The sequence below is a fragment of the Neomonachus schauinslandi genome, chromosome 15 (assembly GCF_002201575.2).
Source record: "Neomonachus schauinslandi chromosome 15, ASM220157v2, whole genome shotgun sequence".
NCBI lineage: Eukaryota > Metazoa > Chordata > Mammalia > Carnivora > Phocidae > Neomonachus > Neomonachus schauinslandi.
Window position 1 is genome coordinate 30,175,702 of NC_058417.1, and position 72,089 is coordinate 30,247,790.

At 43.6% G+C, this 72,089-nt stretch overlaps 1 protein-coding gene across 2 annotated transcripts; it reads left to right on the forward strand.

The window, feature by feature from the left end:
• Positions 1–11,958: 11,958 nt before the first annotated feature.
• On the forward strand, positions 11,959–39,998 carry MMD (monocyte to macrophage differentiation associated). 2 transcript variants are annotated; one of them, XM_021703978.1, is made up of 7 exons: positions 11,959–12,222; positions 20,136–20,217; positions 23,598–23,758; positions 27,573–27,647; positions 29,419–29,520; positions 31,601–31,670; positions 38,099–39,998. In XM_021703978.1, the coding sequence occupies exons 1-7, from the start codon at positions 12,197–12,199 to the stop codon at positions 38,297–38,299; spliced, it is 717 nt and encodes a 238-aa protein (XP_021559653.1). In that variant the 5' UTR covers positions 11,959–12,196; the 3' UTR covers positions 38,300–39,998. The 2 variants fall into 2 exon arrangements, with proteins under 2 accessions (XP_021559653.1, XP_044777349.1); XM_044921414.1 differs by lacking the exon at positions 11,959–12,222 and adding an exon at positions 12,879–12,935.
• Positions 39,999–72,089: the final 32,091 nt, after the last annotated feature.

The window sequence follows — 72,089 nt, forward strand, 5'->3', positions numbered from 1 at the left end:
ACCTCATTTCCTGTCAGCTGTAAAATTCCCAGGAGCTTGGCAATATTGTGTTTCCTGCCTTAGGATTTCACAAACCCAACTGCTTATGTTAAATTGACCTTTGCGTGAGCTCAGTCAAGTGGGGCCTCTGTGCAATGAACAGAACCCCGTGCACTTGTTCAAAGTCTGTGTCACCCTATTGAATGTTCAGCCTGTGGACTCAGAGGTCACATTCATGGCATGGCCCCCACCTAGCTCAGCTGCAACTCTGCAGACCCTCTTGCTCAGGGAAGAATTCCTTGCTCAGAGTCAGATTTGGTCAGTAAAATACAGGACACCCAGTTAAACTTGAATCTCAGTTAACAACGAATAATTTTTTAGCTCTGCCACCTCGATAAGGGTGTGACCTTGAACTGCTCCTTGATGTGTTTAAATCTCAACAGCTTCCTTTATTAAAAAAAAATGGGTGTGGGGGAAGGGGCTGCCAATAACAAAACATTTGTTCTGCCTCCTACTTCCAGCCAAGAGTGTGGCTGTGGTTTACCCAAGATAGAGTAGGTGAAAAGGCTGTGCAAACAGGGAGCATATTTTTTTTAAAGCCTGGCGTTCCTTAGGGCTTGTGTGTAAACCCCGGCTTTTATCAGTGGTGCTGCATCAGGCAGTAAAGAGAAAGGTACCTTTATCACCATGGCGTTTCTCTCACTCGTGTCTCTGTTTACAAAGTCACAGGTATTGCCAGAAAAATACATTCTTTTTTTTTTCCTCGCTGTTAAAAAACAAAATTCAACTGAGTAAATTTGAAGATCAAATTGGCTTTATTATTCACGAATCGGCCAGCGTCCCATCTAGCAAATAGAAAGGAGCTCCACCAAGCTGGAGAAAAGGAAAGGCTTTTAAATGTGGAAAGGGGCAGGCGCCTGGGTGGCTCAGTTGGTTAAGCGACTGCCTTCGGCTCAGGTCATGATCCTGGAGTCCCGGAATCGAGTCCCGCATCGGGCTCCCTGCTCGGCAGGGGGTCTGCTTCTCCCTCTGCCCTCTTCCCTCTCATGCTCTCTGTCTCTCATTCTCTCTCTCTCAAATAAATAAATAAAATCTTTAAAAAAAAAATGTGGAAAGGGGCCCCCAAAAGGCAATTATCAGCAAAGGATGAATTGTTTCAGGCACGGTGGCTTTCCTAAGGGGGGAATGGAAAGGGTCTATCAGCTGGTTATCTCAGTCCTGCTGACCAGGTAACTCCACGTTGACTGGTTAAAGGTTACATTCCTGGAGGGTTCAAACTGCAATTAGGTTAGGTATTAAGTCTTGTTTTGCTGCAGTGGGGTTTAGCATAAATGACTCCATTTTGGGTCGGCTGCCTCCTTTTTAACATCACTAATGAGTCAGCTCTGGAAGCACCAGTCTCTTTACCAGTAAGAGATCTATTTTTCCGTGGCTCTGTTTACTCATCTGCAGAGACGCTCTCCTGGGCCGACCCTCCACAGTCTCGGCTCTGCGTCTTTCCATGTTTCTCTGCTTTGCCAAACCTTATCTTCTCTGCCAGCTTGGGCCTAGATGGCTCCCTACCCAACCCCTCAACAAGGATTGTGATTCCTGTTCAGGGGATGCTTAACTATTTGTTTGGGGAGAAACCTGCATAGCAATAAAGAGATGGGCCAGATGAATGTTAGCTTGAGAGTCTGGGCAACTGTGAGACTCCCTGAGAGAGTTAAGTTTACCAGACACAGAGGGGTTTTAAATATAGTTTACTTTTTTTTTTTTTTTTGGTGGATTTGTTTGTAAATGAACCATGTCTCCCTCATAAATATTACTTTGTGGGGTTTTCCCAACTTCAGAAAGGCTTAGTGTCTCATCAAAACCACAAAACTCACTAAGCCATGGTCTTCCTATCTTGCAATTCATGGAAACAGGACCAACATTTCCTACAAAGAAATTATGAGATAGTTGATGCTTTTGTTTTATGAAGTTATGGGGAGTGGGAAGGACCCTGGGGGGGCGGAATCCTGAGATAGGGTTGCCAGATAAAATACAGAATGCTGAGCTGAATTTGAATTTCAGATAAATAATGAATAAACAACCAATATCGCATGGGACAGACTCATACTACAAAATTAGTTGTTGTTAACTGATATCCAAATTTAACTGAACACCTTGTATTCTTATCTCCTAGATCTGACAACCCTACCCAGTTCTGGCTCTTAAAACGGGTAATATTTAAATTCTCTGGTCCTCAGAATCCTCTGTAAAATGAGAAGGCTGAACAAGACGAACTCTGCCACTCAATAATTATGTGATCCTATGACTCAAATACTAATGAACAACCAAATGTGATCCTGGGTGAATTATTTCATCTCTAGGAGGGTCCATTTCCTCATCTTCAAAATGAGGATGATAAAGCCCATGTTAGAGAGACACATGCAACGGGCTCCTGCCTGTGTCAAGGACAGACAAAGCCCAACATTAGCTGAAGTGGTGAAAACAGATTTTATGCAGTAACTAATGACTAATTGATGACAGTAGGGGAAAGAGCTGAGTTCCTTTCGGATTTGCAGAGGTGGCTGGGCATTTAAAGGCAGAATGTGGGGGCGGGGGGTGAGGGTCGAGGAGCCATGAAGGCTCCAGTGGAGTCGGGAAAGTGAAAAATTACCAAGGGTTGCTTAGTGTAAATGCGATTAAGCCAGCTGTGTCTGCAAGCTGGCAATTACTGGAGCAAGGATTCCATCCTCCCACAGAGACTGGGAGACAGAGGCCTTATCCTTCCTGATGATTACATTTCAAAGAAATGGCTTTCAGGTCTGGGAGAAAGACTCTCCTGAGTGTAGGAGATACCTATACATCTCAAAGGGACAGAGGACGGATTTACAATTGTAAATTTTTTTTAAGTAAATGCTCTAAGAAAGAGAGGTCAGGGGCCTGTTGTCAGGTGCCCGCTAGAACAAACAGCCAATTATTTTGACAGCCCTGAATTTTTCCAGATAGGAACTCAAAGGGGGACTGGGTAGTCCCAGGGATAAGGCCTTTTAGGCTGCTAGGAGCCTTTAGAGGGTTGGTCAATCCTCTTAGTGCAGAGGTTTGAGATGACGTCTGTAGGCAGGCAAAGTTCTCTGCAATTCTCACCTTCTAAAGCACCTGGCGTAGGAACGTGTGCTTAACAAATAATCATTCATTTACTTATTCAAAATACCATAAGATCATTCGTAATCAAAATGTAGCCAACCAGAATTTCTTTTTTTACAATTTACAAAGTTTTAGTGTAGAAAAAGGAATAGGAAACTTGCTTAAAGTCTAAGGCAATTGTTGGCAGACAGTAGACATGCTGCAGTTTATTTTTAAAATTTTTTAAAGATTTTATTTATTTATTTGAGAGAGAGAGAGCACAAGCGGGGGGGAGGGGTAGAGGGAGAAGCAGGCTCCCTGCAGAGCAGAGAGCTCGACATGGGGCTCAATCCCAGGGCCCCAGGATCATGACCTGAGCCAAAGGCAGATGCTTAACTGACTGAGCCACCCAGGTGCCCCTTTGCTGTACTTTAAAATGAATTTTACTTTTTCATGTCTCTTAAGACTTGTCACTAGTATCTTTTGTTGACATGGAGTCGGCGATCTACAAGCACAAAATACACAGATTTAAATTATTCTAGAGCTTAACTTGTACTGTATGTTAGCTCTCAGCTTGCCCCCCTTCGTTTAGTCCCAAACTAAAATTTCTCAGCTTCTGAATAGGTCAGGGTACTATACTGATTTAATTATATCTATAGTGCAGTAGATCTCAGCTGGGTCTGGGGAAGAGTATATGTCCTATTTTTGTTTCTCTTTTGCTCATTAGATTTCTATTTTTAAATGGTACTGAATTGTGAGTTTAATGTAATGTTCACAGAAGCAGTCATGGATGAAATTGTATTCCTCTCTGAGTTTTCAGAGTTCCTCTTTCTACAAAGAACCCTTCCGTCCTTCTTAGATGTGTTCCTTTCTCTCCACCCCCGTTGGCATGGCCTCAGTTCTGTCCTTCAATACTTCCTGCTGCATTATTCTAATCCTGTTTTAACTGGTCACTTTACTTCCAGCTTTACTCAGTGTCGGCTAGGATAACTTATATATGACAGAAGTGCAAAATTAGAGTATAAATGAGATGGAAATTCATCCCTCTTGCACTTAAAATTCTGCCTGGCATGGCAGCTCTGGACCAACGCCATCGAGGCCCAGGCTCCTAGCTTACTGCTCTGCTATGCCACATAGTCCAAATGCCTCTTTCGTGTCCACACTTCAGCCTGTTGGAGACTGGGAAATTGGTAAGGGGATGGCACAGTGTACCTTTAAATGAGTAACCCAGAAATTGTACTTTCAGCTCACATCCCATTGCCTGGAACTTAGTCATATGACCCACACTTTGCTATGAGGCAAGCTAGAAAATGCAGTCTTTACTCTGGGCAGCCATGTGCCCAGCTTATAAATTGGGGTTTCCATGAGTACAGATAAAGAGGAGGATAATCAGACTGTAGCAGCTAGACTTGTGGTGAGCGCAGCATACGGTATAGAGAAGCTGAATCCCTATGTTGTACACCTGAAACTAATGCAACATTGTGTCAACTCTATTGCAATAAAAAAATTTCTAAAATAAATAACAAAATCTTAAAAAGAAAGAGAGAGGGGGGCGCCTGGGTGGCTCAGCCGTTAAGCGTCTGCCTTCAGCTCAGGTCCTGATCCCAGAGTCCTGGGATCGAGCCCCGCATCGGGCTCCCTGCTCGGCGGGAAGCCTGCTTCTCCCTCTCCCGCTCCCCCTGCTTGTGTTCCCTCTCTCGCTGTCTCTATCTTTAATAAATACATAAATAAATAAATAAAAGCAATGTATACATACAATGGGATATTCTTCAGCCTCAAAAAAAAGGGGGGGGGGGCACCTGGGTGGCTCAGTCGGTAAGCGTCTGCCTTCGGCTCGGGTCATGATCCCACGGTCCTGGGATCGAGTCCCGTATCGGGCTCCCTGCTCGGCGGGAAGCCTGCTTCTCCCTCTCCCACTCCCCCTGCTTGTGTTCCCTCTCTCGCTGTGTCTCTCTCTGTCACATAAATCAATAAAATCTTTTAAAAAAGAGAGAGGGGCGCCTGGGTGGCTCAGTCGCTTAAGCAACTGCCTTCGGCTCTGGTCATGATCCCAGGGTTCTGGGATCGAGCCCCGCATCAGGCTCCTGGCTCCGCGGGAAGCCTGCTTCTCACTCTCCCACTCCCCTGCTTGTGTTCCCTCTCTCTCTGTCAAATAAATAAATAAAATCTTTAAAAATAAGATAAAAATAAAATAAATAAATAAATAGGGTGCCTGGGTGGCTCAGTTGGTTGAGCGACTGCCTTCGGCTCAGGTCATGATCCCGGAGTCCCTGGATCGAGTCCCGCATCGGGCTCCCTGCTCGGCAGGGAGTCTGCTTCTCCCTCTGACCCTCCCCCCTCTCATGTGCTCTCTCTCTCATTCTCTCTCTCTCAAATAAATAAATAAAAAATCTTAAAAAAAAAAAAAAAAATAAATAAATAAATAAATAAATAAATAAATAGAGAGAAAGAAAGAGAGAGAGAGGAGAAGACTATCTAGTGACACTGTCCAATATGGTAGCCACTAGCCATATGTGGGGCTACTTAAATTTAAATAAATGACCATGAAATGAGAGTAAAAATGCAGTTCCTCAGATGCCCTGGCTACATTTCAAGTGCTCAACAGCCTAAGTGGCTAGCTGTTATGGTATTGGGTAGCGCAGACATAGAACACTTTTATGGTCATTGCAAATTCTCCTGGATAGAACAGATATAGACAACCATCATTCTCATCCATACCCCTCCAAACAAATTTTACCATGAGATCTTCCTAAATATAACACTCATCACCTCATTTGTTTAAAGTTTTTCAGTGGGTCTCTACTGCTTACAGTATAAACCCCAAATCTCCTTGGCTTAGCCTAACAGCACTTTATTTAATCCGAACACTTCTTACCCCTCAACCTCTGTCTATACTTCCCCACAAATGCCTTCCACTTGTATCATGTGGAATTATAAGTCTTCCAACATGGAATGCTTTTGCATTTGCTGTGCTCTCTCTCCTTTGAATATCAACATCTTCACTGCTTAGCTTACTTACTCTCTCTCATCTAATCACTGGGTACTAAGTCCTAGCGTCATCTCTTCTTAAACCGCCCCCCCCCACGCACCCAGCTTCAATATCATTAGAGATTTTTATTATGTGTCCCTAAGGAATCATAAACAATATTCCATCATAGCACTTAACACAGTGAATAGTGATTTAAGATCAATTATTTTTCTTTCCCACTACCTAGAGGTTCTTTGAGGCTAGGGCATATCATACAATTTTGTAACTGGCACCTCATTAGACTTTCAATAAGTGTGTGATAAATAAACATATTAACTTACTCATTATTTTCAAGTCCTTCCCTTTCCGTATCTTTTTTTTTTTTTTTTTTTTCTTTCCGTATCTTTTAAAGAAGGTAGATCTCGGGGCGCCTGGGTGGCTCAGTTGGTTAAGCGACTGCCTTCGGCTCAGGTCATGATCCTGGAGTCCCGGGATCGAGTCCCGCATCGGGCTCCCTGCTCAGCAGGGAGTCTGCTTCTCCCTCTGACCCTCCTCCCTCTCATGCTCTCTGTATCTCATTCTCTCTGTCTCAAATAAATAAATAAAATCTTTAAAAAAAAAAAAAAAGAAGGTAGATCTCCATGAAGACCCTTCGTTTTGCTTCTGTGGAGTGACTGTTGGGGTTGCTAATGACAGAAGCCAAAAAAGAAAGACCTAATTTCTTTGCATGAGAAAATGTACAGACGGACCTTCTGGGGGTGGAGGTTTTTCCCCACTGGTGTGGACAAAAATATGTGGATGGGAAAATGGGGATGTTTGGGAGAAAAAGAAATGGCAGCTCCCATAGGATGTAGGGCATTGGAGAAACAGATGTTTAAGAGTGATACTCAATGGGGGGGCACCTGGGTGGCTCAGTCATGATCCCAGGTTCCTGGGTTCGAGCCCTGAGTCAGGTTCCCTGCTCAGTGGGGATCCTGCTTCTCCCTCTCCTCCTGTCCCCCCAGCTTGTGCTCTTTCTCTCACTCTCTCTATCTCAAGTAAATAAATAAAATCTTAAAAAGAGTGATACACAATGTAATTCCCTTTTCTGGATTCACAAAAACTTTAGTAACAGTCTGTGCTTTTAGAGAATCATTCAAGTTTGTGTTCCTTCCAAGTAGAAGAAATTTATACAGCAGGTGCAAGGGCTTGTCCAAGGAGGCCCAGTTGCTCTTAGTTGACAAATAAATTAATGACACTAGGTCTGGACACAATCCAATAGCAGGTGAAGTTTCAGAGCATCATCTTTCAGTGTGTGCAAGTTTAGAAATGTTCACGGGTATTCACACCAGCATACTCTGCTTTTCTTTCTTTTCTTTTTTTTTTTTAAAGATTTTATTTATTTATTTGACAGAGAAAGACACAGCGAGAGAGGGAACACAAGCAGGGGGAGTGGGAGAGGGAGAAGCAGGCTTCCAGCTGAGCAGGGAGCCCGATGCGGGGCTCAATCCCAGGACCCTGAGATTATGACCTGGGCCGAAGGCAGACGCTTAACGACTGAGCCACCCAGGCGCCCCTCTGCTTTTCTTTCTTGAAGAGAAGTCATGATTCTTCATCAGCACTTTCTATCTGTCATGAACAAATAGCTCGAGCGAAAAGGAACGCTCATGGGGTCAGAAAAACTGGGCTCAAATCGTGACTTTTTCACTTACACTTACAAAATTAAGTAACTCACAGAGCCTCTCTAAGCTTTTGCTGCTTTATAAAATAGATATGACATTATCTCCCTCATAGGATGGTCTTAAGGGTAAAATGAGCCGGTACCTGTAATAGTTCTAGGACCACATTAGGCACTCAGAAAGTTGAATCTGTGTAACCATTGTACACCCTCCTTCCATGTGATCCAGTCTCTGAAAGATATCACTTTCAAATAAATACAACCGAGCAGCTGAGAATAATTTTTTTTTTTAAAGATTTTATTTATTTGACAGAGAGAGACACAGCAAGAGAGGGAACACAAGCAGGGGGAGTGGGAGAGGGAGAAGCAGGCTCCCCGCAGAGCAGGGAGCCCGATGTGGGACTCGATCCCAGGACCCTGGGATCATGACCTGAGCCGAAGGCAGTCGCTCAACCGACTGAGCCACCCAGGCACCCGAGAATAATTTTTAAAAAAGGGAGGGAGATCCTAAACTTCAATATCATTAAACTTGTTGGAAAATGTTAGAGTAACCAACTCATACTTTTAGCAAAACTTTTCACAATCCCTTTCCTGTTCTTCTCATATTCCACAATTCTCTGAACCCTCTCACTTAGCTAAACCCCTCCCCACCTCACAAAATACCTTTACCAATATTCTGCCGATGAGGGAATATTTTTCCCTCACTCAGCTTCATCATGTAAATCAATATAGCTTGTCTTCCTAAATCCTTTCTTTCTCCTGGATCTCTCTTTCTTCCTTTGTTTTCTTCAATTGTTTTCATCATGGAAGTCCAGGAGCTGGGCATAAAAGGGACAGGTATTCCTCAAAGGTCAGGTGTCTTTTGTCCATTTGGGCTGCTACCAAATATCATAGACTGGGTGGCTTATACACAATAGAAAACTTTTTTTGCCTCTAGGTCTGGAGGCTGGAAGTCCAAGATCAGAACTGCCAATATGTTTGGGTTCTGATGGGAGCTCTCTTCCAGTTGTAGACTGCCGAGTTCTCCCTGTGTCCTCACATGGTGGATGGGCCAGGGAACTTCCTCAGGCCTCTTTTTTAAGAGACCATTAATCTCATTCATGAGGGTGTTGGTTAACCTAATCACCTCCCAGAGGCCCCATCTCCTAATACCATCACCTGGAGCATTAGGATTTCAAAAGATCAATCTGGGGGCCGGGAGGGGTCCACAAATATTCAGACTATGGCATCAGGGAATGTGGACAAAAGACTAAGTAGGAAAAGACAGCATTCCTCTCTTTGGAAAAGGCTAGGAGCATTGACATTTTAGTAATTGCTTTACTTTGTCATATTGGTAAAGAGACAGATTGGAAGCCATCACAAAATAAGATTTGAAATCAGAAGTTCAGCAACCCTCCTGAGCATCTGCTGAAATCACCGTCTTGAGCAGTTGCTACTTTCTGGTTGGGCAACAGCAGCCAGAGGACTGGGTTCCAGGTGCTTCCTAGTATGGTCAGCATCCTGTCCAGAAACTTGGTGCCCCTCAGCAAGCAGAGCAGGTGTTCTCCCAAGAGATTCCTCTGTAGCTGGCGCCCGGTCCATCACAAATTATTTCTTCTAGGCACAGGCCGTGCCCATGCAAATGTGGACCCACCATTTTGCAGAACTATGTCTTTGAGCTCAACAATTCTCTAATGCAGTAATTCTGCTAATGCAGAAAAACTTCCCATTTTCTTCCCCTCTCATAACACTAATCTCTAAGTTGAATCCAGTACCTCTTTTACAAACATATTTGGGATTTGTCCTCAGAACCAGATCCAAATGGACACCTTACTTTAAAAAAAATGTGGCAGGTGTTTACATAATTAATTCAAAGCTGTTTCTTGTGATTTATTTTTCTAAAGATTTTATTTATTTATTTATTAGAGAGAGCAGGAGAACACAGAGGGAAAGTGAGAGGGAGAAGCAGACTCCCTGCTGAGCGGTATACGTTAACCGACTAAGCCACCCAGGCGCCCCGTTTTGTATTTTATTTTTATCTTCTGAGGATTGCTTTTACTTTTGGGGACGAGTTTTACCAACAATGAGGCTGATTTAAATTTGTGATCATATTGTTTAAATAAGCCACTTTCAGTTAATATTCCTGCATTTCTGTGGAAGAGACACTGTAGGTCAAGGATTTTATTCTATCGATTTAATCTGATTTTTATCTCACTCATTTTTTTCTCTTGGGTAAATACCATTCACATTGGTCTTTCTAAATCCAGGTGTCCTCCCACAAATTTTCCCCATACTAACCACTTCACATCTTTCAAGCCATTTTCCCCTTATAAAAGGCTGTGCCAAGTCATGCCCATCATCTCTTTCAAAATCCATCTCCAGACTTCCTTCTCTTCTGCACCATTTTCCCTAATTAGCCCCACCACATTCTGAGAGCCTCTTTTCTTTGTATATTCCTAAGTCATTGATAGAAGGTGACCTAGCATCCATTGATTCGTTGTTTTTTTAAACCTTCTTATATTATTTCATATTATTATTTTTAATCTATTTTTATTAGTTATTTGCTTTGTAACCTTTCCCACTGTCACCTGTTTATTTGCCCAGGAGCCAGACAGAACAGATTAGTAAACTTTCAATCCATGCCCATATTTCTCACTTGGTGTAGAAAAAAAGTTTTTGTTTTTGTTTTAAAGAGACTTACTACTTAAAAATCCTAGGGAGAGGGTACCAGTCGGTTAAACGCCTGCTTTTGGCTCAGGTCATGATCCCAGGGTGCTGTGATCCAGCCCTACATCGGGCTCAGCGGGTAGTCGGCTTCTCCTTCTGCCCCTCTGCTCCCCACCCCCCACCTCGCGTGCGCGCGCGCATGCAAAAATAAATAAATAAAATATTTTAAAATCCTAGGGAGAGGCAGTGTGTTGTACCAAAATGATTGGAAGCTTTAATGTTAGACAAAGCTGAGTACAAGTCCTAGATTTGCCTTTGGCAAGTTTTTAAACTTCTCAGCTTCCTTATCTGTGAAATGAGTAAAATAATGCCTGTCTCCTGGAGTTCCTGGGGAAATTAATGAAATAACCATGGAAAGCACCTCCCAGTTGGCAGATGTTCAAGGAAAAGGAATTAGAATTCTGGTTTAAAGAATTTCCAGCTTTTCAATGCTCCACTGCATGCAGAGTGAACACTCCTAACAAGCCGGCCTAATAGCCCCTTGAGAGTCACCAGTTTGGGATGGGGGAGGATGGGTGTGGACAGTCTACCTGGAGGGGAGCATACCTAAATTCCAGGAGTGATAAGGGAAAGGATCAAGAAGCCACCCATCATTCACTTTTCTTTGAACGTCTCTTCCAGCAAGCCCTCAGGGTTTAAGTTTAGGAACAGGACCCAATTACCGATTCACCGCTACTGTTAGGTTTATTTGGAAGCTGCCTAGATTAAAAAAAAAAAGGGGGGGGGGTTGCCTGGGTGGCTCAGTCGTTAAGCGTCTGCCTTCAGCTCAGGTCATGATCCCAGGACCCTGGGATCCAGCCCCGCATTGGGCTCCCTGCTCGGCGGGAAGCCTGCTCCTCCCTCTCCCACTCCCCCTGCTTGTGTTCCCTCTCTCTCTGTGTCTGTCAAATAAACAAAACCTTAAAAAAAAAAAAGAATTGGAGGGTACAGCAATAAACAGATCCCTGTGGAGGATACCCCCATTTGTAGTTCTCATTGAATCTCAGAGTTTCTTAGTGATACCAACCTTCTCATGTGGCAGACAAGGAAAGGTTTTTAAAACTGCCCTGGGAGCCTCGCACAATAGCCTAGGCGGAGCTGGCCCTCAAAATGGTGAAGGAATAAATGAACGGAGCTATGAAGAAATGAATGGTGAAGAATGAAGGAATGCCACACAGCCAGGACTAGAACGCAGACAGTTCTTCACAATTGTTCTTAAGATTCTTGGCCTATCTCCTCCTTTGCAATTTCTCTTCCTCTGGCTTCTGCCTCTTCAGTTTCCACCGTCCAACTCCACCCCTTCTAGGAGTGCTCCGCCCTCCCAGCTCTCCTCCTCTCTCATAGCCCCGCCCCATCCAACACGAGGCTCCGCCCCCTCTCCCGGGTTCTGCGGCATGAATGGCAGCGTTGCCGCCGCGCCGCTCGGGGTGCTGATTGGCCGCCCATCTCGTGACGCGCTGGCGGCCGTGGGCGCACGCAGGCGGGCGGAGCTGGGGGGGGTGGAGCCGGGCCCCGGGGCGGGGCGCCGGCGACCGTGGGCGGAGGAGCCGGGAGGCGGGAGGCGGGAGGAGCCGGGAGGCGGGAGGCGGGAGGCGCCGGGGCCGTTTAAGCGGCCTCCCTCCCGCCCCCAGCCGCCCGGTCTGGCCCCCGCCCTGTCCCGACCCCCGGCCTGGCCCACTCAACCTTGCCCCGCCGAGCGGTCCGCCGGGTACGCGGGCGGCCTCCGGAGCAGCCCAAGCCGATGAGGGCCGCGCGCCCTGCGGCCGGCGCTGACGAGACGGAGCTCCCGGCCCTCGAGGAGGAGCGGAGGATCAATGCGGTTCAAGAATCGATTCCAGCGGTGAGAGAGGGATGGCGCCCCTGCCCCACCGCCCGTGCCGGCAGCGGGTCCCAGATCCCGCCGTCCGGCGTGTGTCCCGGCTCCTCACCTGGTTCCATCCCCCCCGCGGATCCCGCGTCTTGGCCCGGGACCGGCTCCCGGGGGATTCCCCGCCCTGCGGTCCCTGGGCGATGCCCCTCCTCCGAGGACCGGGATCTCGTGCGTGACCCCGCTTCCCAGACCCCGAACCCCGAGCCTGCCCTGCTTCCAGGGGATCCCATTGCTCACCCGACTTCATCCTACCGACCCCCATCCCAGCAGGGCTCTGAGGCCAGGAACCCCAGCCCCAGACGCCGACCCCGGTTACTCCAACCCTGGCTTTGGCCTCCACCCGTTATCCCCAGCTTGGAGGGCTCCCGGGGCGCGCGGAACAGGGGCCGAGCAGCTTCTGCGCCCTGCAGCGAGATTTGTCGTAAAAGGGGGTGCTGGGCGTTTTAGTGCTTTGTGTGTGATCGGCCCTAGCAACAGGGAAACTGAGGCATGCTCCGCTGGTTTAGACTTGCCTGGCCAGGTCCGGGCCTTGCCAGTTCTCTAAGCTTGCTGGTTTAGCGTCCAAGGGCGGTGCTGTGTTGGGCACTGCGAAGGGACAAGTTAGCATTCGGGTGGTGAGAGCTGCTGTTGAGGCGCCTGTGTTAGGAAATGAGGAGGAGGAACCGAGGAGGTGCGACCGGAAGGTTGGCCGGCAGCTCATTCACGGGAGAGGGGTGGGAACGCCAGCCTAGGGAGGCACGGTGGCCTTAATCCCCTCTCGGGTCTCTGACATTTAGCAATGGATGGAGGCTGGCCCATGGTTCTGAGAGGAAGCTCTGGGTTCCCCCCCCCCCATTCTTCTTCGTTTAAGTGGGTGAAAGTTCATCTCCCCTGTTTAACTCTCCATCCTTTGTCTGAATCTGTCAGCCGTGGCCCCATTCCCAGACCTTCACTAGCAGGCAAGCTTGGTGTGCAGTGATGGGGAATTTGAAAGAAGAAAAGGAATAAATGAATATCTTCCAAAGAGGTTATTGTTGAGTTTTTAAACATTGCCTTTTATTTCAGAATTTCAAACTGCACTTTTTTTTCCCTTTCCAACCCCCTAAGCCTTACGATGCCCGCTCCCCCATTATGCTTCTCTCATTCCTCCCCCAGTCCCAAAAGGTAAAGGAGCCAAAAATGCATAGGAAGAGTTGGGGTGGGCCATACCATTTAGAAGGGTGATGAGTTTGAAGACTTGGATTAACTTATGACTATTGCTTATCACTCAGGGTGTTGAATGCCTGGCACTATTCTCTTGGTGGGAACATCATATCAGTGCTTCTGAAGGCAAAAAGGAACCATGATGTCTGGCTTTAGAACATGAAGTCAGGAATGAAGGTTGGAGGGGCTTTAAGGGAGAAAGTAACATACATTCAAGTATGACTGGTAAAGCCCTGTGCATGTGGTTTGTTTGATTTGGTTTTACTTCTTTGAACATCTGTGCGCTTCCTGTTTTCAGAGAACAGTGGCAATATTCTGTGAAATTACCCTTCCTTATTTGATTGAATTTGTATTTCTTTCCTATCCTTTGAATTCTCCTCTAGAAAGAAAAAAAAAAAAAGCTTTTTTTTTTTTTTGTACAAACATTAAAACAATGTTAAGAGAAATGGAGAAAAGAAGAAACCCTTCATTTCAGATCCTACCATCTCAGCTGACTGAACTACTTTTGCTGGATGCTAATCTACCCAGTCCTTATTATCAGTGTAGTAATGTGATTTTGTGTTCTACTTCATTCATTTAAAGGTGAAAAATAGAGGCATTTCTTTTGGTGTGGCACAGACTTTGTAATTTTCTCAGTGACTACACAGTATCAATGGATATTTAACATTTATTTTCTTGATGGCATCTCCACCTACCCCTGATTTTCTTTGAAGATTGAATGATCACATAATTTCTTGTTTCTCTATTACATACAGAATTGGAAAGCTACTTCTCAGGGTAAATTTGAACTTGGACATAAAGCCTGCAAATACAAATTAACTTAACAAAAAAAGTCCTTTTTGTGTATTGTACAACATAAAATGTTGGGAGTACTATTAATCGTCTCTTCAAGGCGTGTTCCTTATTTATCTTTTGAGCATTCAGAAAAGTTATAGGTAGGTAAATTACAGAGAAACCGGAGGGAGGGACATACTCTCTTTGAATGCATGTGCTACTTCTCCTGATAGATTTATCAAGACCCCCTTGAAGAGCATTTGATTGCAATAAAAACATTTCATTAGGCCATAGTTTGTGGCTATGTCTAAATTACAAGAAATGAACACCTTGCTGGTTTGTTCATAATGGAAGTGTGGTCATTGAGGCTTTGGATAAACTTCCAGAGTTCTGCCATTTCTGCAAAGGAAGGCTGTCCTAAGTGGAGGGCTCTATGCATACATGGCTTCTCAAAAAGTTTAGGATGTGAAAAATGCCCCTGGGACACAGAGCATATTTTCTCTTGCTTTATCTTTTCCACATCTGAGTCTCCCCCCACCCCCTCCTCTCCCAGAGTCATTTTCTCCTTATCACAGCATCCCTGACTGATCAGAATAATTGCTAACATTTATTGAGTGCTTATTTGTGCCAGGCAGTGGCTGGGTATTTGTGTATTACTCATCTCATTCTTAGCTCTAACCCTGGAAGACAAATTTTTATACCCGTTTAATAAACGAGCAAATACGGTTAGAGAATAAAAGGGAACGTGCCACAGTCACATGGCTAGGAAAGGGTAGACCCGTTTCAATTCAATTTCAAGTTCCTCGACACGGATGGAACTGGAGGGTGTTATGCTGAGCGAAATAAGTCAATCAGAGAAAGACATGTATCATATGCCCTTACTGATATGAGGAATTCTTAATCTCAGGAAAAACAGAGTTGCTGGAGTGTGGGGTGGGTGGGATGGGATGGCTGGGTGATAGACATTGGGGAGGGTATGTGCTATGGTGGGCGCTGTGAATTGTGCAAGACTGTTGAATCACAGATCTGTACCTCTGAAACAAATAATGCAATATATGTTAAGAAAAAAAAAAAGAAGATAGAAGGAGGGGAAGTATGAAGGGGGGCAAATCGGAGGGGGAGACAAACCATGAGAGACGATGGACTCTGAAAAACAAACTGAGGGTTCTAGAGGGGAGGGGGGTGGGAGGATGGGTTAGCCTGGTGGTGGGTATTGAGGAGGGCACATTCTGCATGGAGCACTCGGTGTTATGCACAAACAATGAATCATGGATCACTACATCAAAAACTAATGATGTAACGTATGGTGATTAACATAACAATAAAAAATTTAAAAAAATTTCCTATTCCTCTCCACCACCCACGCTGCCAGTTCACCTTTGTCTATCTCCCTGCTTACACAATATCATGTGTACAGCACTGAGGCCGGGGACCCACAGAGCTTCTACTGTATGGTGTCGGTGCATTCTCATTTCTCCAGCCTTGACACCGAAAATCCAAGGAAAAGGATGCTCCTTGCTTCAGCTCCAGCCCTCTGACCACTGGTTAGCTTCACAATGATTATGTGATAAAGCACCTTATTCACAAGCGTTAGGAAGTCTTCCAGGACTGCCTGTTGCCTTTTTTTTAAAACATGTTCTTAGAGCATTGAATTACAGGCATAGGGTAGTCTTATATATATGCCTTCCCCCTTATTTGATAATGAAGTTAAATGCCGTCCACCAGTATCACCAGCTCTGGTAATGGACACTTTTCCTGAACACTATGCTCACTCATAAATTGGCTAATAATAAGGTGCTGTGTATAGGGGTTGGCTTATGTTCCTCCATCAAGTGCTGTTGAAAAAGCCCTTGGGAGGTGCCTGGGTGGCTCAGGCATTAAGTGTCTGCCTTCAGCTCAGGTCATGATCCTAGGGTCCTGGGATCGAGCCCCGCATCGGGCTCCCTGCTTAGCGGGAAGCCTGCTTCTCCCTCTCCCAATCCCCCTGCTTATGTTCCTTCTCTCGCTGTCTCTCTCTGTCAAATAAATAAAAATCTTTTTTTAAAAAAAGAAAGAGCCCTTGGAATAACCATGGTCTTAGCCTTTAAGAATTTTCTTTCATGAGACTCAAGGTTCTTTTGGCCCTAAGATTGCCTATTTCTCTTTGTTACATACAGAACCTGTTGGATCCCGAGGGGAACTAATTGACAACCAGATATCTCTCGGTTAAGGTAAAATAGTTAAGCAACAGGCAGAATTTCTATCTTTCTATTCATTCATTCATTCATTCATTCATTCAACACTTATTAAGTTCCAGCAATAAGCTGGGTATTGTGCTTTGGATTGGAAATGAGATGGTGGACAAGAAGGCCTTTGCGGAATTCACATTACAGTAGGGAAAGATGAAATAAAAAAATACACATGTTGAAAAAACCCAGTTTTTACTAATTCTGATAAGGGCTCTGGTAGGATGGGGAGGGCTGAAATGATATTTTAGGTAGGATAGTCAGGAAAACCTCTGAGGAGGTGATATTTGAGCTGAGCTTGACAGGTGAGGAGAGTTGAGCCTCTGGAGAAGAATATTCTAGGCAGAAGTAAACAGCAAACACAAATGCCCGGAGCCAGATGAGACCTTGGTGGTTTGAGGAGCAGAAAGGAGGTGTTGTAGCTGGAGGGTGGAGAGTGAGAGGAAGGTGGCTCCCTGAGGCTGCAGAAGTGGTGGGGCCCAGCTTGTGGGCTACTTCGGGAAGCCAAAGGCAGGTTTTAAGCCAGAGTTGGGGTGTGTGCTGTGATCTGGTTTTCATAGACTATTGTGGCTGCTGAATGAAGAAAAGAGTCTATATGGGGACAATCAGGGAGACCGACTGAGATTTGTATTTGTAGAGACTAGAGATGTCAATGTCTTGATGTGTAAGGTAGGGTCTGTGGAACTCTAGAGAACTAGGCTGATCTGGAATATATTTGGAAGTAGTATTGACAACATTTGTATTTAGAGAATGGGGAAGACATAGGAATCAAGGCAACTTCTGGGATTTGACCTTGGGCCTCAGAGATATGCTGGTGGGTCATAGATTTACTTTCAGAAGGCACAGTGCTTTGGGCTATCTGTTCTTTCTCTCCAGCGTTTTGAAATTTTGTCATGGGGGGTTGGGGTTTAAGAATGCTGGGTAAGAGGGAAGCAAGAGAGAGTGTTGAAAGAGAAAGCGAGGAAATGAGTGAACAAACCTGACTAAATAATAGTTTTATTAGGGGTGCCTGGTGGCTCAGTCGGTTAAGCATTAGAGTCTTGATTTTGGCTCAGGTCATGAGATTGAGCCAGCTTCTGGCTCAGCGATGTGCATGGAGCCTGCTTAAGATTCTCTCTCCCTCTGCCCTTTCCCCATCAAAAAAATTAAATGATAGCTTTATTAAAGTGTGTTTCCCATATCCAGGACTAAATTACCTTCCCTCAAACCCTGAGAAACCTGATGGATACTCTCTTCTAGCATTGGATTACCATTAGGGTTACTCCTTAGGTGGAGGCGGCTTCCATAAATGAGTGCCGTTTTCTGTAACACTTGAGAACCTTTCTCATTCTTTTTGGGAGAAGAGAATAGAATAGGTTCATCGTGTGGAAGTAAATTTGCATTTTACTTCTGCTTTTCCATTTAGGTTTTAGGAATGATTTCTTCAGGAGGCTATGTTGGAGGCTTGATTGCATTGTAAATTTCTCAACAGAACACGTTGTGCAGTGGTTTTCACTGAGCCCCAGACTGTGATGGGCTCCTCTGAGTCTTGCTCTTCCCTTGCCTTATTGTGCAAATCTGGCTCAGGCCGTAAGAGACTACCTTAAGTCACGTAGGTGGGATATTTTTCTCTACAACTTAAGAATTTATTTTTACTCTCAGTGATTCCAGGTGGGCAGGGACGAAGCTGTCACAAACATGGCCACCCAGCTTCTTTGCTTTTAGGAGAAAATGTGAAAGTCTATCTCTGTTGCTGTGTAATGGCTTGACTATTTTTAGATTGGGCTGCCAGAGATATAAATTGCTATTTTAGTCTTCAGCCTGGTGGTGGGTAGACAAACCCTACTTACTGCACCCTAAACAGAACACTCTCAATTTAATCTACCCTCTACCATCTTGGAGCCTTCCTCTTTACCCTTTAAAATTCCTGATAGGGTATGCTACTTATAAGTCTGTTGTTATGTCTGGGAGTGATGAGGTAGATCCTTGAATGCTTGGGATGCTTTTAAAGCATTCTTCTCAAGAGTGCAATTATTTTCCTTTTTACTAATAAGAGCTATGTAGCAACACTCTTGTCCCTAATTTCCCTTAGGAAATTAGTAAAGTTACTTAAAGGATTAGCAGGGGAGAAAAGATTTATTTTATCTATGTGCGAGAATAGCTTGGATAAATTCTGAAGCTGTTAACTGTACGTTTCTCTTAAACAGTTTTCAAACCATCTGGCAAATTCCACTCAATAATATACATTCTGCACACTAGTTAGATAACTAACCCATTGATGGTCCAAGTGAAATATCATCACTGTCCCAGATTCATTCCCCATTGGATTTTCCACCTAAACTCTGTGTATTGGGTTGACAGGAACTGCCATTTTCTCTTTATTTATTTGCTCTAAGGATAACAGACCCTTTTAATTCAGGGAGAAAATGCTAGTCTTTTGTTCCTAAGCTGGGCATTGTTTAGGATGGCTTGACCATATGCTTCAGACCTGTCTCTGCCATTTGGTTCAGCCTGGTACCATTTTTCATCATGGTAGTTAATAAGGTGTGACTGGTCAGAACTCGTTAATGGCAGATGACAAAATCTCCCCCTTTCCCCCCATCTTAAAGTAGCTCAAGCAAAAGGATAATTTATAGCGCAAAGCCTGCTGACGTCTTGCACAGGAATGCAGCGGGGCCTCGGAGACCTGAGTGCTGTGGGGGCCCTTTTACCTGTTTCTCTGCATCTGCTTCTTTTGGGCAGCTGCTTTTTTATCTTCCTGGATTTACATCTCCCCTTTTCCAGAGAACAGACTAAACCAGCATCCCTCATGAAACATGGCATGGGTGTGGGTTGGGTTTTGGAGGATCCTCACCTCCCTACCGAAGTGGAAGAATGCTGTTCATATCTTCAGGTCCCATGGTATTCATGGTTTTCACTGTATTGCTATTTCCACAAAGTTGGCCCAAAGGGAAGTATGGAATATGGGTATGTGTCTATATGTATAACCGATTTTGATATTTAGATACATACACACATTTGTATGTATGTATGAATTTTATAGCCAGGGTACCAGGTACTATATATTTGGGTTTGAAAGCAAACTGTTTTAACTCAGGAAGAATCCAGGTAAAAACATACCTCTAGTTTAGGTGGCCTAGAGGCAACCAGGTATCATTTATTTAAGCTGTCTGGTGCTGGAACAGGTAATGCAATATAGGGAAACTAGTTGGACGGGCCTGCTAATTGTGGAATGTAGGGTGTAAAGATCTCCATGTATAAAGCTTTATAAATTTTGAGAGAGAAAATTGAAACCTTGCATTGTATCTCTGGCAGTTACTGGCATTTGTAAAGTTTAGAAAGATTCCCTTGCCTTTTTTCCCTGAGATTTAAGATTTGGTTGTGCCTTTTTTTATTCATATGTATTTTTTTTTTTTTTAGCATGGGGGAGTATGAGTTGAAGGGGGTGGATATGATTGATTTCTGTTTGATTTTGGTTGGTAGAGGTTTCTCTTTTGAATAAACTGAAAGAATACTTAATCCTATAAACTAGGGCATTTGCTTTTGGATCATGGCTTTTGGCTCAGTTTACACCTGTTCAGTGGCTTTGGTCTTGTTTCCGTAACTAGGTATTTCCAGCAGCTGCCTCTTCCATTAGAATAGACTAAACAATATTGGCAGCCTTCCCCATTGTTCTTTACATGCTTTGAGCTTGTCTCACGTGATGTCTTTTTGTTTGTCCAGGTTCATGAACCACCGGGCCCCAGCCAATGGCCGCTACAAACCAACCTGTTACGAACATGCTGCTAACTGTTACACACATGCAGTGAGTACGAATTTTCTGCCCTTTGTGTCCTTCCCAGAGGGCTCTGCTGGGAGGAGGGGCTATTATCTCTAGTACCCTCGGTCCAGTTAGTTGGATATACCTAGCTCTGTGACCTCACCCACCAGGGCATCAGTGTTGGGTCATGATACCAGAAGCTGTGTGAGCACATCAAACCCTTTGAGTGCTCGGCCAGCTCTGTCCATCCTAAACTGACTTTCTCTGACAAGATCTTCTGTAGAAGAATAATAATTAAGTACCCTAGTTATAGGAAAACCAAAAAGACAACTATTTATGAGGACTGTCACCTCTGCGATGAAGTGAATCACCTTTTCAAGACAGTCAGCTGTGTTCACGTGGCAAGGAGAGTCCACGGTGTTATTGAAAAAGGTGTTTTTTCTTACCAACTGATCCCTTGAAAAAGGTAGCCACCCCGTCCCCACCTCCACAGCATCCACTGCTTTTCAGAGCAGATGTTATTCCACATTGTTGAAGAAAACTGATTTGATCCCTAAATTCTTAGTGAACTTTTTTCTTCCTTATAAAAGCAAAATATGCTCATTATAAGAAATTTAGAAAATACTGAAGAATATATAAGAAAAACAAAACTACCCAGAAATAAATTAACGCTTTGGTGCATTTCTTCTATTTGCGTGCTGTGTTCATGAATATGTATTTTCATAGTTTTCCTATTAAGGTCGTATTATTGACATTTTCTTGTGTCATTATGAATGTCCCTTTATCTCTGGTTTCATTATTCCCTTTGAAAGTTGCATTTAGTGAGACTTCGGAGGGAAAGGAGGTAGCTGCTACATAGCTGAAGATAAGAAAAAGAGAAGGAGGCCAACTTAATCCTTTCATGAAGAGTGTTTAGCACAGGCTAATGTAATTATTTTAGACAGTACAAAACAGTGTTAGTACATATGTCATTATAATAAAATTTGTTTGAATTCTAGTTGTGCCTTTTCATGTCTTTAATCCTCTTCCCCAAAGAATAGTTACAGTGTTTTCTATAAAGAAACAATGATGCCAAATAAACCCAAATAAACTGGTTTCTAGTAGAATCCTTTATAATCTAATAGAACAATGCCATTTGGTCAGTCCTTAGCATAAATCAAACTTTATGAAGCATCTCTTTTATGTATTGTAATGGTGGACTTCAGATAACACTTATTAATACTGAAATATCATCCTAATTTATCACTGGATGTCCTTTTGTCTTGGGTGCTAAAAAGACTTTTATTTAAATAATTCATATGCTGGAATCTTGCTAAAGGGAAAAATTAGTACCTGACGTGCCTGCCCTGGATTACATAAAAGAGCTTCAGTAATGAAATTTGGAGTAACCTCTCTAGTGGACAGTCTCCCTGGACCCATGGCTTAGATTCTGGGGACAGGAAGGATTTAGTGGAATTCTTTAGACTTGAGCTGACCCCTGTCTTTGCCTTAGTGACACACTTATGTGGCGTGAGCTTTGACCAGAGGGTCAAAATGTTTAGAGTACCAACTTGGACTAAAGAATGCATGGCCTAATTTGATTGTCTTCGATACCTATCAGAATTTCCTTCTTTTATTCTTGAGCAAATATTTGATGAATTTAACAGCTAAAAGTAAAATTATTTCCAAAGATAATTGTCCAGGCCCATAAGAAAAAGTTTTGTGTTTGTATGTGTATATTTAAGTCTAGGGCAGGATTAGGATATAAGGAATATAAAAGTTTGAATAATTATTTGGCTTCTTCCTTCACTCATTGCTCCAATATACATCCATTATTTTTTCTATTTACCAACTACAAAACACTCATGAAAGTTACAGGTCCAGTGCCATGATAGTTTCCGTGCCACTGACCAATGAAAGTAATCAATGAAGTGTTCATTACTTAGCTTATATTGAGCACTTAAATATAATAGTTTGGCTATTGAGATGCACAGCTCACCTTTAGGAATATTATTTGCTGGAGATGGACTTGCATGATCCCTTAATCTCTTTTGGGTATGTCATAAGTTAAGGAATACTTGTAAAAAACAAAGTTAAGGGAGAAACTGACGAAACCTCTGTGTTAATTTTTTAGAACAGAAAATGTCATCTTACTAAACTGTATCCCTGATTTTTGACTTTCAGAGAGCAGTAAAGTTTCTAAAACAGACAAAACAAAACAAAAACACTTCAAAGCATCATCATCATTTCATTAAAGAGAGGATACTTTAACATGAGAAAGTAGAAAGGACATAATCTCAAAATAATTAAGTTCTGTCTTACGAAAAACTTATTTTATTGTCATTAATTTTCTCATATCGTCTGGGCCAATGAAGACTTCAGCATTTGAAAATTCAATGCTGATCTTATCTAGAGATATTATATTTTATTGCAAGAGGGCAAAAGTAGGTATCGGGGAAAAAAGATAAGATTGCTGAAGTTTGCATTCTTTACCAGGTGTGCTTATTCTAATATCTAATAAAGTACTTTATTTTTCCTGAGGATGTTTATTATTATAAAATGTTTACTACTCTTCAATTTTACTGTGAACCAAAAACTTCTCTGAAAAGGTGACGTCCTCAAAAAAAAGTTTAGTAGTGGTACTCATACGACGGACATTGAAATTTGTGTCCATGTCGAGTATAAACTATGGTACAGAAGGCAAAATTCTCTGTAAGATTATGGTCTCTTAAAATTACTTGAGTAGGTGAGAATGGATTACCCTTGCTTACTTGAAAGGTGCTATTAAAAATAAATAATCCAAAAATGCTTTCACTTGGCACTAGCTCCCAAATTGGTGGAATGTACGGATCCATGCTAACAATCGGAACATGGCTTGTACAGTTGATTTTTGCATATGTGGTGTATATTTTAAGTACCCACTTTAAATCACATTAGAGAAGAGGATGAAATACATTCTTATGTAATGAAATTAGGATAAAAGACATCCGCTTTGTCACAGTTGCGTCGTGTTGCATCCATTACCACTTACTCGGGTACCCAGGGGTGGGCGTGGGTCCTGGGCCCTGAACGGCACTCGCTGTGACCCGTGCTGTCCCCGACCGCTGCATCCACTAGAGGCAAATGTTTAAAATGATCTTTCTAAAACTGTCCTTGGGAAACCTGTGTATTTTGTTTTTTTTTAAAGATTTTATTTATTTATTTGAGACAGAGAGAATGAGAGACAGAGAGCATGAGAGGGAGGAGGGTCAGAGGGAGAAGCAGACTCCCTGCCGAGCAGGGAGCCCGATGCAGGACTCGATCCCGGGACTCCAGGATCATGACCTGAGCCGAAGGCAGTCGCTTAACCAACTGAGCCACCCAGGCGCCCGAAACCTGTGTATTTTGAACAGAGGTCTCAGTTTCGCCAAACCCAGGGTATTTACTGTTCTTTGCCTTTCCCTCAGTTCCTCATCGTTCCGGCCATTGTGGGCAGTGCCCTCCTGCATCGGCTATCGGACGACTGCTGGGAGAAGATCACCGCGTGGATTTACGGGATGGGCCTCTGCGCCCTCTTCATCGTTTCCACAGTATTTCACATTGTGTCGTGGAAGAAGAGCCACTTAAGGTACTGTGGATGGCACGCTAATTCACCAGATCAGAGTAGCAGACTCAGGGTAGCCTCCCCTACTGGCATGTTTCAGTCAGGTTGAAGCTACAGAGTAGATAGACATTTTCTTGCCTCATAGACTATAATGCTATGCCATTATTCAGGAAATTTCCAATGGATTGGACAGACTTAGAGGACCCCCGTATGTATCTAAGAAAGCAGGCCTTTCTCAGAAGCCACCAACAAAACCACACTGCTTCCCCATGACTTATACATCATAAAATCCCGAGACCTGTCCTTTAATGTTATCAAGCGTAGCACATGTAAGAGCGTGGCGGCTGTGGGGAAGGGACAGAGTACGCTGAACTTGGAGGCAGCCCGGCCCTGCCACTCAACATTATGTAAGTCACCTGACCCCATGGAGCCTCAGTTTCTTCATCACTAAAACGGGAATAATAATGCCTGACTCCCAGGGTACTGTGATAGGTGGATGAGATAATGCCTGCCAAAATGATTTGAAAATTATAAATGACCAGGACTTTGTCATGTAAGCAGGTTTGCTACAGTTTGGGTTTACTGTTTTGCAAAGTTCAGCTTTCAGAATTAGGTCCTGTGTATCTATTCAAACAGAATTCACATATTAGCTGTCAGGTACTTTCCAACCCAAAGCAGGCCCACTAGCCTCCCAATAAGGACATAAAAGCATTCCTCCTTTGAGTGAAAGATTAATTTGGGGGCATACAAAGGGGAGAAGCACACCATTTAGTTGCTTATGGAATACATTCTGTACAACCCAAAAGCACAAAATTTCTTTTCGTAAAAGGAGGATTCAGAGCAGACTTAGAGTGTTTTAAAATAATAGAATATAGCTTTTGATTTTACAGAATGCCCAAAAAAATCTCAAACAATTCAAACAATCTAATATTAAAAAGACGTGTTATTTAAGAACAGGGTTTGGGATTCATGAGATGATTACTGGTCTCCTTATAAGTAGAATCATAGTTTCAGAGCAGGAAGGATCCTTAGGGGACATCTAATTCAAACCCCTTGATTTTCACCTGGGGAAACTGAAGCTCAGATCAGTGAGACTAGCAGAGTCTGATCATTCTAAGACCTCTGACTCCCAGTCCTAGGGGTTTTTCATCCACACCCTTCTCAATACTGCTTATAGTTCCCAGCCTGCTACCTGTGTCTAGAAGGTGACCGTTCCTTGGGCCTAAAATAAAACCACAGCATTGGATCATGAGGGCTTGCTGGGGCATATTCACAAGAGAGCCTCAAAAGTACCTGTCTCCCCAGCACACACTGTCACAGAGACCAGAGGCCAGAGTACTTCATTATCTTCCTGGCACAATCCAACGCTTGTGGTTGCCTCGGCTGACTTGGCTTTGATGTCTAGATTTCTGAATCAATAAAGAGTTGTAGATGAGTCCTTCGGAATTCAGGGCCTCCCTCCCAGGGGCTGAAGAAGGTGTAATAGAAACCAGGCTCTCTTGAACTTTGAAATAGCACTGCTAGAATCAAGCCATATGTGGATTTTTGCTCTGGATTAATTTTTTTTTAATATATATATATATATATTTTTAAGATTTTATTTATTTATCAGAGAGAGAGAGAGACAGGCAGGCAGAGGGAGAAGCAGGCTCCTTGCTGAGAAAGGAGCCCGATGTGGGACTCGATCCCAGGACCCTGGATCATGACCTGAGCCAAAGGCAGACCCTTAACCGACTGAGCCATCCAGGTGTCCCTGGATTAATTTTTTTTTAATATCCAAATATAGCCTTATTTAGAAGCAAGGAAATGAGCATTTATTGAGTGCCTACTGTGTGCTAGATGCTGTGCTAATGAACACATGCTCTATGTGATCTCATTGAATGCTCACACATACTGTATGATAGTAATGTTGTCATTTCTATTTCCCCTGTGAGGAAAGTGAGGGTCAGAGAAGCTGGGGTGGATCTTGAATAAAATTATAGGTCTGACTTTACCTGCTGTAACAAGTGCATAGCAGTCTAGAAAGCTGAATTAGAAAGGCTCCAGACCTGGCTAGGAATTACAATCACCCAAAGAGTTAAAAAAAAAAAATAAAAGATTCTCCTCTTCCCTCCACCCTGTACCCCATGTTATAGCCATTTTAAAAATTACAATCTTCTGAACTAGAGTTTATGGCTATATTTTATAAGCTTCCCAGGTGATTGTGATATGCAGTCAAGTTTGAGAAGCATTAATCTAGTGTTTGTTTTATTTTATTTTTTTTTAAAGATTTTATTTATTTGAGAGAGAGAGAATGAGAGACAGCACGAGAGGGAAGGGGATCAGAAGGAGAAGCAGACCCCCCGCTGAGCAGGGAGCCCGATGTGGGACTAGATCCCGGTACTCCAGGATCATGACCTGAGCTGAAGGCAGTCGCTTAACCAACTGAGCCACCCAGGCGCCCTGTTTGCTTTTTTAGACCTGTGACCTAAATTATTTTCACGTCACTAACATATAACTAACAATAACTGTCACGAAAACATCCTTAGCTTGCTTTGGTTGACACTGTGTATGTGTTGAGGCAAAATCTTAACACTAGCCCTAAACCAAACCGCAGCTATCACCCTTGAATGCTGAAAATGGATTCAAGACCTTGCAATGCATTCATACTTTTAAATCACCTCAGTAAAGGGCAGATTCTGTCTAATCTGTTGGGTGACTAGACCTCAATGAGCCAGATCTTTGTACACCCCCTGAATTTTCAGTTTTGGAAGGAGGAACTCACTTAGAAATCCAGGTGGCTACCTGCTTGCAGCATATGCGTTTTTTTGTTTTTTGGGTTTTTTTTTTTTTTTTTTTGGTTTTGGTTATTGCTATTCCTAAATTAGTTTCTGAATTTCCTTTATTATAACTTATTGTATATACTAAGATATTTGAAGTGAGAGCTTCTCTGAAGACATTCTAGAAAGATGAAGAACTACTGCCTGCCCTGCATAGTGATAGGGGTTGAGGGGTGGTCTGCCCTCAAGGAATTTCATTTTTCTATTACATAGGATCTAAAAGAAATGGAAAACATCAGCCAGACAGATTTTGTTTCACCACAGATTTTGTTTATTTTAACCAAAATAAATTCAGAGCTCCTGATTACTGTGGGGTTCTGCCCCTGTATCTCATACATGGTGACTATCGTATGTGCAAGCTTAAAAATAATGTAAAGCTTTTACATGTGGCTTTGTATTATTAAAAATAGCTGTGTAAAGATTAATGGATAAAGAAGATGTGGTTCGTATATACAATGGACTATTACTCAGCCATCAGAAAAGATGAATACCTACCATTTACATTGACATGGATGGAACTGGAGGGGATTATGCTAAGTGAAATAAGTCAAGCAGAGAAAGACACATCATATGGTTTCACTCTAATGTGGAACATAAAGAATAGCATGGAGGACCACAGGGGAAGGGAGGGAAAACTGAACGGGAAGAAATCAGAGAGGGAGACAAACCATGAGACACTCTGGACTCCAGGAAACGAACTGAGGGTTATAGAAGGAAGAGGGGTGGGGAGAAGGTAGCCGGGTGATGGGTATTAAGGGGGGGCATGTGATGTGATGAGCACTGGGTGTTATATGCAACTAATGAGTCATTGAACATTATATAAAAAATTAATGATGTACTATATGTTGGCTAATTGAATTTAAATAAAAAAAAATAGCTGTGTGACTTTGAAAGCCAAGTTATAACTTCCAAAGAAACTAGAACAGGAATGGAAATTACAACATGGTGGAGTGATAACCCATGCTGCCAGTCTGAAACTTTTCTAAAGACTTTGCCTAACATGTTTTTCCCCCCACTAGGACAGTGGAGCATTGTTTTCACATGTGTGATAGAATGGTTATTTATTTCTTCATTGCTGCTTCTTATGCTCCATGGTAAGATACTGCCTTTCTATTTTTGAAGGTAGTGTGTTTTGGGATAGAATTTCTGTCCTCCTTCCTTCCCTTCCTCCTTTCCCTGCCCCATGTGTATACCCCACCCCTCTCCCTCCAACACATGCATACATGTTTGTTTGTTTTTCTACTTGGGCCAGATTGCAGATTTTAAGGGAAGAATGTCACTGCTGTTCAGAATATATACCTGGCATTGGATTGTTCAAGAGGAAGTGCCAGGAACTTGTGTGTAGGTAGCACTCTCATTTTGAAATATGTCACCTTTGCCTTCCATGTTCTTTCTATATACTGCGGCTGTTCAGAATACTTGGACATCTGATCATTTAAGTGGAAATGCTGTAAATATGTGTGAGGAAAACAGGCTCACTTTGGAAATTTATCCCATTTGTCTACAATTCACTCCACAGCACAGTAGCTGCTATATATGGAGTGCACTTCTCATTTCTTTAGCCGTACAAGTAAGAGAACTAGTTAGCTACTTAAAACACCTAGTATTCTGGCTCAGTGGGTGGAGCGGGGGGGTCGTGATCTCGACCGGGGGGGGGGGGGGCGTGGAGGAGGGGGTCGTGAATTTGAGCCCCATGTTGGGTGTAGAGATTACTTAAAAAAAAAAAAAATGAAATACTAAAAAAAATAAAATACCTAGTATTCTATTCAATTTTTGCTCTTTCTGCCCTTTGGGTATAGGTCAGATAGAATCTTTTGTTGCCTGGAAACCTATGATTAAAGGAACATTAGATTCCCTCTATCAAGACATGGTCCAGTTTTAAACACTCAGAAATTCATTTTGTGAATTTCAACTGCAGTAGTCACTAGAAACAGCAGGCCTCTACTTTCTAACTTATGCAGCATCAGTCATTAAAAAGAAACCTAATTATCTGTTGGAGTAAAAAAGTGTCTTCTCTCCCTAATACTTGTCACTAAATTATAGCTCTGCATCATATTGGAGCAGGAACACTTAACAGACTTTTGGGAAGTATTCCCTGACTTAAAATAAGGAAATAAAATTTTTAAAAGCTGAGGGATCAAATATTACAGTAAGCAACCCGTTCACATGTTGTTTTCAATAGGTAGGTGGTGCCTTTTCTGTTTGGAAATAATTTTGTAGTCATAGCCAATCAGAATAACATTTGGGTTTTTTTTATCATAGCTATTAATATGAAATAAGTACAAATGAATTTGCAGCATCTTAAAATTCAAGCTTTACAAGAGCCCACAGTTAAATTCTGACAAAATGTCTTTCATAACATATGTTGAGCTAACTCTTCTCATGTTCTCCCTTGGCAGAGATATTGGGAATGGAGATACTTGGTCTATGTATTAGGTATCTGCTGTGGGTATGGGATCCTGGTTGAGGATTCTGTTCAGGGTACTCATTAAGCTTTGTAAGCAATCTGCTCCCAAATATATTATCAGAATTAAGCTGATTTGACAGCAGTCTGCCTAATAAGGAAAGTCGGGCATCACAGGTGTGGTGGGACTCACTTCTGCATATCTCCTTTTAGCTAGTTCTATTTTTAAACCACGTTGGAACTAATTCTAAGTCTTAAAGGTCAACTAACAATTTTATCTTTGAATTATTAATTTTACCTAAATTGCCTGAATACCTCCATGGCATGTTGAATGCCTTTTCATCCTGGTTTTATGCTAGCACTTGCTTGCCCAGTTTTCAAGCCTAGAGGAAAACACAGGTCCTGTGAATTCCCTTCATTTATCACTTCTGTTCTTTTTTGTCATGTTTACATTTTTTTAGGTTAAATCTCCGTGAACTTGGACCCCTGGCATCTCATATGCGTTGGTTTATCTGGCTCATGGCAGCTGGAGGAACCATTTATGTATTTCTCTACCATGAAAAGTAAGAGAAAATAATTTACATTTGATAGTTTTAAAATTAACTACCTAAATTTTGTTGATGTTACGACACAGTTTGCTTTATATTTACACTTCAGAAGAGTAGAAATACATAAATAGAATATATATTGCTTTTAACAAATCTTTGAAGCCATTTGGTGTTTATTATTGGTAGACAGATTGCTGTGGGAAGAACTAAATGGCACATGTGTGATAGGATGCATTTGAGGGACAGACCAACTGCCATTTTAGTCAGTCGGATGTCACTTCACATCCTCAGGCGACTGGCCTTATCAGCAAACTAGCCTTTTCCTCTGTGATCCATGAGAATAAAAACTGCTTTTTGAGCTTTCAATGAAGATTGAAGATAATAGATAAGCACTGGAACAACACTTAACCTAGATAGGAACCCAGAAGATGTTCCAAACTAGGATTCCCTGAGAAAGGGGATATTTGGAAGAGCATCTGAACTCTTAATATCCTAACCATGGGGCACATTTTTTAACCCGTTATTTATAGTCCATAGTCATAAGTATTAAGCAATATAAAAAGGAAAGCTTATTGAAATTTAGCATCACGGCTCTAGAGGAGACCTTCAAAGTCATCTATTCCAGCTTCATGCTTAAAAAAATGAGACCATTTAGGATGTGCATCAAATTAGTGATTCATCTAGAATTAGGACCCAAGAGTCCTAGTTCTTACCCCATGGCTCTTTTCATTATTTCACATGCCTGAATTTGAGAAACTCACAAGCATGAAATCATTGTCCTTGAGTACAGTTTATTAGCTTATCTATTGTCATTGGCAGAGTGGCTCTAAGAATTGAACATAATTTGTGTTTATCACAAAGTATTGTTTCCTCTTTTCAGAAGAAAATGGCAGTTTTCACTAACTTATGACTTTGAAATTCACTTAAGTTGCATTTTTGACCACAATTAGCTATTCTGAGTGGTGTTATATAGTATATATATAAATCTGAGGGAACAGTTTGCTTCTTGGGCTCAAACCCCTAACTTATATCCTTGGATAAAATAGAAAGTAAAGTAAAATAGCTGTTTTTTCTCCTATTCCAGGCCTCCTTTTACACCAAACCCACAAACCCATTCTTCCCCAGTTCCCTGATAAGATTACTTCATAGTGGACTCTGAGTATAAAACACGGAGAATGAGATGTGAATGGCCCCTGGCCATTTGGTTGGGCAGTATTAGGGAGGGCCTAAATCATGCCAGGTACTATGCTAGGCCTTGCAGATACGAACGTAAATGAAACTTGGCCCCTGCCTCCAAGGAACTTAGAGCCCACTTTGATTAGGCAGAAATGTGAGCTGAATCTTAGTACAGTGTATTTCTTAGCATTTTCAGACATTCTATAGCCTAATGCGATGAGCCTTACAAGTTGGAGTTTGTGCAGATGCAAAATAAAGAGACAAACAAAACTACATGCCCTTCATTCCTTAGGGCTAACATCCCTTTGCCACTGATAAACTCGGCCCCACACAGCATCCCTGTCTGTCTTCATAAGTTCAGTTTTTTTTTTTATTAAAGATTTTATTTATTTATTTGAGAGAGTGAGAATGAGAGAGAGCACATGAGAGGGGTTAGGGTCAGAGGGAGAAGCAGGCTCCCTGCCGAGCAGGGAGCCCGATGCGGGACTCGATCCAGGGACTCCAGGATCATGACCTGAGCCGAAGGCAGTCGCTTAACCAACTGAGCCACCCAGGTGCCCCCATAATTTCAGTTTCTTATAGCTGTGGATTGGAGTGCTGAGGAGGGCAACCACTCTGGAATTGGGAGGGGTAAAATGCATGGTGGATTGGATGCAGTAATAACACTTTTGGTAGCAAACATTTTCCAAGTCGCATGTGGTGTTTGATGCCATTTCAATCCTGTCAGAAATGCTAGTTCATTGTGACCCAACTATAGTATTTTAATTAGAGGCCTAGTGGTCTCCTGGGAAAATAAATTCATTGGAATAGTTTAAGAGTTTGCATTTCTCTTTCAAAAAAAAAGGTGGGGAGAGCTGGAATGGAAATTGTCATAAGTATTGTAGGAATAGATACAATTAACTGCCTTTCTATCCTGCAGGTATAAGGTGGTTGAGCTCTTTTTCTATCTCACAATGGGGTTTTCTCCAGCTTTGGTGGTGACATCAATGGTAAGAAATGGCTTCATAATTTTAACTATTTCACCTTATTTCCTTTTAAATTGCTGGGACTCTTCATTGGTCCATAGATATGAAATGCAGCTTTTCTTTCTGAAGTTATGACATCTCCATTAACTCCAAAGAAAAAGTATATAAATAACAAAGTGCCTGCAATCGATACTAGCTCCTGGTTGTAGTTTGGAGAAGTTATATACTGAAGTGTATTTCTTTCCATATGATAATCTTCTCTATGTGTTGCTTTTGGATAGCCATTCTGTTCACCCCACCCCTACCCCACCCTTCTCCCAAAGAGGCATGAGGTCACCTGCAGATAAGTATTTTTGCCTGAATTGTTTAGTGTCTTAACTATAAATCCATGGAGGAGGGTAAATTTTTTTTGATGTCTTACAATGAAAAAAAAAAAAACCCTATAAATTATTGACTTCTTAAATCTTAAAAATTAGAAGGACCACAAGAGGTCAGTTGTGTCAACATTTTATTTAGTATTTCCCAAAAGTCTTCATTCTTACTTTTCTTTCACTTGCTTTTAAGTCATATATATTATTTCTCTTTCTCAGGAAAGTGTTTTTTTGTTTGTTTGTTTTTTGGTTTTTTTTTTACTTTGCTTGAAAATTTCTTTTGAGGACTTTCATGGGTGGAAGTAACATTACCTATAGTAGGCAGTCAGTGTGTATGTTTTGAACTGCCTTTCAAATTGAATTGCTGTTGAGAAATCTGTGTGTATCTATCAGTGAATTTGAAGGAAAAGCATATCATTATAGCCTTGTGATCCCATCCAACTGGTTACTTTGTCCCATTAGCGTATGTAGGGCCATTAGCTCCAATGTCTTAGCTCTGCATTTTTTTGGCATTAGCCACTATATTAATTAAGGAACTCATAATGTGTCTAGTTTGAATTCTTTTCTCAGTCTACAAAGGTCAGAAAAATTGTACTTATAATTTCGCTCCTGTGCCTATGAGCTAAGAATGTATATAGACCCTACCTGGTCACAAAAATACCTGTAAAAGGTTTAAAAGTTATAGGCTTGCTTGTTTTTTCCAGAGGATAGGTCTTATGAGAATGTGTCAAAATATGTTTCTTTAAGGTAAGAGCTTTATGATAGCTTTAATAATTACCTAGTACCAAAAATAAATTATAGTTTAGTTGGTAAAGGCAACAGGGAAGAGTGAAGGGAGGTGAATGATGGAAACAAGAAAATCTGCCTTGAAGGCCGTATAGTTAGAGGGCAATTCAGGACACCCAAAGCAACATAAGCAAGGTTTGTGTGTGTAGGTTACTAATCATTACAGTAGAACATCAAATAAATTCCCTTGGAGTATCAAAAGAGCAGGTTTATCCGTGATTTTACTAGCCTAAATCTTGGCATTTTCACAAGTCATACAATAGTCGGTGACTGACGTTTATGATAGTCAAAACAGGATGATCCTCACATCCCCCCCCCCCCCCCGGTAGAACTTAGCACCAAGCAGGAACCTACAATTCATTTTAAATAAGAAGCTATCATAAAGTTTTATAATGTCTTCGACTGGGAAAAACATAGGCTGCTATGGGAGCACATGACCCAAGCACTAAAGGAAATGTTCAAGCTGATTCATAAAGACAGAAAAGAGCCTAGGGATAGGAGGGATGATGCAAGCTGTATAGGAAAGAATATAGCATGAAGGAAGGCCTGGAGAGGGGGAAAACACTAGCACCTTTGAAGAATTGAAAATAGTTCATTGTTTGGAACATGAACGTGTGTACCTGTTCGAGTGTGCCTCTATGCTTGAGGTGGGTAATTACACAGATAGCATAAGTCATGTAATAAAGCTGGAGAGCTAGACAGAGACCAGATGAAAAAGAACCTCATAAGCCATCTGAACTAACAGTGTGACTGGACACTCAAAGCTTTGATTCTGGTTGGGATATTGGGCTATCAGAGACTTATTCTTCTGCCATAAAGAATGATAAAAAAACTGGCAAAGTATTGGAAACAACTGTTTCTTGGCATTGGACCACAGACACAGGACTGTGTCCCTTGAGGGAATAGAAACCAAAAGATGAGCTTCAAATTTGCCCCAGTTTTCTCCCTGGGGACGCTTTCCAAACTGCGACAAAATAAAGTGGAGCCAGAGAGCAGCAGTCAGGGTGGAGGAAACAGAAATCAGTATTTTAGCTACTGAGCCTGCTGCAGTTTTGGGGGAGGATTCTGGAGAAGAGGGAGCTTCACAGAGAAGTGTCTCCAGAAATCTACAAAGGGGTTTCCCTGAGTCCTTGCCCAAATACCACACTGCATCTGTGCAGGGCAAGTCTCTGCATGCCCTGGCCAAGAGTGGCTGTGGGACAGCTGTGGGATAATGGAGAGTCCAGAGGTGCCTGGTGCTGGAAGATATCAGAGGCCAGCCAGCCACAGTGGAGACACCATGCTGAGCAACTCAGGTGTTCAACTGAACCTAGCAAGTCGACCTCCACACTTAGGAGAACTACTCCAGCTCTCGAGTGAGGACTACCCTGGAACTGCCATAACAAAGCCCAGAAACAAACCGGGAAAGGATAAAATTGATCCTCTGTACATAAACTGCCTACCAGAACAAAACTCAACATTATTGAAAGGAAGACAACAAAATCTATGCTCTCACAGCTTGGCATCCATTTATCCAAACAAATATTACTAGATAAGCAAGAAGCAAGAAAATGTGACACTACACACCTAAGGAAACACAAGTCAATAGGAACAGATCCAAAGATGACAGAGATGTTGAAATTAGCATACAAGGCCTTTAAAACGTAATGAGTAAACAAATGCAGAATCTCAGAAAAGAAATGGAACTACAAAAAAGGAACTGAGTGGAAATTCTAGACCTGAAAACAATATGATAAAAATTTTTTGAAGGGGTTAACAACAGATTGGGTACTACAGAAGAAAAGATCAATGAACTTGAAAATGCGTAGACATGCTACAGAGAGGGAGAAAATACTGGGAGAAAATACACGCCTTCTCTGTATGTATCTGACAAAGGACATGTATATGGACTAAAATACTTCAAATGAGTAATAAAGAGTCAATCCTATAAAAATGGATAAAACACTTGAACAGACACTTCACAAAGAAAGGTACACACATATCCAATAGGCCCTTGAAAGAGCCCTCAACATCATTAGTCATCAGGAAATGAAAATTAAAACCTCAGTGTGCTACCAGAATGTACTCTGGGGAATTATTAAAATTAAGCCGGACAACACCGAATTCTGGCAAAGATGTGAAATAACTGGAACCCCAGCTCATTCTTGGGGGTAGTATAATATGGCAGAACTATTTTGGAAAATTATTTAGCCATTTATTATAAAATTAAACATAAATTTATGACTCAACAGGTACTACCCAACAGAAATGAAAACATATCTACAAAAAGACCTCCATAGGCCCCAGATGGAAAGAACTAATAAATTATATTAAATAAATCAAGGGAATGCTAAGTAACAAAAAGGAATGATTGATATAGCTAAGACATGTGGGGATCTCAGAATTATTATATTGAGCAAAAAAAGAAGCCAGGGGCGCCTGGGTGGCTCAGATGGTTAAGCGTCTGCCTTCAGCTCAGGTTGTGATACCAGGTTCCTGGGATTGAGTCCCACATCAGGCTCCCTACTCAGTGGGGAGTCTGCTTCCCCCCTCTCCCTCTGCCTCTCCTCCTGCTTGTGCACTCTCTCCCTCTCTCTCTCTCAAATGAATAAAATCTTTAAAAAAAAAGAAACCAGATACAAAAATAGACATACAGTGTAATTCCATTTATGTGAAGTTCTAAAACAGACTTAGTGTGTGGTAATAGCAGCAGTAAGAACAATGGTTGCTTTGATGGAAGAGATTGTCCAGGATTGGGAGGGGGTGTTGGGGTAGTGGTCTCTCTTGATCGGGGTATGGGTTAGATAGATGTATGCATTTATCAAGACCCATGGTGTTCACTTAATATTTATGCATTACACTCTGTAAAGTAATCATCAGTTAAAAAAATGACCCATTTCCCCTCTTCCCTCCCCCTCCCCCAAAGAAGAATGTAAGTTCAGGAACCAGACCGCCTTGGTTCAAATCCTGATTCTGACACTTAAACACTACGTGGCCTTGAGCAAATTATGTAATCTCTCTGTTTAGTGTTCTCATCTATAAAGCTGGGATACTAACAGTACCTAATTTAGGGTTGTGAAGATTAAATGAGTAAACGTATGGGTACACTTCAGACAGTGCCTGGGATAGAATAAAAGCGTAATGACACAGGTAATGAAGAGAATGGGTTTTGTTTTAGGATTAACTGTAGTCTGGTTCCCCGAAAGTTGGTAAGTTAAAAGTGGTGTCTTGAGGAACTATCTGTTACCAGAATGTGTATCAGAACCAACCTCTATACGTGGCTTGGTCTCTTGCTTATTGTTTTAGTGGGAAGAAAAAAAGAGTGGTATCTTTTGGGCAGTGACCAGCTCTATGGCTTTGTTCAGGTTACTTCATTCCTCTGGTTCTACTCTCTTCATCTCTAAGATAAGGAAGTTGTATTATGTTAGATGAGTGACTTTTTACTGTTTGGGAATTATATGCCCCTTTGAGAATCTGATGAAGACCTTCTAGAAAAATGTCCCTAATGCACATACACAGAGAATTTTGTATAATAATAGATATCAGGGGGCGCCTGGGTGGCTCAGTTGGTTAAGCGACTGCCTTCGGCTCAGGTCATGATCTTGGAGTCCCGGGATCGAGTCCCACATCGGGCTCCCTGCTCAGCGGGGAGTCTGCTTCTCCCTCTCCCGCTCCCCCCTCTTGTGCTCACTCCCTCTCTCTCTCAAATAAATAAATAAAATCTTTAAAAAAAAAAGAATCAGACGTTTAACTGACTGAGCACCCAGGTGCCCCTAAAAGAAAACAAAAACAAAAAAACCCTTAATTTTAAAAAGGAAAGCAACGGGGCGCCTGGGTGGCTCAGTTGGTTAAGCGACTGCCTTCGGCTCAGGTCATGATCCTGGAGTCCCGGGATCGAGTTCCACATCGGGCTCCCTGCTCAGCAGGGAGTCTGCTTCTCCCTCTGACCCTCCTCCCTCTCATGCTCTCTGTCTCTCATTCTCTCTCTCAAATAAATAAATAAAATCTTTAAAAAAAAAAAATAGATATCAGTTGTTTTGTAACCTTAAAGTAATAATAAATGTGTGGTATTTGGGGGTTTTTTGTTTGTTTTTGATAAAAGTCAGTCTGGCTGACTTTACATCTTACAAAGGTTAATAAGAAACCTGTTATCAGTTGATTTGGGTTGGCTCCTTCCCGGTCTTTTGATCTTACAAAAACCGTGGGGACTTATGTGAACTTTGAAGAAAGGACTAATCCCCACCTGTGGCCCTAGATCCTCACGCCTGGTTCTTAGCTCGTGGTTGTCCGTGGCTGCCACTGTCTAGGTGCATGGGGCTTTAAGTTGGTGGCTGCATAAGAGCTTTCCCATGCTTCCGGCTGGACCTGGCTACAGTCCAAGGCTCCAGGGCTCACGAGCGTGCAGTCGTCAGTGCCCAGGCCTCTGAGACACCCACACATGCATCCCCTTCCAAGGCCTTGCCACAGTCTGGCTTAGGTTTTCATCACCCTGCAGAACCTGAGACCTTTCTATTCCTAGTCCTCAGGAATCTGGGGGACTGACTTGTTCATCAGCCTCCTAAGCCCTGCCTCTGTTCTCTTCCCCTCATTCATACAGCCCAGTTTAATTTTGAAGATGGGCCTAGGTCTTGGAAAACCAAGAGCAGCCTAAAATTCTCCTTTTCGTGTTAAAGCACACGTGACTTTTAACTTCCTGCTGAGCTCAGAAACGCCTAGGCGCACAGACCTAAAGGCCTGGCAACATCTAGAAGGTCAGGAAGTATGTTATCCTAACGTGCTGTCTGATCTCCGAGGTCACTTGGAGCTGTGATTTGCCTGTGTCAGCCATAAGGAGGCCATTTCCTCACACAGGCAGGGGAAGTCTCAGAAACGCAATCAGCGTAGAACAGTTGGAGGAGGATAGGCCGAGATGTCAATTATAAATGCAGTGGTGTGGGCGCGCCTTAGGATGGAAGAAGGGTCTTAAAGGAGAAGGTGAAAGCCAAAGATTGTACTTTCTTAACCTGAACTCCCGTGTCTGGGTGTGACTGCAGTCAGCTTCAGCATGCCATAGATGAGCAGAGGGTGCTGCTTTTCACCGTGGGGCCTGTAACCCGACTGTTCACTCCCATCAAGACCGCCAACCCCCAAGGGTAATCCAGCCTGACGGATGAGAGACTTTTCAGTTTAGTTCATGTTTACAGAGCAGGATGCTGTCTGTGCAGCTCCTTCATTGTCTAGAAGATCAGCAGGCTTCGGGGGAGTTGCAATGATCTCTTTAGTTTGTCACATCGAAAGTAACATCACAACCTCTTTCTTTTTTTCCTCTGTTGACAGAATAACACTGATGGACTTCATGAACTTGCCTGTGGGGGCTTAATTTATTGCCTGGGAGTTGTGTTCTTCAAGAGTGATGGCATCATTCCCTTTGCCCATGCCATCTGGCACCTGTTTGTGGCCACGGCAGCTGCAGTGCATTACTATGCCATTTGGAAATACCTTTATCGAAGTCCTACAGACTTTATGCGGCATTTATGACCAATCTGTACTAGGTCTCGAAACCAGTATTATTTCAATTATGGCACTTGGGAGTGGGGTAAGAGCTGAAAATTGCACAGAGGAAAAAAAAAAAAGACAACTGCACTGACTTTCTTTATATCTTTTGAATATAATTACTGTGAAAGTATAAAAGCTGTGTTCTGGAATGTTTCCCTTCACAGCAGATAAATAAGGTAGTGAATTAATTATTCATTTCATTCCACTATCATGAAGGACTCCGGATAGACTTGGCCAACTGATGTTTACAAAACAGAATTTTGTATTTTAATTTTACAGATTTTACTACATGATTTTTCTAAATTACTAGGTCAGATTGTAAGTCAGTGCAACAACAAAGCTTCCTTTTTAAGAGAAAATTGTTTCTATCACTTTCCCATTAACTGTGTGAAGAATCATGGACAGAACTTACACTACTTTTACCATGTTTCATCTTGGCATAACATGGTTATTTTTTAAATAGAAATTTTCATTTTTTGTAAATTTTTAAAGACAACTTCATTGAAGCGCATCTCTGCGGTTCCTCATTCACGTGAATTTTGCAGCAAGCTGTCAACATTCCATAAACGAACAAACATTATACCTCTTCTGATAGTTTTCTTAAGCATAGAGAAATTGCCAATTTTTAAAAATTGCGGTTTTCCAAACTTTTCTGCCAACCTCTGACTCTGAACTCCATGCTGCTTTGGGCCGTATACTTGACCTAGTTTGGTTTACCAGTGATGGAAAAGTATTTTGATATCATTAACTTTTTCAAAAGATGCAACTTTTCCTCTATGCCTTTGCCATGTTTTCTTCAGGATCTCTTTCAACAGTGGATGAGTATTCACATCACATTATGATGGTGTTGTTGGAGTGGTCATCCACTGAAGACTCCTGAAGAGTGTTATGAATTACAGTGAACAGTGGTATTGCCTGTCTGATGCCCCTCGGTTAAGTCATTGTCACTTAGCTTAATATTATCAGTTTGATACTCATTTTCAATTGTGGAATTAGATGCACAAATTCACATTCCTATCTTTCCCCTGTACCTCCTGATAGAGTTTTTTCTTTTCCATAGAAGAATATTTAAAGCGTTGTTTGGCAGATAGAAACATGTATCTGTAGTTCATGGGTTGTATCCTGGCTCAGTGGAGTGGTATTTAATATATTATTTTTGGTTTTCCTTCAGTGTCTTATATTAAGATTAACATTAGTTGTTTTGTTTATTAATCTCCTGTTGGTGTTTTAATAAATGAAATAACCTTGCCTTTAGATCCTTGCTGATACCGACTGCTAGATTTGGGTTTCATCAGTGGAATAGTTGGCTTGACGACACATTTAGGCTTATTCATTGAAATTTTGTACCGTTGTGGCTTTGAAAGAGGGTTTATTTTGGGTGTGCATATTTAGAACTCCCTGATTTGGGTGAATTACATGGGTATAAAGAACAGAAGAACTGGTATTTGCTGGTAAATTCTTAAATAGGCAAGGTGCCCAGTGATCACACCAACCAGAGCACCCCTATCTGCATGATTCTGAACATCCTGATGCCTGTTGTTTTGTGTATATTCTGTTTTTAATATATTAACTTTTGTGGATTCATTTAAAGTCTGCTCAAAAGTAACACTGTCGAAACCACTAAAATGTATGTAAAAAATTGTGCTGTAGACTAGAATAAAATTGTTACTTGGATTTGTTCCACTGTCTCTAAATTAGATGACTGTGAAGATGATAATGCATGTCTGAGAGCTTGAGCTCATCTAGCATTGTAATTTGTATACTAGCCTTTTTTTTTTTTGGAAAGTCAGGACAGAAAGAGAAACAAATGCGCCCTGTCATCTAGAACTTTCTAGTCCACTTTTAAATAATTGAAATGCCAGAGCCAGCTCAGACATTAAAATCAGCACACGTTTTCAGTTTAAAATATGCTAGTTGGGGCCTAAAGATTGTAAATTTTATAAATGATGTGTCTTTACCAAGAGAATCCTTTTGATTTAGTTTATAGACTATACCGTAGGACTGAGGTTACACAATTTTCTATTAGCAGCCAGACACACATCATATTGCAAACGAAGTGAATGTTCGATGCCGTTCTCCCCCTTTCTACGGAACAGGAAGCAGAGTCGGAGAGGTCTGACTCCTTCCTCCAGAGTCAGGGAGCTGGGACAGGAAAGCAGGTCTCCATATACACAACTGCATTTTCAAAGTCAGCAATAACAAACCAATCAAACTTGAACTGAAAATTCATTTAGCATGGACGGCATTTAGAGCCTCAGTAAACCCTCAGGCAACCCTCCATCAAACCTAATTTTGAAGACCGAGTGTCTTAAAGCATTATTATTCCCTATAATTCTGTCCTCTAGTCCACCAGGGTAACCTCACCTATTTCTAGAGCATCCACCCACTCCTGTGCTCTCACCTTCCTGATCAATATCTTCAGCCTAAAACTATCTTCTAAAGACCAGACCTCTCTCATCAACTGCCCAGATGCCCCTCGGCACATTTCACTCAGCCTATCCCAGATTGAGGTCATTATCTTCTCTTCTTCCCCCACCACCAAGCTCATTTCTCTGAAGTTCCCCGACTCAGTTCAGGCCATGGCCAGAGCCTCCCATCCATCCTTGATTTGTGTCACACTCAGATCCAAGTAGTCGGCCAGAGCTGTCCCCTCTGCCTCAATCACAACTTCCTGATCTGCTTGCTCACCACCCCCTTCCCTCTGCAAGGCCCTGCCAAGCCCTCGCGAGCAGCCCTCAGACTGCTGTAGCCACCTCCGCTGTACCCCTGCCCCTGGGTACACCCCCAGAACGAGTGCGGCCACCACACTGCAACCAGCATTACCATCCCAAAGTAGAGTCAAGCATGGCTCTCCCCTGCTTTAAAACGTCCACTGACTCTTAGCCTCTGCGACTCAGGCCAGCCCCCCCCCGGTGTCTTCATGGGCCAACTCTCATCCTCCCTCCCAGACTAAAGCCCCACAGTGAGTTTCACAACCTCCCCCCCAACACTGTGCCCTCCTGGTGCTTTTGCAGCTGCTGTTCCTCAGCCTGGGATGCCCTTCCGCAGCCTTTCTCCTACCCTGGCCAACATTTCCTCATTCCCAACCGCCATCAGAGGCCCTCCCCTTTGACTGTATGGCACTGATAGGGTGGCCCCTGTCACACTGCGTTGGGATTGAGTTTGCTACTCTGCTCCCAGGTCTGACCTCCTTCAAGGCAGGAGTGAGTCTCCTCCACCTCTGTCCTCAGCCTGTGGCGGAGCAGTGGGCTCACCGTACGGGAGGGAAGAGGGCGGGTTGGAGGAGAGAGACTGACAACGGAGTGGTCTGGACCGAGCACCTCTTGTCGGTCATGAATACTGTAGCAGGCTCTAACTGCCTGCCGGGAGCCTACTTCTAGCTTCCTTGGCCTTACTGGCTTCCCTGACCGAGGGTCAGCTAGAACGTTCATGGCAACCACAGGAAAGTTGATGAGTAATTGTCATGGAAATCCTAGATAGTGTATCCTAAATAAGGGAAAACACCAGCCTTATTTATTGAAGCTTCCAGAGAACCAACTATCAATGATTTATAAGCCTGGAAAATTACCTACCTTACTTCCCTCGGGTCCTCTTTTTCTGAACATATTAGTAAAAAAAAAAAAATAACACTCAGTTCTGCAACCCTTGAGCCTTAGTGTAGATTACACTCAAAAAGCGGCAACTTTAACATAAAGTTTAAATACTATTTTGTATATCTTTACTCTGAAAATATATAAAACACTTGGGAAAATAGAGCACAGAAAAATTTTAAATCACCCAGAGTTCATTCATCCTAATACGTTTTCATGTATTTCCTGTAAATATGCCATATATGTGATTTTGTATACTGCTTTTTTCCCCCACTTATTTTATAAACATTTACAAAATATTATTACATAGTTTTCATAGCCAGAATTTTCAGTGGCTCCACCTTTTTTTCTGGACTGGAGATATGCAGCCTATTTTGCTTAATCGTTCACTTTGTTTTGGATTTTTAGGTTGTGATACCAGTGCATAGCTTTGTCCGTATTTATGATTGGGTCCGTAAGGTAATGATAATAAACAATTGAGGGCTTCCCATGTATTGGGGACTGTGCTGGTTTGTACGGATTATCTCATTAGACCTTTACAAAAATCCTTATGGGTAGATAATTTTATTATCCCCATTTTACAGATCAGAAAACACAGATGAATGAGTTTCCTTGTCCAAGGTAAGTGGCAGAACTGGATCGAACCCAGGAAGCCTGGAGTCTGTTTTCATTCTCAGGAGTGCAGTTCCTGATTAAAGGTTTATTGATGGGTCTACCCAAAGGAAGACCTCTTAAAAATAAAACTTGTACTCCAAACCTCTGCATTTTGAGTGGGTGTCTTTGGGTTGTGTCTACTCTTCTCCTATGGCAGTTAGAGGAAGAGTAGAATAGGAGTATCTCCAGATGAAACTGACCATGAAGAAGCTGGTTCCCCTCCCTCCTCGTGAAGCAAAATAAAGTTTCCCAAGAGGGCCCAAGGAATGTTTTTAGTTTAACAAGGTTAGAATGACTGTGTTCATGTTTTTCTGCTGCTTTTGCTATTTTAAACTGATAGTGCCGACATGTTCTTACGTTCTGTGCCATTCCCACCTACATCCCTGCGATGGATTGGTGATGTTATTTTTCCCAGAAACAGTGCCACTGTGTACTCCAACCAGTTCGCAAGGGGAGTTCAGCTATTCTCATCAGGGGCCTGTTCAACACAACAGAACACTCTCCTTCTCCTACACAGCTCATTATCACTCAGACTTTCACTGCAGTCAGAAGGCTTAAGCCGAAATAGACTGACCAGGCTTACTGGGGCCTTGGGAAAATATGCTTTGGAGGCTTACCTCATCTCCTCAGAGCGGTCACAGGTCTTCTTGTCATTCCGTGCCAGGCCAAACTTGGTACGCCCAATCAAATGTGTCCGTTACTGAAAAAGTCAGGAAAATGTATTGATCAAGAGGATTTGCTTCTGTTAAAATCACAAGTGTTTTCTGAAGCCCATCTGTGAGCTGTGTGTTGAGTTGGCGTGGAATCATCAGCCAGCCTATGACAGATTGGGTGAGCTTAGGCAAGTTACGGGTTACCTCTGAGCCTCAATTCCTATCTGCAAAAGGGGTATAGCACTTCCCTCATAGTGCAGTCATGAGGATTGAATAATAAACCAAAAGTGTCTAGTTTATTGCATTCTGGCATATGATTGGCATCAGATAAATGTTAGCTTCCTTCCCATATGGCCAAGCTTTTAAAATTATGGTTATAGCCCACCTGCAGAGATTTTTCATGCAAAAACAACCTGAAGGAACAGTGTAGTAGCACTCAAAAAAAAAAAATCTTGTGCATCTTTTAACCGTTAAAAATGGCCCCGATCAACCTCTGGCCAAGGCTATACTAGATGTGGTCACCACAGGCTTTCTAATGATTTTGTGCCCTTTGTAGCAAATGTTCTTTAAATATTCACAGAATTTCCTGAGACAGAGGCTGAATACTGCATGGAAAATGGTGGAAAAGGAAGAAGCTGGGCAGTTGTCCTTTGGTGCCCAGATGGGAACATGCATATTCCACTTAGACCAAAGGCCTTTAGTTAATTGGACCCGCACTCTTTGGACAGCAGTTTGGTCACCATCTGCTGTTATGTGAGTGTGCCTCTTGGGAGACTCATCCACTAGACCAACCCTTAGTGGCTTATGAGAGAATTATTTCTAACTACAGTGCTGTCGTGTCTTCTCCATCTCATGTCTTACCCAGTGATATTGTAGGGTCCCCTAGTCATACATTCATTTAACAGATATTTTTTGGGTATCAGGTATGTGCCATGGACTGGTCTAGACATTGGGGATGATGCTGTAATGAAAAACCAAACAAACCAAACCAAAACAAAAAACAAAACAAAACAAAAACCCCTGCCTGTTGCTATGATTCTCTGCCCTTCCTCCCTTCATCTGGATTCGAGGCTGGATATGTTTTTGCTGATCTGGTTTCTGGCACTATCCAGATTCCTGTGCCTGGGGAACTCCAGTGCAAAGTATGTGCAGACAAGGAGTAAGTATGTGTGGACCTAAATAACTAGCCTTTCACCAGACGTCCCTAACTTTGTGCACAAGTCTGCTGGCCTGAGTTCGAGTTCCCTGCCTGATGCAGCTCTTGCCTTGGAGAACACTGAAGAAACTCATCATTTAAAAGGTCCCCTGTGGGAACACTACATCTAAAACTAATGATGTAATGTATGGGGATTAACATAAGAATAAAAAAAATAAAAATAAAAGGTCCCCTGTGCTAAACTCCACCTGAAGGACAACGCTCTATTCAGCAGCGCATTTGTTCAAACCCATCTGGTTCCTTTGAAGCAGGTGTTACCTAGCCTCCGGGGCAGGAATAGATGAAGGAGAAACTTCTGTTTGGGCCAAGATGTTTTCCTTTGTTTACAGTATCTGGGACGTCTATCCTGCCTCCTCCACCCCCTATCATTCACCACAATCCTGCCGTGTGTCAATACATGTGTCAGTGGTCAGGGATATGGTACTGAGTAAGTCTCTGCCCTCCCAGGCTCCCCAGTCTCCTGGGGAGGACAGACTGGAAACAAATTAGCAATTATAATGCAACATAATCACCGTGTTTGTATTGGATGCTATTATTGGAGGAGGAAGTAATTAACTCTCCCCACCGGGGTCAGAGTCCTCCCTACAGAGGCAGTATTTCAGCTGAGACTTGAAGGGTGAGTGAGGAATCAGAGAGGGTGGAAGTGAGGGGGCAGTGGGTTGACACAGGGTAGGGGAAAGACAACATTCCAGGCATAGGAAGGAGCGGGTAGCGGGGGCACGTGGCAGGGGGAGGCAGAGTAGGCTCAGGAGCAGCATGAGGTGCCCTAGGGAAATGCTGCATGGGATGTGTGGGGGGGGGGTGATAATATCTATTCACTGCGGACTGAGGGTCCCGTGTGTGTGTGTGTGTGTGTGTGTGTGTGTGTGTGTGTAAGATGATCTTGTATGCATGTGAATTTTTCTGCAGCAAACCCTGCAGCCTAGATGTCCCAATATTCCTTGTCCCAATATTTCTGGGACACCACACCACATAACACCATAGAATTCTTATGGAAGGCAAATATTTCATGGTTCATCTGAGCTAATCCCTGTGTTACTGTATTAACATTGAAATAACGCATGGTGAGGTACATTATGAATTGGTTGGACAGATCATCCCTCATTGGGGATTATGATCCTTTCCTGTTGACATATGTAATCAAGATCTGAGGGTATTTGTGGAGACCTGGGCATCCAATTTATTCAACAAAGAATGAGCCCATTCTATGTGCCAGATGCTGGTCCACTTGTTGGGGATACAACAGTGAACAAAACAGACACAAGTCCCTGCCTCATGGGACTGACATTCTTGGGCGGGGGGGAACAGACTATAAGTAAAATGTATAAGTAAAACATATAGTATGCTTTAATAAGTGGTACGGAGAATAATCAGCAGGGAGAATGGGGCGGGCGTGTGGATGTGTACTTGTGCACTTGGGGAAGGCCGCATTGAGCAGGGGGAGGTTGTGTGAAGACCCGAGAGGGTAAGGCCCCAGGCCACAAAGACACCTGCTGGCAAAGGCACTCCTGCAGAGGCATGCGAGGCCCCTGACTTGAGTATTTTGAGTGAGTAGAGAATAGTCTTGGCTGTGAGGCCAAGGGGGTAACAAGACTCTCTGTCCTTCCACCAAACTTGAGTCAGCCTCCTTGAATCTTCTGACTAGTCCCTGACTTTGGGCTCTGTCCTTGACCTGTTAAGTTCAAGTTTAGCAAGGATCCTGCTGGGTCAGTTTAGGGAAAAATCCCCCACTCTCAGTAGCAAATGAAGTTCTTCATTCCCCACCATTGATGTCTTATAACCTTGGCTTTTGCCTTCAGTAAGACTCTCCCCAGCCTTATTGAAATTATTGAGGAAACAATAATTTCCTACCCACTCCTTGGCTATGAATCCCCACTTGTCCTGGTTATACTGAGTGGAATTGAATCTCCCCCTACTCCAAAACCCCATTGCAGTAGCCACCCCCTGAATAAAGTCTGCCTTCCCATCTTTAACAAGTGTCATGGATAACTTTTTCTTTACCAGGGGTACTGAGAAGTGGGTACATGGGGCCTTGAAAGCCACTGTATGGTCCACAGGCACACGTGTGGGGTTGTTATTAGTGGTGGAATTTCTTTTGGAATCATCCATTGCTAAGTGTTAGAAAGATCCCAGCGTCTGGATTTTGAATAATGAGGAAAGTATTAGAAAGGACATGAGCAGCTTGACTTGAGTCTGTTTATTTATCTGTAAAATGCAGATGATTAAAAAGAAAATGCAGATGATGTAATAAGACTAACCTCAGAGGTTAGTGAAACACTATATAAATGTGAATTTAAAAATGAGCACCAATATTGGGGTGCCTGGGTGACTCAGTTAAGCGTCCGACTCTTGATTTCAGCTCAGGTCATGATCTCAGGGTGGTGAGATGGAGCCCTGCACCAGGCTCCATGCTGAGTGTGGAGCCTGCTTAAGATTCTCTCTCTCCCTCTCCCTCTTCCCCTCCCCCTGCTTGTATACATGCGGAACTCTCTCTTTCTCACACTCAAAAAAAAAAAAAAAAAAAAAAAAGGCACCAATCTTAAAAAGTGGGCCAGTGTATTCCCAAGCAGCCTTAAATTGTCCAACTGTTTTGGAAGGGAGATTTGCTACTCCGTACCTGGGAGGGAGCTGAAGGTAGCTGCCCAACCTTCCTCTTCCCCTGACCTCTCCCTGGCTTGGCCTTTACTGAGTAAAGTAGAGAATAGCCAAGTAGCCAAGTAGCTTGGCTTTAAGAGAAAGTTCCTTTGTGCAGTGTCTTCTCTCTCCGGCCCATTGGTTTAACTCGTTCATGTGGAACATCACTGGCAGGAGGCACCCTACATCTGGCTCAAGTTTCTCTTCTTCACTCATCAGATTTAGGAGCTCGAGCCAGTGAGCTCTCCACATAAAAGACTGGCTCTCCACAGTTACCAAGCCCCGGTATGGTTCTTCACTGATGTGTTTTGGCGGTTGTGACCTGACAACTAGTGGAGAGGGAAGAGAGGAGCAAGTGATTTGGCTGTGCTGAGCCTTGATTTCCTCATTTTGAAAGGGAGGCTTGTGCTCTCAGCCTTCAAGGGCTCAGGTGAGATTATTTGCAAAAAGTACCTAACACAGGACCCGACAGTTGGTGCTGAATAACATTCTCAATCATTCTTCATCAGAGGTGCTCTGAAGGTTGTGAAAGAGCCCTTGGCTAGAATTAGGGCAAAGGGGTGCAGGCGGATTGCTCCCCTACTCAGCTCCTTGCACCCTGTGTGAATGGTGGCCCTATTCCCATCTGAGATTCTTGCTCAAGCCCATCTGCTGCCTGGGGCTTGCCCTACCACCCCTGTCTTCCCTTGCCTTGTTTTGGGGCCTGTATCATTCTTATCCTCTCTGAGGAACTTGATGGCACCGTCTACTCTCTCTTCTTCTATCTCCCCAGCCCGGGCCTCCCAGACATTGCTGCATTCGGGCCCCACCTCCCCTCCATTTCTGGCCTCTCTGAGTCTTTTTTCCTGGCTCCTCCCCCTCTACTGGCCCTTAAATATTGGTTCCCCAGGGTCCTCCTCAGCCCTCTAACCCTCAATGGCCTCACCCACATGCATGGTGAGGGTCTTTAGCCCCACACTCTCCTGTCTCCCAAATCCTTAAACCCATTCGCCCATTGGCTGTTTTCACATGGATGTCCCATACCCACCTCAAAGTCAGTATTTTCAAAGCTAAATAAGTCATCTCTTCTCCCAAACCCGATGTGCCTTCTGTATTTCCTGTGTAAGCCAACAGTGTGATCATCTACACAATCACCTAAGCCAGAAACCTAAGAGTCCTTCTGGACCTCTCCCTCCCACACATGTATCCCCTGCGTTCCGCCAGTTTGCAAATCTCATACTCCCAGATCTGTCCCGAACTCTGCACCTCCTCCACAGGCACCACCAGAGTGGAAGCCCTTATCCATCTGTTCACTATGATTGCTCCCAGCAAGTCTTCTGCCATCCACCCCACCACATCCACCCCACTCCTTCGACCTCACACACCTCTCATCTAGTCTCTACATTTCTACCCAAGTGCTATTTCTAAAATGAGAATCTGGTCTGATTCTCCAACATAATTCCCCTTCTCTTTCAGGATAAGCTTAGTGCTGGATCTGGTACCTACTTACCTGTGTGGACTCACCTCTTCCTACTCCCAGCTACCCTCCAGCCAATCAGAAGGCCTGCCATCCCTCAAATAAGCCACTGCTTTATCATGCCTCCATGCCTCTGCATATGCTGTTCCATCTTCCTGGATGCCCTCCCTGCCCTCACCTTCCTCCATCCACATTGAGCATCCCTATTTAAACTTCAAGTCCAAATTCAAGTGTTACCTCTTCCTGAAAGTCTTTCCTGACTCCGCTGGGCTTAGAAGGGGCCCTTCCTTCACATTCTCCCAAGGAATTCCACTGTGACAATTGGTAATCACACTGTATTGTGCTCATCTGTTCCCCAGCACAGCCCTCAAGGTAAGGGGGCTAATCTCTGTACTGCTGATCCTTAAGAGCTTCTTGACACATAGGAGCTACTTGGAACATGCTTATTGAATAAGTGAATGAATGAATGATTGCACGAAGACTTGATGGTCACTGGCATTGAAGGGAGCATTTGTTGACATCAGTGCTGAGAAGACAAGATCCTGGAGATCAGGCTGTCGGATGTGTACGGACATCTTCACAAATGACAGCAGAGAGGGAGCCTTGAGCCAGGCTCACCTCCAGATAGCCTCCCTCCCGCCACCTAGTGTCTGTCTGGGCCACCGCTCCCTTACATCTTTTTTTTTAAGATTTTATTTATTTATTTGAGAGAGAGAGCATGAGATGGGGGAGGGTCAGAGGAAGAAGCAGACTCCCCGCCCAGCAGGGAGCCCGATGCGGGACTCGATTCCGGGACTCCAGGATCATGACCTGAGCCGAAGGCAGTCGCTTAACCAACTGAGCCACCCAGGCGCCCCTCTCCCTTACATCTTAACAAAATTCAGCTTGAGCAAAACAAAATTAAGATGGTAAAACTTTTTTTTTTTTTTTTCATTGCAATGCTGAATGAAAATGACCCATGCTCCTTGAGATTACGGGCTCTTTGAGATTAGCATAGACGATCCAAGATTGACCCCGCCTCTTTCTTACAATACTGTTTCCTGAAGCATCAGAGCAAATGATAACACCTTACAGGGTGAAAGCTGTGTCAAACCACCCAGATCAACCAGGAAGCAGAAAGAGCACCAGTTTCCAAAGACCTGAGGTCTCATCCTGGCCGGGATCCAGCCAGGATCACTAAAGTCCTTCCAGCTTTAATTCCCAGGCTGCAGAGGACCATGGACTGTAGCCACCCACACACCCAGGTGATTCTGAAGAATGCTCTAACAATAACATCTTCTAGCTTAAGACATTCCTCTTTGGAAGTGTCCAGGTGCCTTCACGGCTATCACCCTGCATTCTTTGTCTGTTTTCTTGCAAGGCCATTTGGTGGCAAATATTCTAATTCCTCTGTTACAATTGGAGAAAGTGAACCTCCTAGGAGTTAAATAATAACCCAAGATCACACAGTGAATTGGAGATCAAGCCAGAACATGCACCCGGGCAAAAATAACTTCCGAATGGCCACTTTACTAAGCCTTCTACAAAACATCATCTGCTCTTTATTTAAGTCTGGGGGAAAATTAAATTTGGGAAAAAAGAATAGAAGCATAATTAAAGGATCTGGCAAGAGAATATAAAACCCAGAGGGAACAAGTCATTCCTTTGTGTCTTTTTTTTTTTTTAGCTGCTTGAGCACACACATGATTTTTCTTATTCCTTATTCCCAAATGTTCTTTTTATTTATTTATTTTTTTTAAGTCAAATCTTAGAGCGCTGAAGCTGAGACCTTTGAGCACCTGACTTCCTTGGGGCCTGACCGTCCCTCAATTTTCCCTGCGAGGGCCTGACCGAGCACTTTGATCCTGTTCTTATCATTTTTTTTAACTTTTTATTATAGGAAATTTCATATTTACACAGAAGTACACAGCAACTCAACTCTAAACAGAAAGACACATAATGCAAAACAGGAAAACCTGGGCCTAAGGATGCATTTCCATCATAGGAAATTGTGACCCATCCTTCCCCAACTGCACGGAGTAGGATGCGCTCAGGACTTGAGGGAGAATACCCGCATCTGGCTTCCCCTCCCCTGAACCGCGTGGTTGTTGGAAAGTCATGCTGAGGGTTGGTTTCTTCACTTGCAAAACAGGAATGATCAAACTAACCCCACAGAATGGCTGTGACCATGAACTGAGACAATGTCTGGGAATAGGTTTTATAAGTTATGAAATGCTCTTAAAATGTGAGGAGATCTTCGTACTACTTCGCGGAGCTCTCGGAGCCCTGCCACACCCAGCGTGGTTCGCATGCTCAGGAACGTAGACAGAAGGCTTGCATGACAGAGCTCTGCCATGGCCAGCCTCTGTTCAGACTTGGTCCTGAACCTTCATCTTACGTCATCGTGCTTTTCACCCACTTTACTACCAACTGTGCTACCCACCGCTCATTTTCCTCCTTCCTTTGAAGACCGTTGGCCCACCAGTCTTGTCTTCCCAAAATCCTTACCTTTGCTTCTCTGGTCACTGCCCTGTGTTTCCACCCAAACTAGGCCAGCCTGGGCTGCCTTTCTTTAGAAAGTCCTTCCTCCACGTGGCACCTGTGGTCCTCTTATTCTAGTGAAACCCTGATGGGTAGCACCTACCCCCCAGCAATCAGGACTCAGGCAGGAATCAGCATGGGCTTAGGAGGGAGGACAGGGACGGAAGACCCCTTGCAACAGACTCAGCCTCTCTCCTGTAGGTCGAGGAGGGATCTGCTCTCTTTAGACGGTAGTTTAGGGATGAGTGGTGAACAAGAGGAAATCCATGACCCAATGGAGCTTATATTCTGGGCGGGGGTGGGGGGAGGGTGCTGACTATAAGTGAGTAAATATACAAATAAAATTAAAAATAATACTTTAAGATGGGAAGGAAATAATGCACAGTTAGGTACTGGCAAGAGACTGGAGGTAGGAGTGGCTGATTAAGATAGGGTAGTCAAGGTCATGGGATATGGCTTTAGTTTTGTAAGTGCCCTCCCCACCTCACCTTTTCGTGAACAAGGGAGCTAAGAGCTCCACTTGCTACCACTGGCAGCCATCCCATGCCCCGAGGGGAGCTAGTTATAGAATAAAGTCATCACTGTAGATAACAGAGCAGAAAAAGGAAAAAATTACCTCCTTGATGCTATGGGTAAGCCACTGTATTGTCGAACCCTAAAGTCCACCTGACTCTGAACCTTCCAGTTAGGTAAGCCAATAGCTTCAGACCATTTTGATTTGGTTTTTCAATGCCCAACAACCAAGAGTGTTATAACTGATGCATGCCTCTTGTGGGTTACGATCCCCACCCCAGACAGCTCATCTATCCAGACACATATAGCTCTTCCCATGAAGATGCTGAAAAACTGAAGCTTCTCCATCTTCTTACATTTCCAGGGACACCATTACCCAGGTGAGGCACCTGTTAACGTGCCTAAAATATTAATGATACTTGACAAATGTCTGTTGAACTGAATTGATTGAATAAGCCAGAGTACTGTTTAAAAGGAGAAAAGACACAGGCAGTCCTAGTCTCCCAAAAGGCAAGGACATTCCAGAATAAAACTTCATCGTCCTTTCTAGGTCATAGAAAGCTTTCACATACCTTATACCATTTAACCTTGTACTACTCCAGGGATCATCATTTTATGAAGAAATACAGACTGAGAAAGGTCAAGTCAGGGGCATGGCAATTAGGTGACAAAAGTACTCTGACTCCCAATCTCTCACTTATTCCTGGATTCGGAATTACCAAAGAGGCGTACGTAGGCTTATTGACCTTAGAAAGCCTCATCTGGAGATGAGGACATGGCAGATGTGTTTGTCCAGACTCAGCCAGACACTGGAGGGGCCACATATTTGTGACAGGAATACGAGAGCCCTTTTCTGTGTTACTTCCACCAAAGCTGACTGTAAACCCTATTGACTCATGGGACAGCAGGGTAAAATCTTATATAGCACCTTCCTCCCATCCTTTCCCTTATCATGCTGGCAAAAAAATTATTGCACTTTTTTTTTTTTTACTGTACAATTAGTATTATTTTTAAAAACTTAACTTCACTTTTACTTAACTTTTAACTTCAGAATAATTTTCGATTTACAGGAAAGTTGTGATGATGGTAGAGTTCCCATATATCCCCACACCCAGTTTCCTCTATTAGCATCTTACATTAAGATGATATACTAGTCACAATTAGTCAACCAAAATGGATAAATTATTATTAACTAAAGCCTATATTAACTTAGATTTCCTTAGCTTTTATCTAATTTCATTTATTTGTTCCAGGATCCCATCCAAGCTATATTTAGTCATCCTGTCTCCTTAGGCTCCTCTTGCCTGTAACAATTTCTCAGACTTTCCTTGACAGTTTTGAGGAGTACTAGTCAGGTATTTTGTAGAATGTTCCTCAACAAGGATTCATCTGATGTTTCTCTCATAGTTAGACTGGGATTAAGACTTCTGGGGAGGAATAATCACAGAGGTAAAGTGCCATTCTCATTACATCACACCAAGGGTACATACTGTCAACGTGACTTATCACTATTGATGTTGACCTGGATCACCTGCCCGAGGTGCTGCTTCTCAGGTTTCTTCACTGTAGAGTTTACTCTTCTTTTTTTCCTCCATACTATGTTCTTAGGAAGGAAGTCACTTAGGAAGGAAGCTCACACGGAGTGGAGACTTCTGTTCTACCTCCTTTAGAGCAGAATATCGAAATAAATTATCTGGAATTCTTCAGTGATATCTGGCTACTCTACTCATTTATTTATTCGGTCATTTATTTATATCGGTATAGATTCATGGATATTTATTTTATTCTTTGGGTATAAATACTATTTATTTTGTTGCTTAAATTGTTCTAGCTCTGGCCACTGGCAACTCTTTCCATTGGCTGACTGCGCTTTTTTTTTTTTTTTTGGGAGGAGTAGTACCAATTTTATTTCTTTCGCAAATATTACTGTAGAATAATATAAATAAAACATCACAAAGTTTATACATATACACTCCTACACATCTTAACGCTTCACTTATTTTCATTTTTATATTTGCTTGCATGTCTTTATGAGTTTTGAATGGTTTTAAAATTTAAATATCATAAGATTTCTTATACTATATGTATATATAGTATATATAATTATATAACATCTAATGGTTGTATCATACTCTATCGCATGACCTGCCAATATTGACTGTAATTTTCTTACTTCCTAAATATCAGATTGCCGTGTTTTGTTTTGTTTTTTTTTTTTTTTAAGATTTTATTTATTTATTTGACAGAGAGAGAGAGAGAGAGAGAGAGCACAAGTAGGCAGAGTGACAGGCAGATGGAGAGGGAGAAACAGGCTCTCCGCTGAGCAGGGAGCCGGATGTGGGGCTCGATCCCAAGACCCCAGGATCATGACCTGAGCCGAAAGCAGCCGTTTAACGGACTGAGCCACTCAGGCGCCCCTGTTTTTTTTTTTTTTTTTAATTTGTGCTAAAATACACATGCATTACATTTACCATCTTAACCATTTTTAAGTGTACAGTTTAGTAGTGGTAAGTACATTCATGTTCTAATGCAACCAGAAACCTTTTCTTTCTATTGCAAGACCAAAAACCTATACTCGTTAAACAATAACTCCCCATTCCCCGTACTCCTAACCCTTGGTAACCACAATTATACTTTCTGTCTCTATGAATTTGACTATTCTAGATACCTCATGTAAGTGGGATCATACAGCATTTGGCTGACTGCGTTTTAACCCAAACATATGGTCTTTTTTTTTTAAGATTTTATTTATTTACTGGAGAGAGAGAGAGTGTGAGATCACGAGCAGGGGGGAGGGGTAGAGGGAGAAGCAGACTCCCCGCTGAGCAAGGAGCCTGACTGGGGACTCAATCCCAGGACCCTGGGAACATGACCTGAGCTTAAGGCAGACTCTTAACCGACTGAGGCGCCCTACCCAAGCATACGTTCTGATGTCTTTTTACCTAAGAGCACAAAGCAAAGAATCAGAAGAACTGAAGTTCTCCTCCCCCACCCCTGCATCTCTACCACAGATTTCTGTGTCGCTTTGGTCAGATCTCAACTTGTCTCTTTTTCTTCACCTGAACAGTGTTACCATCTGCTTCCCTTCACCTCTACTGTGGCTGTGAAGCCAAAACAAAGTGATAGGCAAGGACTCTTGAAAATTTAAAACAAAACAAAGGAAAGCATGCAACTACATCACTTTAAATCTCTGCTTCCCCTCCCCATTCACATCTGTAGAGCCTTACAGTTCAAGAACTCCATCAATATTTTCCGAGGGAAAGAATGAACAAATGTGTGAATGAGAGAATGCACACATGCTTCCTGAGTTGTAACAGCGGATAAGCGACGGAAGAGAGGACGCAACCCAGGTGTGCCAAGAAAACATAGTCTCTCCACCCTCGCTCATTTCAGAGCAAGTTCACAAACCTGTCAGGTGGGCTTATGATGTGCAAACCCTGGCTTGGGAGAAGCAGGGATGCATGACACAGAACATACCATCAAGAAATTTACAATCCAGCAGGGATCCAGACATATAAACAACACATTTACAGAGGATTCAGGGGTATCAGAAATGCATCCCTATTTTGTGATTTTCTGTCAATTGACCTCATGTCTCCGTCCTCCCCCTCCTGACTGAATCTTTAGTCGATCCAGTTCCAGGCTGGCTCAGTAAATTCCATGTTTTCTTCTCCTCCTTCCCGGGACTTCCTAGGGCTGTGTGTCAGTTCCGAGGGTCATGTGCTGAGTGGGGAGGAGAGGTGGGAGGAGGCATTGAATACCTGGGTGTCACCTATCACCATTATGTCCGCCTCGGCCTGATTCTCAGGTGTGCTTACCTGCGGTGTGGTTGCCTGTCCATCTGCTTCATCGTGACACAGACACTGTCAGGATCCACCTGCTGGCTATCTGTCACTGTCCGCCTTGGAGCTCAGGGGAAATCGGGAATTCTCCAACACTGCTTTGGAGCCTAGGGAACTGTGAGTGGCTGTTTCAGACCCTCTCTGCTCTCAGCCTCTCGCATAATCATCCCTACCTTCCGCTCTCAGACCACAGGATATGAGGAACACCTGCACGGAGGTTCCTGCCCGGGTCCCAGGCAAGAATCGGGGAAGGGTTCCTCTACTCTTGCATCCTCATACTTTCCTGGGGACACTCTCATCCTACTCCCCTGTGAAGCTGACTCTGGGAAGGGCCCCTTCTCGGTGCACTCATCCTCTGCTTTCACTCGAACCTGCGGAGGTTCTTCCTCTTGGGAGACGGAGGTGGGCAGAAGGGAGCCTAGCTCGGCAAGTACTTTGATCTTCACAGCTCACACCTGGACTGTGATGTCAGTGATAAGACCCAATAGCTTTACCATGGTGGTCTTGCTTTTTAGCTCCACCTGACTCCAGAAACCTTTTATCTAGCAGCCTGTATGCAGAAAGATCACAAGAGGGTAAGAGAAGACTTGGGGGGGGGGGGAAGCCAGATGTAGTGGTTGAGAATACACTAGAGTGAGTGGAGAGTGTAAAGGAGCATTTTCTCCGTCTAGGAATGGAACATGAGGAAGAAAGCAAAACAGGAAGCAGCCTGTCCTTACCAGCAGGAACCTTGTCCATGCACTGAGTCCCCTCTTCTTATGCCTCTTTAGGCAGTGTAGACTCTTATGTAAAGGAGGTGATCCCTCTTCTAGTCTGTGTTGGTGACCTTCTGAGATGAAATGATGATAAGCCCGTAGGTTCGCCTAACTTGTCACAGTTTACTAAGCATATTACATCCCTTAGTGCATTCGGACAGCACAGCCCCATGAGGAGGGCAGTTGTTACCACCCCCACTAAACAGATGAGGAAACCAAGCTTCAGAGGTTAAGAGACGTGGCCTGAGCAAACCAGAGAATGCCAACGATCGCCAGAATGTACAGCCTTGTTTCTAAATCCTCTGTGAGGGGCGCCAGCAAAGGTGTGTCTCATCACCTTTGGAGAAGGAAGAAATGGGAAGGCAGAAAGCCCACCTCACTCCTAGGGCTTCAGAGACACTGCCGTGATGTGACAATGAGAACAAAACACCCAATTCAGTGTTAGTACCGTGCTGCCCCACAGGCCCACGGAGGGGAGAGTCATAGAAACAAAGAGTGCGAGTGTGGGTCCAACAAACATTTTCTGTCTGTTAGCATTGGATGATATTCCAAGTGCAAGGGATATAAAAAACTAATAACAAGATTTTAGAAGTTTCTTCTCTAGTAATGAGAGATCCATGAACAAGTGAAATGCAATCTTACGTGAGTCTTAGAGATTTACACAGAGTTTGATTCAGTTTAGAAGAGGGATTGGTCAGTCAGTCCTGGGAAGAGGTGGGAAGCTTCAGAGCGGAAGTGCCTCTTGGGCTGAGTCTAAAACGCAGGTGGGTTCTGACACATGGATGGGGAGACAGAGTAATTGAGGGAGGGGAGGTGTCATGGGAAAGGCCCTGAGGTGTGAAATGTCGTGGAATATCTTAGGAAGTGCACTGCTGTGTGACTGAATCATTATGTGCAGCAAGGGATGAAGATGGGGTATACTGATGAACTTGGAGAGAAGCTAGTTCATAGAGGGCCTGGGAAGCCATACTCCCCAGTATTTGGTCCTCTAAACCCTGCTGACCAATATGGTAGCTACTAGCCACATGAGAGTATAGAGCATTTGAAATGTGGCTAGAGTGACTAAGCAATTTAATGTTTAATTTTAGTTCATTTAAACTTAAAAACGGATTCAATTCCGTGACTGGGAAACTTTTAAGTATGTTTGGAACAACGTGGGTAAGTACACGTGTTCTTTCGACTCCATTGTAAATTGTCTGAAATCTAAATATAAGTCAAGCATTTCCAAGGAAAATTTGACATCTGGAATTGAGATACATAAGTGCAAAAATATACACCAGATTTCAGAGATTGGCATGCAAAAAGAATGTAAAATATATCATCAATGATTTTTATATTGGTGACAGATCACAATATTTTTGATATATTGGGTTCAGTAACAGTGTTCAAATTAATTTCACTTTTTTTTTTTACTTTTAAAATTTTCCAGGAGCCACATAAAAAGATTACATATGTGGCCCACACTATATTTTTAGTAGACAGTGCTGCTTAAGCATTGGGGGAACATTGGAGAATTTTATGTAGGGCAGAGACATGGTCAGATTTGCATTTAGAGGGAACATTCTGGTAAGAAAGGGGAGGATAGTGTGGAGGGATTTAAGAGTAGAGAAAGGTGCACTTGGTTAGGAAATTATTGCAGTAAAAGTTTCAGGATTGGGGTAATCAGACAGATATTATGGAAGGTCAATTTAGAGCAGGCGTCAGAATCACCTGGGGGGCTTGTTAAACCACAGACTGTGGGTCCCACTCCCAAAAAGGCTGAACTAGGGTGGAGTCCAAGTATTTTTGTTTCTAACTAGTTTCAGCTGCTGCTGCTGGCGATCTGGAGACCTTACTCCGAGAACCTCTCCCCTACATGACTTGGCCACCGTTAGGATATATGAAGAGAGGGAGAGAGAAAAGTCTATGAAGACTTGCAGATTCATGTTATGGTGGTCTGGGTGGATAGGGAATAGAAGAGGAGAAGCTGACTTGGGACAAATGGGATGGGTTTTGTCTGGAATCTCTTGAGTTTGAGATATCTCATGGGTAGTTGGATATATATATAGGTCTGAAACTCAGGAAAGAGATTGAGCTATAATTAAAGATTGGAAGTCACCAGAGTTGAGTTGGCAGGTAAGGCCCTAAGCATGAGTGAGGTTGCCTAGAGAGACAGAGAGGCATGAGAAGACAAGAGACCCAAGAGTAGAGTCCTATAGTTGAAGCTATGTTTTGATCAAAATCATCAGTGTTCAACATGAGAGACGATGGACTCTGAAAAACAAACTGAGGGTTCTAGAGGGGAGGGGGTGGGGGGATGGGTTAGCCTGGTGATGGGTATTAAAGAGGGCACGTTCTGCATGGAGCACTGGGTGTTATGCACAAACAATGAATCATGGAACACTTCATCTAAAACTAATGATGTAATGTATGGGGATTAACATAACATAAAAAAAAAGAATAGCTGGATAAGTCAGCTTAGGATAATCATCATTGCTGTGAGACCACCTTCCAGGTGAGGCAGCTTCGCTAACTGATCCTTCATGGATAGAAACTCATTTCACATGGAATCTCACCCAATGCAGAGAGATCCATTTCGAATCAACAACAGCAGTGAGCATTTCAGGATGGGAATTATTGCAATTTTAAAGTTCAGAGGGAAGGAAAACCAATTCTTTGGAGCAAATGTGTATTGTCCATTGTTACACTGTGTTTTTACAACAAATGAAATGAAATGGAAAGTAGCCTTCCTCTGTACCAGGCAGGCTGGACATATTATCCCATTTAATCTATCAACATAATATCTTTAAATAAGTCTCCAGTGAATGGCTCCACGTGTTTCGTAGCAGGAGGAAGAGGAGCTGGGCCCCTGTGGTTCCAGCACACCGCCAAGGCAATCAAAAGCTGGGTCCCTGCAAGGTGGCTCATTGTCATTATTGGGAGCAGCAGATGGCTGGCTACAGTCTGACTTGTCTGACAGGCGGGCCACACCTGTGTAGACAAGGGCAGCCTTTCTTTTGGTCATTTAAGCCATGTTCCCCATCTCCCTCTCCTGTTCTCATTTTCTTTGGGAGCCACAGCACTTCCTTTGATTTGCCTGCTGTGTTTCCTCACACAAAACCCTTCGTCTGAGAGAGAAAGTCGTCCTCATATTACCTTTAATCTGAATATCAATTTCAGCATCTTAAACCAGAGAGCCTTATCTAGTCCAGCTGCTTTGATTGAGATATGGTCTGGAAAGAAGTAAAATAGGGTTTGTGGGGCTTGCCTGACATCTCTCTGAGCCCTCTTGTACTTTTCTTTCCAGAGAATTCTCACCTCTCCCAGGTCCTGGTGTGCTGATGAAATAGACATTCTGTTTTGTTTCTGTTGGGCACAGAGTGAAGTCCAAATGCATTTCCTAATGGTTTGTTTTCCAGCTGGGCTGAACAGAATCAAAGCCACAAACCACCAGTGAGGGCCCAAGATGTCTAAATGGATGGGGAAGCCATTTAAAATGCTAGAAAAAATAAAAATAAAATCAGAGGCTGGTGGGATTCTCTGTAGTTATTTTACTGAGTAGGAGGAGATTGTTTTTTATACACATATAAAAGTATATCATTAGCCAATTATATTACAGTGAGGTATTTACCAATCAGCAATGCTTCTCCTGGTTTTTTTTTTTTTTAAATAAAGCATATCTGTACATCCCCTCGTCTAACCAACCCCTTCCTCCTTCCCTCCCTCCTAACCCCTGCCACCAAGAACTTCCACTAAGTGATCAGCAAACTCATCTATATCTTCAAACACATCTTCGAGTATTTCCAACACCCACTTGCCTTAGTTGCCAAGGTGACTGTGTGCCCCCTTCCTCTCTCATAGCTCAGGATCCAATGGAAGGATAATGGTCCTCCTTGTTTACCATTGCTACTTCCAGACGATTATTCCCCTGCCCTCTTATGAAAACAAATTAAACCCAAAACACACAACAGCACAACAAACCCAGCTCCTTCGAAGCTCATGCTATCCTACATTACTCCCTACTCCCCTGCTTTAGTTGTCATTTGCCCTCCTTCACTGAAGACTTTAGGACCTGAGTCACGGTCATTGTCTCCTGTGATCAATGCCATCAAGCGTAATAACTTGTATCTGCAGGGAGGCTGCTCAGCCAACGCCTTGCACATCAACTCAGTGAACTTCTCAACTGTACTTCAACCCACGTGCCCATGATCCTGCCCCAGACACTGTCAAATACCTGCACCCCTTCCAAAACTCATGGTTTTGCAAATCCAATTTCTAGGCCTCTGACCTATGAGTCCAACCACTTTTTTCTTTTGTTCATTGGCCCTCTCTTGACATCACTTACCTCTTCATGGCTTCTATTTCATGATTTATCAATGTCATCACTTTTCTCTCTTCATCACACCCGTCTCACAGACTGAACAGTTTCCTACCCCAGTGCCCCCAAGAAAGGCCATGGGAAACCACAATGTGGAGCAAACTGCTGTCACTCTAAATGAATAACTCACTGCGAATGGGTGCACTGTGATGCCTCAGATTCCTAATGGCTCTCTCTATATCTGGTAAGCCTGATCTCCCCTTCTCTCCCCAAATTTCCTATTCTTGTCTTTCACTTTATGGTTAAAGTAAAAGCCGTCACGTGGAAGGGCTGCTGCCAGTTCAGTACACATGCTTGTGTCAGCCTCAGTCTTTGCTTCCGCTCTTGGTTCAACGGAGCAAGTGTCCTACTCCTCTGCAAGGCCGGTCTCTTCATGTGCAGCTGGGCTTCTCTCTCTCGAAGGCAATAGCCCCAGTATTGCACATCATTACCTGCCCCTTCTTAATTTGATCCATCCCGTCTACACACAAACATGGTGCAAAAGCTTTCATCTTAAAAACTTCACAAACTAGGGCGCCTGGGTGGCTCAGTTGGTTAAGCGACTGCCTTCGGCTCAGGTCATGATCCCAGGGTCCTGGGATCGAGTCCCACATCGGGTTCCCGGCTTGGCGGGGAGCCTGCTTCTCCCTCTGACCCTCTCCTCTCTCATGCTGTTTCTCTCTCTTTCGGTCTCCAATAAATAAATAAATAAATAAATAAATCTTTAAAAAAAAAAAAAAACTTCACAAACTAGCAAAACTACTCTGATGACCCCACATCCCTGTAGAACTCCACCCTATTCTCTTGATTCCTCACGCTTCCTTCAGACACACTATCTCCACTTCTCTTCACATTCGCTCGTGCTTTACTCTTGTGCCCATTCTGATCTGGTGTCTCCCCTTACCACTCCAAAATGGCTCCTCTCAAAGTCCCTAAGGACTTCTGTCTTCATCCTGCTCTGATTGCTCCCGAGGGGTGCAGCGCAGTGCAGCCTTCCTGAACCCCAGAGTTGACTGGGGTCGAAGGAGAGTTCTTCCTGGCTTTCTCTTTCCCTGGTTTTCCCTGTTAAATTTCTGCCTGCTCTGCCATTTTGCTTGTATCATGCAGATGGATACCAGTCTCCTTTTGCTTTCCACAAAGATGGCCATTATTTTCAACAATGCTCATCGTCATGGAGTTTTCCATACTTTATTCCAAATAAAGTCAGTCCCCTAAGGCAGAGCTGTCGAGCTTTTCCTCCGTAGGGTGTGCTTTTCCCACTAGGCAGAACCCCTCTACTACTGCACTGGAGCTGGGTCAGAGACCCTCTTTCCCCAGGACGACGTCCTGCTCTATGAGGGGGTACTAGGGGAAGGGGAACCCTTTGTCTTCTCAGCTTGCCCTTCCCAGCATGGAATTTCTGCCCTGCAAGGAAGCTAGAGTGGAGGCAAACAGGGCCCCAGTACCACTGACTTATCATGACTGGAGCAGAGCTTCTGCCCTACCAGGGGCTAGATGAAGAAAAGGAGACTAGATAAAGGAGACCCAGTCCTCTTGGTATGCCTATCTAGAATAGAACTTCCACAAAATGGGGCTGGGAACTGAGAAACACCAGCATCCTGCCCCTTCAGAAGTCAAACCACCGCCCCAGACTAGGGTCTAAGGGACACTGGAGCCCTGTGGCTGCACATGACCCAGGTAGAGCTTCCATAACATGGGGCTAGTGGGGAGGACAAGGGAGCAGAACAAGGCTCAGATGCCACAGACTTGCGCTGTTCTTAATTGAAATTTTATAGATTTTCCTGAAAGAAGGTTTTCTTTTGCTGTATGCCCTTGGGACAGTTTCCAGAGACTTTAAGTGATGGCTATTTAAAATAATTTTCTCAGTTAAATTTTTATTTTGCTGGGTAGAAAGTCTTCCAAGTTTATTACTCCATTATTCCAGAAGTCCCATCTTTTAATTCATCTTTGTATACCCACCACAGTGTCCCTGGCATGTTAGCATCGGGGCTAACAGCACAAACTCCTTTAAAAAAAAATTACTCACCTGCTTAAAAAAAAAAAAAAACAACTCACTTTTGCTAATGCAATTGGAAATAAGACTTTGAGATATTTCAATGTATTTCCAATTCTCTTTGAATGCAGCATTTCAGAAGTTCAGGTATTTCCTAAGATTCTTGAAAATACTGGTGCTGTCAAGTCCAAGTTCCTCATACAGGAATTTAATGTGGGCTGTAATCTTTTTGTGAGAATCCTAATCAACTGATGGCCTCTAGGCTGAATATCTAAAGTAATTTGGGGGGCCTGATAGCCTAACCAACTCTCTAACCTGCCTGGATTCAAGTCTCTGTTCTGCCACTTGTTAGCTATGTTACTTAGAACAGGTTGTAAAACTCATAGTAGCTCCCTGAGAGGATTGTGGTGGATAAATGGATTAATGCATGGGAAATAGTTGGCTCAGAGTTAGGCACCCGCGGAAGGACAGCTCTCCGTTCATCTTGGTAACCTCTGCGTGGTGACAGATTGCCACAAGGGGGCATCAAGAGCCAGGTGTAACGATGAAGCGCTCCAGGGATCTTCGGTTAGGTCATCCCCATGGTTATATTTGTAGGCCGACCAGAACTAGATATCTTTCCAGACAACAGAAGATAGAAGTTGGAGGCACTTCCTAAACATCACCCTACTATTTTCCACCGAAGACAGGAACTCAAGACCCTTCCTAAACATCACTAGGTCATTCCCCCAACTTGAAGCTTTATTGTAGAGACACAGGAAGTATGCTGTCAGGAGAAAAGTCTCATTTGATTTACAAGGTACTATTCCTGTGTGCAAGGTAGTGTTCTAGGAGATGGGAGGATGCGGAGGTTCCCTTCAGGAACAATCATAGATACAAAGTTGGTATTTACTTACTGAGTGTGTGCCATGCATCAAGGATCCTAACAGCATAAGGCATCATCCCATTCCTTTCATTCTGATTGAAGAGGGCCCCAGAGGCTCAGCCAAGGGTTTGACCTTTGCTCAGAGGATGACAAAAAGTCAATCGATATTCTGGAGCAAGGAGGAGAGAACTTAATGAAGAAGGTACTTAGCATGATTTATTCAGAGTGGAGTGCAGGAAAGAAGAGTGAAAGAAAAAGGCAGAGATGCCCTCTGGCAAGATTGCAATAGACCAGTGCAAAGCCAAACTTGATGAAAGCAAAAGCTCTTAATAAAACTAAATTTCAGGAGAAACCCCAATAGTTAAGAAAATAAAAATGAAGCTGAACCATGAAACAGTGACTGAAGCTGGTGGAAACAGGAGTCTTCACCGACTAGACCTCTCTCTCACCTTCTTAGAGCTCCCCAAATGGCGAATTGGATATAGGTTTTCAAAATCAAATGAAACGTTGGAAGAGCCTTGGGTGTATCTCTGTGGAACACAACTTGAAAACAACTGCAACTGTCCAAACAGTAAAGTGGACGGATGAAGACACAGGAGAAAGGATGACTTGAGGATGGAGGGAGGTGGGGCAGAAAGATAACCCAGAACCTGACACCAAGCTGCACCCCCCTCCCCTCCCCCCCCCCACTGTGTCCTCACTCCATCCCAGCTGCATCCTCCGCCCTCTGTCCTCCTCCTCCTTGCTTCACTTCTGCTTTCCTTCACATTCTGTCCAGCGCCTTACACTAGTGTACGTCCAGGGTCTGAGCCCCACTTTGCACATTAATCTTGGTTCTCATCCTTGGTTACAATTCACATTTGCCTCTCCCTTCCCGGAGACAACCTAGCCTGAGCCAGGCTTATCAATGGGAGCCCTGGCCTGGACCCAGCAGGTCACCATTCTTGCCACCTGCTGTGGAAATTAGAAAGAAGAATGAAGGGGACCTAGCAACAGAGCATGTATGGAGGCAGAACTGATAAAGGAAAGGAAGAAAGGGGAAAGGGTCATTAATAAGCTAATATTTATGAAGTGGTCAGTGTACCAGGCACATTGCTAAGATGTTTTATACACGTTATCTTAGTAATATGCCCATGTTTGTATATAATATACATAGGTGTATCTTCATATATATATTTATACTTATATAAATCCATGGGCAGTGGGTGGGAATAGGTAAGATGCCACAAAGCACACTGCTGCCAATGAAGATGCAGCCATCTTTCCTGAATAAATACTCTTTGGATTGTTGCAAGACTTTGGTTACTTTCCAGAGTTTGGAAAATGTTGATTCTGATCATTTTTGCCAGTGTTCTCGTTGCTTTTGTGGAAAGGTGGATTTTCAGAAGTCTTTGCTCTGTTGTATGCAAACTGGAGCCCCCGGGGCAATGCTTCCCAGGCCCCTGCATCCCACTGCTCACTCGCCCTTGGTTTGTCGTCCTCAGAACCCTGAGTCTTTCGTGAACTGCTGGCTACTCCTTCCTGTATCTGATTGTTTTCAAGTAGGTGTAAGGCTTTTCATTTTCACCAATTAAATTTCATTTTCTTGATTTTTGTTGTTGTTCCAAGATGTCAAATAATTTGGGATCCTGGCATCAGTAAGTATGCTTTTGTTTGTTTCATTGGAGTCATAGACAACATTACTGGCCCAAGTCTGAGCACAGACCAGCGTTCTGGGGCTCTGCCGGGTATCCCCTCCGGGGGACATTTAGTCCATTAACTAGTTTGGGCACTTTTATTTCCAAACTGCATCTGTAGCATTCCAAAACCTACCAGTAAGACACCTTTTTCTAAAAAGGAAAGTTGGTGGGGCACCTGGGTGGCTCAGTCGTTAAGCGTCTGCCTTCGGCTCGGGTCATGATCCCAGGGTCCTGGGATCGAGTCCCACATTGGGCTCCCTGCTCAGTGGGAAGCCTGCTTCTCCCTCTCCCACTCCCCCTGCTTGTGTTCCCTCTCTCGCTGTCTGTGTCTGTCAAATAAATAAAATCTTTTTAAAAAAAATAAAAATAGGGCGCCTGGGTGGCTCAGTTGGTTAAGCGACTGCCTTCGGCTCAGGCCATGATCCTGGAGTCCCAGGATTGAGTCCCGCATCAGGCTCCCTGCTCAGCAGGGAGTCTGCTTCTCCCTCTCCCGCTCCCCCGTCTTATGCTCTGTCTCTAAAATAAATAAATAAAATCTTTAAAAATTAATTAATTAATTAATTAATAAAATAAAAATAATAAAAAGGAAAGTTGGTTAATTTTACTTGATTTATTCACAGCGCATTTTCCCAACTCCTATTATTCACTATTTCTTTACTGTTCACACATCATTTGCTTCTAAAGAATGTTATACTTATTGAAGTACCAAGGACCCATCATTGCCCCTTTTGGAAAAGCGAGGCAACATTTGATCTCTCAAATTTCTTGCCACTTTCCATCCACTCCACACATTTCTCAAAGGCCAATAGCAATTGTGTGAGAATTAATTGGCAGCCTTCACTGTCTTGTCCCTGGTGACTGCGGGGCCAGGAAGAGCACAGCCTGGGGGGAGCCAGCTTAGGGGCGGGGGCTGTTCCCCTATGGGCAGCCCAGGCAGCTAATGGATAACTCTAGGCGTGATGTGGGAAATCGTCAATACCAGAGTTCCAAACTGCATCGGAGGGCAGTGGTGTGGTTCAGGGCTGGCTTTTCTGGTGATCCATGACAGCGCCATGTCAATAATTAGTGAACTAGGGAGAAGAATTCAGCGTTCCCCACTCCCTGGGAGAGGGGGCTGCTGGGAGCAACAGGGGCTCATAAGGCCCAACTGAGCTGACTGAAACTCAGGGCTAGAGCCTCAGACACAGTGTCCAGGGCAGGAGGCCCCTACCGTGAATTGGGCCAACAGTGTGGGCACACAGAGGTCAACGGCCCTAGTAGAGTCCCCACTGCTGACATGTTTGCTGCCTGTCCCCACAAATGCCTCAGTATGGAGTGGGGCACATTCCCGATTCCAGCTGTGAGGGGCTGGAGAAGGCCAGAGCCACCAAGGAATGTGACGTTTGAGAGTTTGCACGGGACAGTGGAAATAAAGGCCCAGACAGGCTAAGCAAATGGCGGTCCAACCACTTGGCAAATTACTTATCACTGTGAGTTTCAATTTTCTCACTTATGCAATAAGCCCTCAGCGCACCAGAGCCCCAGTAAACTGTACTTGGGAATTTTCATTATGCAGGTAGGTTTCTTTCTCGGAGCAGTTCCCCATCCCTACTGCCAGATGGCGCCTGGGAGCAGGGCCGCCGTTTCCAAAGGCTTTTCTTTCCACCCGTTGGGCGCTAGGTAGTTCGTGATCTTCCTCGCTGTCAGTGCTCAGGCTGGCATTTAAAATCCGGTGCTGCACACAGACTTGGTGCTTTTGATCCATCTGCTCCATGAAGAGCTGTGAAACTCAGAAATACCTACTTCTAGCCAGACATCCATTGCTCCAATAGGATCTGTCAGTTGATAAGCCTTTGTGATATAACCAGGCAATGGGGACACTCAGAACAAGTCAAACATTTCATTAGGAATCCGATTTTTTTTTCTTTGCATGCTTATCTCTGTTATAAGTTAGAGAATCTGGAAAGAGTGCAGAGACTCAAAGTTCAGGCCTCGTAGGTTTGAATCTCAGTATGCTGAGCAACTTTGAGCAAATGATTTGATCTTTCTGAATCCTACTTTCTTTACCTGTAAATAGTTGTGATAAGAGTAGCTGCGTCATAGGGTTGTCATGAGAATAAATGAGATAATATGTGTAGGACACGGCATGAAATCAGGTACAGAGCTAGTGCTCACTAAGTATAAGCAATTATATGTCAAGAGCATGAGCTTTGAAGTCAGTTAGATAAGGATTTGACTCCTAGTTCTTTGATTCAAAAGTTGCATGGTCTTGAATAAGTTATGCAAACTCTGAGCTCCTTGAGAGTTGCCTTGAAAGTTGCAAGATTATTATGGGGTACCTGGGTGGCTCAGTCGTTAAGCGTCTGCCTTTGGCTCAGGTCATGATCCCAGGGTCCTGGGATCGAGCCCCGCATCGAGCCCCGCATCGAGCCCCGCATCGGGCTCCCTGCTCCGCAGGGAGCCTGCTTCTTCCTCTCCCACTCCCCCTGCTTGTGTTCCCTCTCTCGCTGTGTCTCTCTCTGTCAAATAAATAAAATCTTAAAAAAAAAGATTATTATGAAAATTACAGAGCTATATAGACAATGCCTTTTACTTTTTATTTGCATCATGACCCATTTCAGACAGGATTTGAGTTTCCCCACACAAAGCAAAAAGTAACCCAATGACTTTTTTTAAGCAGATAATACAATCAGGGTGAAGAAAAAGCAAGGATAGGAAACACGAGGGAAAACAAGAGATAAGGTTGGCCACCCTGATCACATCCTAAGAGTATCCATGTATCCTCGCTAGTGATGAACGGGTCACAAATGTGGCTTTGGGCTTCTTAGCATCCAAAGCAATAAAGAAAGGAAATATGGTTAGTTAAATGATTCAGAGTGCCAAGATAAATGCAGAGGAGTTCTGAAGAAGAATCTCAGCTATTCCTAGTTCTGAGACTGAAGAGGCTGTAAGTAGCACATGGTGGATACACAATAGATATATAAATGTTAGCTGTCCTCATCTTCAAGCACAGAGGAAAAAGTGAGTCTAGGGATAAAAGCAACATGGAAGAGGTAACTTCTGAGCTGAATAGAACTGAATACAAATTTGCCAGGTGTGGGAGGGGGGTGGGCGGGGAGGGCTGGAGAAGGGAGGGAGTCCCCCGTAAAGGGAGAGTGTGACAGTGGCAGGATCACCCCCACCCATCACTGTAGCTCGAAAGCCAGGGACTCACATGATGTCACATCGGGTGGAGAGGAAGCTCCCATCAGACTGACAGGCACAGGGACTTGTGGTTTGAAAAGCCGGGAAGGAGAGAGGAGGCTTGGGAGCTCAAGCACAGCTGTTTTGGCTTAGAGTCTCTCCCTCCTGGACATCTGGTGTTTAATGACAGTCCTCAGAGGGAAGTGAGTTCTCTTTTTTTGAGTGTGTTTTGTTTGGTTCTGTTTTCCTGTGGACCCAGCCTTATGGCTCTTGAAGGAAGAAAACAGCCAGGATGGTTACAGGGAATGTTACTTTTTTCGCCAGGTCTTCTCAGCCACTCCGAGCAGGGCTGGAGGCTTCTGTGACTTTCTGAGTCAGAGAGGGTTTTGGGGCTGTAAAGACCCACAGATTTGTATGGAAATTGTATTCCCATTCCTCCTCTTCTCCTACCACACTTGCAGCTCCTTCTTCCTTCTTCATGTCTTCCAACACATTCTCTGACTCTGTCTCTCTGTCTGTCTCTCACCAAGCGGGAGGGGGTGGGATAAACCTGCAGAAATCTGTGTTTCCTTCTGTGTTAGCCACCCAGAGGAGCCTCCAAATCCCTGCATCCCCTTGGGACTTTGTCCCTAATAAATCTATATACAAAGACAGAGCTTCCTGCTTCGAGGTGTTTGTACCCAGGAGGTTGAAAATGAGCTAATTAGTGCTTACAATTAAGTTTGGATCCCTAAACACACAGTTGGTATGACTGCCCTGTTCTCGTTGACAACTGAGTTGTCACTAACTTTCAGGACTTAAATACCCTTTAGACTCTTCCTGGCCCGCCCAGGGGAGGCATAGCGTGATCCCTGCAGCCCAGCTTCGTATCTCTGCAATCATCTGTTTTCTAAGGATTCTCCCCAGGGCCAGTTCTTGGTATGCTTCTGATTATTATCTTTGCACCCTCTGTGTGACGACTGTGACAGAGTCCCCATGTTAGCTGGCTCTGCCCAGGTATGGCGGAAGGGACACAGACTGGGAAAGTCAGACATCCAGGTTCCAGGTATGGATTTTTCTGGGGTCCATGGCTGCCATTATTTTCTCAAAAGGGTCTGTGACTCACGAAGGCTAAGAATCCCTGGGCTTGTTGATTTATTAATTCTTAGAATCCAACGAAGAGCAATTCTTCGGCTCTGTGCTTCTGGGAAATGTCATATATTGGGTAGTTCAGCAAATGTCTGCTGACTGTGCACTGCATACCAGCTCTTTGACATGGTGTAAGGGTGTGAAAGGAGATAAGACCCCTTCCAAGGGGACCCCTGTCCCATGGGGAGACCCACCCACAAACAAAGAATCATGGTAAGATGTCTGAAACGTAACGATGGAGAGGCAGCCAGGACACTTGAGAAACACAGAGCATCCAGAAGTGACGGCACCTTTTCCTCCTCACCTCCCAAGAGCACGTGAACTGCTGAGAAGAGTTTTGGGGGTTGGGGGAACTTCCCTTCAGGTTTCCAAAGTGGAGGGCATGCTCCCACCCAGTCCTTCTGCAGGCTCCAGGCTCCTGCTGACCCTCTCCCTCCCGACGGTCTCCGCATAGATTCTCTGTCCTTGTGCTGCCAACAAGGTCACTGAGCTCAAGTGGAAATGGGCCTCCTCCTCCTCCTCGAGTGTAACCTTTCCTATGCATGCCTCAGAAGCCCCAGGCCCTGCAGGAACCCCAAGACCTTGCCAGCCCCTCTTTGCCTGCCCTTCCTGGCCTCTCTTGGCCCCTTTCATGTCCAATGCTGCAGGACACCAAACCTTGAGTACACTGACAAGGATGCTGTCCCACCAGCATGTTATTCTTGTTCCCGTGTAGACCTTAGCAGCTCCCAACGACCTTATGGCTCTGTAGGAAGCACTATTAAATGTTAAATCCATTTAAAAAAGAAAAGCAGAGAGGTGCCTGGGTGGCTCAGTCGGTTAAGCGTCTGCCTTTGGCTCAGGTCATGATCCCAGGGTCCTGGGATCGAGCCCCGAGTCTGGCTCCCTGCTCAACGGGGAGTCTGCTTCTCCCTCTGCCCCTCCCCCCTCCCCTCCCTCCCACCCGCTCATGCTCTCTCTCTGTGTCTCTCTCTCAAATAAATAAAATCTAAAGGAAGGAAGGCAAGAAGGCAAGCAAGCAAGCAAAGCAAGAATATTTATGTTGGCACACAGTGGGTCAGAGGGACAGACGCTGCTGTAAGCCCGGTTCTAGTCCCAATTCCCTTGCTCACCATCTGGATGCAACCGTTTCCATAGAGTTGCTACCCATACTCCGGGCTACCATCACCTCTGCCCTCAACTATTCCACTTAACTCACATATAGGCCCAATAATTCACTCCCCATATGGCAGCCAGAGGGATCTTTTTCAAATGTAAATCAGAACATACCACTCCCCTGCTACAGCTTTCCAAATATTTTCACAGCTCTCAGAATAAAATCCAAACTCCTTGCCAGGTCCTGTAACACCTTCCATGATCTGGCATCTGCCTACCTCTCTAGCCCTGTCCGGGGCCCTTCTCCTCACTCACTAAGCTCACTGATCTTCTGTCTATCTCCACATCATAGTCAGTTCTGCCTCAGGACCTTTGCATGTGCCATTTTTATTGACTGAACATCTCTTCCCCCCAGGAAAAGCCTAGGTATGGCATTTTCCCCCTTTGATTCAGATCTCAGCTGAAAAGGCACTTTTTTTGTGAGAGGTCCTCCCTGAGGACCTCATCTAAAGTTTCCCCACCCTGCCCCCAGCATGGCCTTTTCATTCTGCTTTTACTCTCTTCATGGTATTTACTATAATCTGAAATTATCTTGTTTATTTGTTTATTGTTTGTTTCCCCTGACCCACTAAGGAGCCTTGTCTATCTCTTTCACTGGGGTATTCCTAGCATCTAGAATATGGTATGGCCCATAATATTCAAATATTTGTTGAATAATTGAATGAGTAATGATGGTAAAGCCATTTAATATATTTGAGCCCCAAATCCCTGGCTACATATCTGATCTTTTATGATCTTTAGAAAACTCTCTTTGGTAGATATTATTGTAGCCACTTTATAGTTGAGGAAATAGAAAGTCAGATGGGTTATATCATTTGCCTGAAATCGTAACTGTGTCCTAAAAGTTTACCCCCTTTGAGATACCAATAAAAATTTGGGGAAGAAAAATTCTCCCTATTCATCCAAACTTTAAGTTTCACCAAAAAGTTATCCATCCATTGTGGAATGGAATAATATGCTACTATCTGGTCCACTCCAAAGCAAGGAGTCACCCCGCTGGCCGAGATAGCCCAGCGGGGTGACAGACTCTATTCTTACACATAATTCTTCTGTATGTGATTCATTCTGAGCACATCTACTACATTCAGTCATTCATTTATTTAAACATTGATTCATCACATATGTATGGCTAAAAGCCAGCACTAAATAGGTATATGGTAGCTCTAGGCAGGAACCCCTAATTCATGCTAAGTGCACATCCTGGTCTCCCCTAGAAATAGATGGTCCCCAATAGGGTCTGTTGGCTAAATTGTAATTCTTTTGACTAAGATGAAGCTTATAAAATGCTTATTAACCAGAGTTCTGGCATAGAGTAGGCACGTGGAATGTTAGTAATGATGACGATGATAGTAGAACCTGGACCTCCTTTCTCAGCCAGGCTGCCTAGAAGGAGAGGAAGATATTAAATATTCCTTTGGCATGTTTTCCCCTTCCAGATCCATCCCATTAGAAAATCCAGTGCACGTGACTTCCATTTCTTTTTCCTAAATCCACAGCCTGAAAGTAATAAGCATAATTTAAATGCTATGTCTTTCCTAATTAACATCCATCCAGAAGGGGATGCCAGAGTTATTTTAGTCCGTGTGGCAGAGGAAGTTCCATTATATTAATCCAGGCTTCT

What these genes read in the sequence shown, in the direction of transcription:
- MMD (XM_044921414.1), top strand. Translation starts at nt 12,901, where the DNA reads ATGAGGAGGAGGAACCGAGGAGGTGCGACCGGAAG. An exon ending in CTAACTGTTACACACATGCA is followed by an intron (nt 20,218 to 23,597) that starts GTGAGTACGAAT and finishes CCTTTCCCTCAG; the next exon opens with TTCCTCATCGTTCCGGCCAT. An exon ending in GTATTTCTCTACCATGAAAA is followed by an intron (nt 29,521 to 31,600) that starts GTAAGAGAAAAT and finishes TCTATCCTGCAG; the next exon opens with GTATAAGGTGGTTGAGCTCT.